Raw genomic sequence first — 72,089 nt, 5'->3', positions numbered from 1 at the left:
AAACTTTAATGAATGTATATATAATAAATTAAATTTGATTAATTTTTGGGAAATTAAAAGTAAAAAAGTAAATTCTTACCCAAAGTTTAAAAATATGTTTTTTATTGTGCAGTAATAATTATTGTTGTTAATATGTTATGTATATAATTTATCTAAAATAATTTAATTTTATTTTCATACAATGCATAGCTATAATAATTTTAAACATAAAATGTTTTAAATATATTTCAATTACATTAAAGACATACTATTTACTGAAAATATTTTCTACTTTATAATATATCTAAATATCTTAAAAATATTTTAAATAATTTAATAACATTTAACAATATTTCCTATTGTGTTTTATGTTAAGTTCCGACCTCTATTAATTTCTATGCTAGGGTGTTCCACTACCATGGGTTGGCAATGGTGTGCTAGACACACTGCTGTTTTTTGTAATAACTTGCACTTGTAAGCTTTGCTCCGTCACCTTTTTCAGGGGGTGAGGACATGTAAGTTACATTTGCTGAGTCGCATTACACTCAGATTTTGTGACTGGCCAAAAGTAATTGTGGAGCTCATTACCATGGCAGAGCGATCGCCACCGCCGGCCCGGCGGTAGCGATCGTTCTGTCATCGTCATGAGATTTACCCCCTGCCACAATATGATGGCGGTGGGTATCGCGGTGGATATAAAGTCTGTCCGCTGCTTTTCCGCCGGTGGCAATTGCACATGTAAATTTACTCACCAGTGTAAGTTACCTTTGTGCAAAGTCATTCAAGTATCTACCTTAATGAAGGATGTGCAGATAAACATACAAGAAAAATTATGGAATGAAACGAAAAAGCTAGAGGATGTCCATTTCAGCAATAAGAATTGAATAGTTTCTAAAGCTATACAGAAAAAGAGCATTGACTTCTAGTCCCTCCTGATCCCCATCCATACTTCCTTGCCCCAATCCTCAGGCCATCTTAATCATTTTACACTCATTAATTAAAAATGAATGTAAAAGCAGACAAGACTGCACACATATGGAATTTTTTTCAAAAAGGCTTGAGTTCATATAAGGTGCCAAATATTTAGATGTTGATTCATTCAAAACATTTTATAAACCCATGTGCAAACGTGCCTATGCATTACTGATATTTATATATTTTTCCCTATTCGTAAAGTCTCATAAGAAGACCAAAGAACTGCATTCCCTGCACATTTCCACATGTAAATTGCTATCCCTTAACTCAAGTGTTCAAATTGGCATCCGAGTGGAAAATTCACAGGTGTTGGGTTAGGGATAAGGTCCAATTGCACATTGCACACTTGTATTGTGTTGTTTATTGGACTCTAACCGCTTAACTGCTGCAGGAATTCCGCAGCGGTGCTGCGGTTTTAATGAGTGGGCGGGGCTGTGTCGGCCAACGGACGTGCACTGCACTACAGAGGTAGTGCTCGTGACGGCCGTTGGCCGATGGGAGCACTTAAGGGGATAATCTGTTCAAATCCCACTTTGATGACTAAAGGAATCGCTGACATCTATTGTTCTGCCTTTACATACTTCCAGCCCCATCAGTTGAAGAACTCCATTAGATTTACCTTGTACAACCAACCGGTTGTGAAACACTGATACCTTAGGGTGGAGAATATTCCGCTCTTGATTCTTATCCACATTTAGCATTTTCCTATATGAGTAATTTCCTTTATTACTTAACTCCAGTATTAAGTCTGTCATCCTTCAACACTAGTAAAATGAGCATCTTCCCTCTTCCATTAGTGTTCTATTAGTTTATTACTCAATTGTCCTGTGATAGTGCGCTGCTTCCCCTCCCTCACTTTGCCAGGGGCATGTTGGGATCGAAATTCGATAATATGCATCATTGGCTTAATATATTCAATATAACCTCGTAATTAAATAATCATGTAGTTAGAATTTACTATGGTCACCTATTGACCAACGATTCACTTTTGATTCGTTTACTCCTATTGGTATAACCAGAACCATTTTGTTTCGTTTCCCTATGTACAACGCTGTTTCTCAGATATCACGTGACTATGCGCCCTGCTCAAAACCACGTCAACAGCTAAACTGCCTTCGATAGATGTTAACTGGTAGCTCAAGGAAACTCAAGGTCACACCTGCCCTTCTTGTGGGATGCGCACATTCTAGCAGAGCCCGTTCCTGTACTCCCCGGGCTCCAGATAGACAGGGAGGCACCTTACTGACCTACCCCCGGAATAGCTTAGGCCTAGGCTACAAGCAATTAATTGTGCCTTATATGGGTATTCCTCTTGGCTTACTGACAAGTTGTATCTTTCCTTGTAGGGTGTCATCTTGAACACATGAAACGTATATATGCTTTGTATTTTGAACATGTAATCAGTCTCCTCTGCGCACCTCCGAGGGTCGTGTAGACTGAGGCTCCCCTGTCAGGGCTTGTATTTTGAAGAATAAACGATTGAACCTTCTCCATTGCCGACTGAATTATTGTAACGACTATTGGTATTTGGGCTATTGGTAAGTATAGCCCGCTAGAATTAATTTTTAATCCTTCAGTTGGCGACTCCGCCGGGACTCCGTGATAGGGTCGTCCCCTCCTGTAAACAGGGATAGCGGGACAAGGAGGAGTTCTGGCCGACGGGGTGGACAGAAAGAGGATCCTGATTTGAGACACCCGTTTGTGGTATGAAAACAAGCCGTTCCACTCGTGAGCCCAGTATCCCTCACAGCTACTGAAGACCCTACGCCGGAGTCCTACGGGCTTAACCCGAGAGAAGAACAGACTGTGCCTGTCTTTGTAGGTGTCGGCAGTGGAGAACTCGCAATCGACTTGAGTGCACCAGGTGAGTGATATTTGTGATTGAATTGGACAAGGATCGCTCAAAGGGAGTGTTTCCACTTTTGAATAACAGTTAACTGTTTTTGTTGGAAGGTGGCCGGAGAAGCCGGACCGCGAGGGAATCTGGGGATCTACCGTTGCGGCGAAGGGGCTGCACGGGTAGAGACCCCACGGGCTTGTTTGGTGAATAATTGAGACTACATCTGATGCCCTAGCAGAGTACGGTGTTGCTCGCTCGGCCGAATTCTCTCTGGGAAAGCCCTGGGAGCAACTGCGTAAGCTAGGGTTCTGGAGCTACGCGCCCAGATGCCCGGCCCAACCAGAACAGGACCATGGGATGGCCCGTGAGAGAGTTTGTGGTTCGCCTATCAGATGTTCTCAGAACAGTCTAACGACTGTTCCCTTTTGGTGAGATTTTGTTGGTCTGGAATTCTGTTGAATCGATTCCCCGAACAGGAGTCGACGGGCTCTGTTCGTATTTAAAGACGTCATTTGCATTGAACAGGCTTTGAGAAGTATTTGCCTTGCACTGTTTTACAGCACTTTATATTGTGATGATTGAATGAAGAATGTATGAGTGGCCAGTGAGAAGGGACGCGTCCAAATGGGTATGTGTTTTGTGATTTTGTATAGACAGAACGAGTAAAAGAAGCATAATGTCTTGTTTTAGTAAAATATGTTTCGGGTGCTGCTGTCGGCGAGGTACACGGCTGGAAGAAAGACAGCCGGCCCCTCCCGAGGGCAGTCCCAGTTATGATATGCATGTTAAACATGGTCTACAACCGATTTTGTTCAACACCCTTTGGAACAAGTATACAAAGGATAATGCGAGTTTGCAATGGCCTCTTACGGGGTCTTTTGATGAGCAAAAGATTAATTACATACAGAATAAATTATTTATGAAGAAGAGCCGTCAGTCCATGTTTGATTCCTTGAACTTATGGTTGAAGGAGGCAAAGAGACGACGGATTAGTGAAGAGAAGTTGGTGAAACTGAAAAGTGGACAGACGATTACTCAGAAGGCAGTAGCATACGATAAGGGAAAGGTGGAAGAGAATATTAAAAGAATGGATAGACAGTTTCGATTAGAAACAAACAAAAGCTACGTGGCTAGACCAGAGACAGGAGATGAATTAGAGGAATTACTGGAAGCCCGACCACCTCCCCCTTATGCTCCACAAGGCTTATATCCAGCCATGCCTGTGGTACGAGCCGACCAGACGAGAGCTGTCCCAGCCACCAAACCTCAGATAGGGGTGGTCGCCACGGCCCCCGCAGGCAGTTCGGGACATGATGCTCAATTTTCCCCTCCTTCTCTTCGACTAACTACCTCACCCCTAATATCCCTTCGGCCGGACGCGGCTGTCCCTTCTCCCTTGCACCCTGTGTTTCTCTCCCCTCCGACTCAGACAACATTAGACCTCCGGAATACAATTAGTCCGGGTGCCACGCCCAAACGACCGTTGTCTGACTTGAGCTTTCACTCGGTCGTTGTTGGGACAGGAGGAGAGGTGAGCTATTATAATTCAGGCATCCCAATGGATACGGAATCCTATTTATACTTTGGAAGATATTTTGAGTACTATGAAGGATTTTGAACCCGTTGCACAACAGCTGGCTTTAGAAGGCATGGCAATTCGATTGATTTCCCTATGGGAACAACATTTTGAGGAAGGACTTCCGCCTCAAATATTGCGTGATATAAGGGATTATGCTCATAAATTCCATCTCGAAATTAAGGAAGTCTATCATAATGTGACTACGCTTTTGAATTATCGGGACCGGATGCACTGAAAGAGCGCTGAATGGGGAGCTCAGCACTCCATGAGAGAGGTGCATCCTCTCTTTTTCCCGGAAGTACCCGAGATAAAAGACAATGGGGCTAATATCACTAGAGCACGTGTGGACGCTCGGCTTCAGGAACAATGGGTTTACACCCCTTGGAAACGAAGCGAGGTCCTTACGCTAAAAGCCCAGCTCCCTGACCCTCGTAAAAATCCTACAGCCTATTACAAAGAATTGGCCGAAGCCGCCAATTCTGCCATCATGACTAGCTGATATCGAGCTATTTTTTGGTCTCCTGATTCCGGTGGATATCTGGAGACAGATACATGATACAGACCATCTTCCCAAATTAGGAGGAACGTGGGATCAATTAAAGAATTGGGATAAGGAACGGAAACCCGGTCAAAAACCCAGGGCCGAAATATTAGCAGTACCGGATAAAATTATCACGTGCATGAAGACTCTTCTCCCTCCTAGGAAAGTAGATTGGGATAAATTGACTGCATGTAAACAGAAAAATGTTTGAAAGTGTGTCCCATTTCTTTACTCGGTTTGAGAAAGTTTTCATAGATTTCAGTGGACAGGACATCTCAACAGAAGGGGGTATTCGATTATTTGTAAACAGATTTGTCACAAATTTACTCCCGGAAGTTATGGCCCGTCTTCAGTCAGCTGAAAGTACATGGACTACAGCTGCGCCCTCCGTTATCCTTAGCATGGCTCAATATTACGGACATCGTGAAAATGAGAGTAAGGAAAAATCTGAGAAAAAGACTAAAGACTTAAAAACGAGAGTGCTCCTACAGCAAGTCAGTAGAGGGCAAAATTCAGGACGAGGAATGCGAGGCTCATTTCAAAGAGGCCAGATGGCAGGAAGAGGTAGAGGAGGCCCTCCGAATAATGGGATAAACCAATGTTCCTATTGAAAGGAGGAAGGACATTGGAGGGTGGATTGCCCTCTGTTGCAAGGAAGGAATGGACCTAGTAGAGGACGAGGAAGGGGTCGAGGGAACATAGATCGAAATAGTATGAGGAGAGAGGAGTCACAGCATGAGGGTTCTCGTAAGAATCATTTTGATGACCCTCAGAATAGGCAATACTACAATGAGACTTATCAGGATGACAGGTATGGTGAACGAGATTATGCATGAGACAGCCATGGACAGAGCAGGGGCCATATTACAGTACCAGTTGACCAAGAGGGACCTTATGTAAAAGGAGAACTGTTGGGTACACCGGGAACGTTTTTAGTGGATACTGGGGCGATGAGTAGTTCAGTCGCCCATACACTGGTCCCAGGGGCAGCTCTGTCTGGCCAAAATAGTGTATCAGTAGGATTCTCTGGAATACCGGTGGTGAGCCCCGTTTCAAAACCTCTGCCTTTTACGATAGGTCCCATCTCCATGCATACACTCTTTCTTCTGACTTCTAATTGTGGTGAAAACCTCTTAGGGTTGGATAGATTGAAAAGATTACATGCGCGTATTTACTGTTCCCCTGACGGTGTTTTTCTAACAATGCAGAAACCACCTGTGGAAATGACCCAATACTTCGCTAAGAATGAGACTTTGCCTCCTGAATTCTCTACCATGCCTCAGACATTATGGGCAACAGGGGACACTGATGTTGGTCTGTTAAAAATAGCCCCTGTGTCAATAACAGTGAAACCGAATGCACAGATGCCCCGCATTCCCCAGTATAAGATTTCACCAGAAGGTGAACAAGCTTTGCTGCATATCCTTCGTGACCTCGTTGACAAGGGAGTAGTAGAAGAAACAGCTGCTAACGTTTGCAATAGTCCCATTTTGCCGATTCTGAAGAAAACACCAATTGATGGTGCCCCAGATTATAAATCCGCATATCATTTTGTAATTGACCTTCGAGCGGTCAATAAAATAGTGGTCCCTCAATACCCAGTGGTAACCAGATATTACAGCAATTCTTACAATGATTCCCCCTACTGCACGATATTTTCCTGTAAAAGATTTAAAGAATGCTTTCTTTAGCATCCCAATTCATCCTGATAGCAGACATATCTTCGGATTCTCATTAGGAGGCCGAAGCTTTAGATTTACGCGTGCACCCCAAGGCTATACAGAAAGTCCCAGCATATATAGCCAGGCTTTGAAAGCAGTACTAGATGAATTAATTTTGCCTGCAGGTAATGCGATCATCCAATATGTGGATGACATTTTCGTGGCTTCCGATATAGAGGAAGGCTGTAAGGAAGCGACTGTGAAATTATTACAACATTTGGCTGATAACGGAAATAAAGTCTCCCTCTCCAAATTTCAATATTGTCGACAGGAAGTGACCTACCTTGGTCACTTACTTTCGAAAGCGGGGAGACGACTAACACCAGAATGAATATCTGCAATTACTAACATGTCTGTACCTTGTACTCAACGTGATGTCCACGCTTTTCTTGGCATAACCTCTTACTGTCGCCAATGGATTCCTAACTATTCACTCCTCTCTAAACCCTTGTTGTATTTGAATACCAAAGATGTGCATGAACCCCTACCCTGGACTGATGAATGTCAAGAAGCCTTTGACTCTTTAAAATCTGCTTTGTGTTCCGCACCTGTCTTGGGTACCCCGGATTACCGGAAGCCTTTTTCACTCTATGTGCACGAGGTGGACGGTTGTTCTCTTTCAGTATTAACTCAGGATTTTGGCGGAAAACAGAGACCCTGTGCTTTTTTTTCATCAGTACTAGACATGGTCGCTCAAGCCCTTCCAAGATGTCTGAGGGCCACTGCGGCGGTAGCGGTGGCCATCCGGCAATCAGAAGGTATAGTTTTGAATACAGATCTCACAGTCATGGTACCGCATGCTGTGGATATTCTGTTAAATCGAACTAAAACCCAACACCTCACGAGTGCTCGTTTAACAGGATATGAACTGACATTGTTTGCACCCCACATTACAATTAAAAGATGTGCTACATTGAATCCAGCAACATTGTTGCCTCTCCCTTCCTATGATAAAAAGAACAATATCCATGATTGTATATTTAAAACTGAAAAAGAAACAATAGGGCGTGTAGATCTTACTGATATCCCTTTATCAGAACCCCAAGGAGAGTTGTATGTTGATGGTTCATGTTTTAAATTACCATATGGTACTGCAACAGCTGCGTATGCCATTACGACCCTGAAAACAGTGGTAGAAACCGCTAGGATTTCACATCACTCAGCCCAGGCAGCTGAACTAATAGCTTTGTTACGAGCATGTGAAATCTGTAAAGGCCTGAGAGTAAATATTTATACAGACAGCCAGTACGCCTTTGGCGTTGCCATAGTTTTGGGAGGCTGTGGAGGGAAAGGGGTTTCTTTACCACGCATGGACAGAAAATTCAACATGGTCCTTTAATTGACCGATTGTTATTTGCCCTGACATTACCAGATAAAGTTGCCATCATCAAATGTAGTGCTCACAAGAAAATCATTGATTCCACGGGAAAGGGAAATGCTTATGCTGATTTAGTAGCAAAGGAAACAGCACAAACTAAGATGACTCCCATGTTTCCTAGTGCTTCAGCCAGGTGGGTGGCGGAAACGTCTGTGTTCGACAATACCATTGACAGTGTAAAAGAATTGCAGAAAGAAGCTACTATAGATGAAGCAAAAAGGTGGGAACAGGAAGTGGGACAGTTAGACAAGAATGAATGTTGGATAGATCGAACTGAGAAGCAGCGATGGTTACTTCCTAACACATTGGTATATGCTGTAGTGACCATGGCCCATGGCCCAGCAAATATAGGAGCAAAGGGTATCTGTACAGTATTAGACCCAGTCTGGAATAACCCAAATATTCCCAAAACTGCAGTACATGTAGTTAAGTATTGTCCTGTGTGTTTGCGTTATAACTCAGGGGGTAGAGAATCTGTTTTGAGTGGAAATTTTGCACCACCAGCTTTGCCATCTGAAGTTATACAAATAGATTATATACAAATGGAAAGAGTGAACAACTTGAAATATGTCCTAGTGGTGGTTTGCGCCTTCAGTAAATGGGTTGAAGCCTACCCCACCAAGGAAGCCACTGCGGTTGCAACTGCCAAGGCCCTAGTGAACGAATATTTCCCACGTTATTGCATGCCCAGAATTATCTGGTCTGATAACGGGACGCACCTCAACTCCCTACTAGTTCAGAGTGTTTGTGATGGTTTACAAATTAGACAGAAATTTCATGCAGCTAGGCACCCCCAGTCAGCTGGTCTAGTTGAAAAATATAACGGTATATTAAAACTAAAGAAGGGCAAGATTTGTGCCAGTACTGGATTAAAATGGCCCGATGCCCTCCCTGTAGCATTATTATCACTAAGAACAACACCACACACAAGAACGGGGTTATCGCCATATGAGGTAATTTTTGGCCGTACTGCAAATGTATGGGGAGTCCCTAGGCCCAGGTCTTTTAGAGATATAGATTATCCTTTGATGACAGACTACCTGTATGCCTTAACTAAAGATCTGCGCTCTATTCATCAACAGGTATCCGAGACATTGCGGCCGCTGCCAGAGGGTCCAGGACATCGATTGGAACCAGGACAGTGGGTTCTGGTGAAGAACTATCAACGGAAATCGAGTTTGGAACCGAAGTGGTCCGAACCCTACCAGATCATACTAGCCACCAGGTCGGCCGTGAAGGTGCATGGGCGCAAGCACTGGATTCATGCGTCCCATCTGAAGCGCCTCCTGCTCCCTTTGCCCTTTGATTTGCAACACCGCGAAGGAATTCCAAGCCAAGAAGGAGAGCAGCTTCAGAGCTTTGTACCTTTTTCAGAAGCCCGAGAAGAGGGTCAGACAAGTGAAGCGGTGCCCTCAGTTGACAGGGCAGCAGCTCAATCAGCGGAGACCAGTGTTTCTGGTGCATTACAAGGCTCGAATGCATCTGATGCCCATTCAAACGAGTTATTTTCTGATCAAGAGCGACCTGGTCGCTGTAATTACGACCTGCGGCCCCGAAAACAGCGCGGTACCCTAGATTCTCATGGTAGGAGTTAGGGAAAGACTTGAGCTGAGAAACATCGGATAGATACTGGGGTACTGAGCGAGACACTGGACTGAACCCGTTGAGAGCTTGGAACATTGTGCTTAGTAGCTCTGTTCAGAAAGAAAGACTGAATTAAGGGCCGGGGTTGTTCTGCAAAACAACGGAAGTTGTTGCCATCTTTTCCATTGGATAAAGGATAAGGGTCTGCCTGTGAGGCTCTAAAACGGACACAGGTAAGAAGATCCCCTCTGGTGGCGTGCGTGCTTTGTGGATACAAAGATAGTTTTCTGGACTTATAGAGAGCATGTTTCCTTTTGCTCGATTTGCAATGGAGGATGAAAGGCCACTTGCCCCTCAGTGATATGTGGATAATATGCATTTGTTTTCCGGATGGTCCGCCAGAGTGAAGGTGGCATTCATTGCTTTTATTGTTATCATTACAGTGATTATGATGTGTGTATTTGCATATTTAGAGTTTCAGCATCCTGTACAGAAGCTGTTAGGGACTACTGTTGCCCCGGAAGAGCATATCTTTTATTCTTTACCCCCTCATAAGGCAAGACATAGAGAAACGTATATGAAAAATGCTTTCATTGAAATGTTGCATCAGACTCACAGCACCACGAACAAAACAAATTGTTGGGTATGTGGGTTACTTCCCTCAGTCATGCATCAGCATGAATTATTCATTTCCTTGCCAATGTCTTACTTAGCTAGCTGTGAAGCCTGGTTCCAATTATTATCTTTGATGTATTCACATTATGTAGCCGAACCAAAAATTTATAGTGAGAAGGATTATGAGGCCATTTTGAAGTACATAGAACAACATCAAGGATTTGACGCAGAAGGAAATGGTGGAGAGGGCTCTTTAGATCCCAACGCTTGCATGAATGTATATACAGAATACAAGAATATTACGTGGTTAATGGAAGAAATTTAGGACTTTGAACTTTTTAATGACACTATGTATTTCCAGCATTTTAAAGAACGAAATGTTACGAATGTCAAAGCATTGCCGATTCCCATTATCAATACTACCTCTCCCTTCTGCATACAGGGACGAGGTCATGTTAAGGTAGGGAAAAGCAGATGTAATTATACCTACACTCTGCAGGTATATAGTACCCCACCTATGATTACTCCACCAGATGTATATTTCGTCTGTGGTGAGAATGCATACACGTGGCTCCCACGGGGATGGGCAGGGAGTTGCTATCTCTTATTCCTCTATCCTCCTGTGTACATTGCTCCACCTGATTATCACCGAACCCATCAGTTGGTTCAGAAAGAGGTAGTGGTTAGCCGAAATATTAGGAGCTTTGACACCGACAGTACTGCTCAGACAGACACTTCCTTGCAGCAGTTCGAGGATTTTGCCAAAGGTCTCACCCCTTTTTGGGGACCTATATTCAATAGCCGCAGTATACGACGCTTGTCCCGAATAGTTGAGAACGTGGTCCAGACCACCCCTGGGATCTTAACTAACATTACCGTGGAACTTCAGGCGATGAGGCTTGTTTCGCTTCAGAACCGGATGGTTCTTGACGTCAGCCTCGCAGATAGGGGCGGAGCTTGTCGCATGATCGGCAGCTCTTGCTGTGTGTTTATTCCTGATTCAGCCCCTACCATTCACCTCGCTATACAGAAACTGCATCGACTAGCCAGCGAAGCACATGTAGATAACGGCACTTGGTCCCTTAGCGGTTGGTTTTGGGGTCTTGTAGCTACTTGGGGTTGGAAGATATTTTTGGTACTTGCTGGAGCTTTTGGAATCATATTTACATGTTGCACGTGTCTCCAGTGTGGTCCGGCCTGCTGCTCATTCTGTGCAGCAAGGATAACATCTGCTTTGCAATTTTCTCGTCAAGCACAGGCCGAAAAGCAGATGATCCAGAAGGAGGTGTCAGACCTCATGCAGATCGATGAGGGAGTCTTTGTAGAGTGAATGTAGTTATATTGGCTATAGTAGGACGTCTGTTGGGATTGAAATTCGATAATATGCATCATTGGCCTAATATATTCAATATAACCTCGTAATTAAATAATCATATAGTTAGAATTTACTATGGTCACCTATTGACCAACGATTCACTTTTGATTCGTTTACTCCTATTGGTATAACCAGAACCATTTTGTTTCGTTTCCCTATGTACAACGCTGTTTCTCAGATATCACGTGACTATGCGCCCTGCTCGAAACCACGTCAGCAGCTAAACTGCCTTCGATAGATGTTAACAGGTAGCTCAAGGAAACTCAAGGTCACACCTGCCCTTCTTGTGGGATGCGCACATTCTAGCAGAGCCCGTTCCTGTACTCCCCGGGCTCCAGATAGACAGGGAGGCACCTTACTGACCTACCCGCAGAATAGCTTAGGCCTAGGCTACAAGCAATCAATTGTGCCTTATATGGGTTACTGACAAGTTGTATCTTTCCTTGTAGGGTGTCATCTTGAACACATGAAACTTATATATGCTTTGTATTTTGAACATGTAATCAGTCTCCTCTGCGCACCTCCGAGGGTCGTGTAGACTGAGGCTCCCCTGTCAGGGCTTGTATTTTGAAGAATAAACGATTGAACCTTCTCCATTGCCGACTGAATTATTGTAACGACTATTGGTATTTGGGCTATTGGTAAGTATAGCCCGCTAGAATTAATTTTGAATCCTTCAGGCATAACAATAGCCCCCGCAGCCCTCGTTGTACAGGGGGGCCTAGAGCTCCAGTGGGCCCCCTCTGGCACTTTGCACGGGCAGGGGCTGAGAGCGCCTGACTGGGTCCGAAGTGTGTGGGACCCCCTCTATATACTTAGGGCCCGATTACAATGCAGTTCGGAAATCAGTCTGACCAGTCGGTTTGGGAATGGTTTCCCACTGACTCGGATCGGGAGAGTCTGACTGACCGATTACGATGCATCCGGACGCTTCCAGATACAATTCGGTTGGACTCCCATTAACTTCAATGGAAGCCTATGTTCCGTCTGAATGCAATGGCTCCCATTGAAGAAAGGGGAGGGTGGAAAAAAATGAGCACCCTGTGGCGGGCACCCCATGGGGCCTGCCACACTGGGTATGGCTGGTAGGGGGTGAACCCATGTATACCCCCCCCAGGCCCGATTGGGAAGGCTCTGGATCCAAAGTCTGATTCGGATTGCTGATTCGAGTCAGACGGCATGATTCGGAAAGGCTGTCCAAATCCAGCATAGTAATCGGCTGTTCGGAAACACGGTTCATAGAGACGTACGAGTCTGCTCCAAACGGCTCTGTCATTCCAAATGCCATCAAGTTTGGATTAGGTAGGTCGGAAACCTTTCCGATTTGGTCAGAAAGACACGTTTCTGATCTGATTAGGTTGGAGCAAATGCCATTAGGAGGCCTTCTAAACCGCATCGTAATCGGCCCCTTAGCAGGGGGCCCCTCTGAAGGTTCGGTATGCCGGTTCACTTCATCTCCTTTTTTGAGTGTTTTCCTTTCTGCCGTCCTTGGCCTGTCTCTTCCATGCTCACTCTACACCATCACTCATCATCCCAAACCTCATTTTACTACGTATCTTTCAGGAGAGTGGTATGAGAAGAGCGCAGGTTACCCATAGGGAAAAGATTTTCCCTGTGGAAAAAGTTACATGTGCTACTGCACATGGTACACATTGTTTTCATATGATGAATACATCAACTGGTGGAAATTATGAATCTTTTAATAGAATGTACTGGAGTATTGCACAAAATGTGTACCATTGGTAAATTTTCTGAAATATTGCTTTAGTATTTTGTAAATCCATAAATAGTTTGAAATCTGCCGTGAATCTAGGAGTAACCGTACCATACAGGAGGATATTCTGATTTTTAACTTGCTCGTGGTGAATTGGAACCATTTTTTTGTTTGTTTTTAAATAATTTTTATTGGAATTAAAAAGAGAGTACCAAGATTAGAAGCAGGAACCATTTTTAATAGGACCTGGCCAAGCAGAGGTAGCACCAAAAACATAAACTCGTCATTATTTGATTTACTTGCAATTTACAAATGACAGTATTTATTTTGAACGGGGGGCAGCTCTTAATATGATTTTGCTAACAACTGTAGGGGCATACTATCAAGAATGGCGTTAAAAATTATAGCCGGTTTAGCGGCAGAAAAGGCGGCGATAATGGGCTTGATAATATGCTCTTGAGAATTCCAATAGAAGTCCATGTTCTGGTGTGAACGTGGGCTTCTATTACAATTCTCAAGAGCATATTATCAAGCCCATAATAGCCGCTTTAGCAGCAGTTTTCTGACGCTAAACCGGCGATAATTTTAACACCGTTCTTGATAATATGCCCCGTAATCTCGTAATTCCACGGTACTGACAGCCAATGAAAATGACTGAACATTAATAAAAAAAATGTGTCTATCAATAAGTCTCCCGAGAACACACATCGAGTGGATGACTAGGCCAGTGTATCTATCAATCACAAGAAACCTATTTAAAAGTGTCCACCTCTTCCTGGCATTCCTGTTGTTCAATGGCTGTGAGCGTTGTCAGTGATGTTATTAATAGAGCACGCGTTCTGCTGTTTATAGTGGTGTGTGTATCATAATTCTCACTAATGAAGTACTCGAAGCAGGAAATACATTTCTTTTCCAATAGTCTGATAAATTGTTAGGGACTATGCAATCTCAAGCCGGGAGAAATGGTATTTTAATGAAACCCTGTGCGATGGATCTCTGCATAATTTAGGCTTAAGGATGATGCGTGAAGCTTTGTGCAAGATAGGTTCCAAACGTAAAAAAAAAATATTTATTTGGGAGGTTTGAAAACAATGTCCATAAAAAGGATAAATGCGTTAGAATCTAATGAACTTCGATGCCACGGTGAAGAAACTCTATTTGTGTGCAAGGTAATGGTGAGAGATTTTGATCCTGTTACATCCAGTATCACAAAAATGCCAAGACGCAAATACAAAGGAGAGATCCCAAAAATGTTGTTTATATGGTAGCATATATTTTAACATTATCGGTTTGTAATTAACAGTGACAGCTTTCAGGAAAATTCTCACCTTTCTGTGACCATGAATCTCCTTTACAAAGCATTTTATTTTATGTGTTGAACTTACACATACAAGTGCCTTTTTTACTAGTGTAAACCCAAAAAAGTGTGTTTTTACACTCTATAAAAAGATTTACTCTCACAAATAGATATCTATTCGCCAAAATTCCAGGGGTAGCGGAGGCGACACTACATGCTATTTGACAGCAGTGAAATCACAGGAGGTGATGTCACGTGACCTGTGACCCTCGAATCATCCTAAAAAGGGGTATTGTAACCTTTTGTTTGAAAAACATCACATGCCTTGGCATCATTGGATTTAAGAACCACACAATATGAACAACATGTATTTTTAAAAAAAGAGACAGAAGTATAAAAGCAGCTAAGGGCCAGATGTACAACCCTTTTTTGCGGCCGCAAACTGGAGAACCTTCCGTTTGCAGCCACAAAAAAGGGTAATAGCATTTGCGACTCTCGCTATTAGGAAGGGGCGTCCCTTCCCAATAGCGAGTCAGCACGCTATGTACTAGTGTTTTGCGCCTGCATTTGCGGCCGCAAAACACTCGCAGTTTACCACCTACTTCAAGTAGGTGGTAAACCACTCGCAAAGGGGAAGAAGTCCCCAAAGGACCCATTCCCCTTTGTGAGTACGTTGGAAAATATTAAGTGGTCCCAGAGACCAATACCTGCCCTTAAAAAACATGAAACAGAAAAGTTTTCTTTTTCTTTTTTAAATGTATCCTGTTTTCCTTTAAGGGAAATGAGCTGCCTTTAAAAAAAAAAAACAGTTAAAAAAAAATGCAGTCCCAGACATGGTGGTCTGCTGAGCCCAGCAGGCCACCATCCCTGGGAGAGCCTGTCATTCCCAATGGGCTGGCAAATTGCAAGAGGCTCATTAATATTCATGAGCCTCGCAATTTGCGACCCCATTGGGAATCGCAAACAATGTTAAGCACACTGCTGTACATTCAAAATAGTGCCTCGCAAATTGCGAGTCGCAAACGATGTTATGTAGTTTGGATCCCACAAGAAAATAAATTATATTAGAACATTGGATTTTTGGGAGCTCTATTGAAGACAATGAAGTGGCTCAGGGCTAATAACATCCATTAGAAGCCCGAAGCTTCAACATTCCAATGTATTGCTGTGAACGTAGGCACCACATACCTGAGGGGATTTTAATCCCCTTGGGCTCCATTAAGCCTTTGTTTTATTAGTTAGAATATTCTGCCCCCTAGTGGTGGAATATTCTAATAGCCTCTTAGTCCTCCCTAGTTGGGCTTTACCGGCATTGAACTCCTGGTCCCTTGTTAAAGGCCCTCACCTTAGGCTCGGGTCTTTAACGCTGGAATGGGCATTTAAAGGCTGATATAGCTCGCTACGCCAGGCTATAAGGCTATATGAGAACACTGGGCCCGATTCACAGAATGAACTTAAGACTAAATTCTAAACTTACTACTATTTGGTATTCACAGAATGCACTTACTACTATTTGGTATTGACAGAATGCATTTACTACTTTCGGGATTCACAGAATGAACTTACTACTTTCGGGATTCACAGAATGAACTTACTACTTTCGGGATTCACAGAATAGACTTACGACTACTAACTTTACGTCCGCCGCTGGGCCGTAATTTCGCCACCGGGCCGGATTTAACGGCACTTTGGCAGAAATGACGGCACATCATCGCAAAATCCGATTACGGGCCGTAATTTACTATTACTGGCCGCAAGTTACGATTACGGGCCGCATTTTACGATTGCGGGCCGTAATTTACGATTTCTGGCCGTTGGTCATGTTAGCCAAGGTTAAACACCTGGCCAAGGTCCACCCATCCCCCAACATGGATCAGGTGACACACAGCAGCCAATCCCAGCCCTGCAGCATGTATGAATGCAGAGCAGACACAAACAATCCCTTTTCAGGATGTCACTGAACGTGTTTGTAGCACTACCCCTTGCCATGCGGCAAAACTACTTGAGGAGGAGGAGGAGAGCAGAGAGGATCTTCAGGCAGAGGATCAACCTATTTGGAATGTCCAGCCAGGATGTAAGGGCCAGGTACCGTTTCCCTCCTGAAGTCATCTTGGATATGGTATGTGAGTGGGAGCAGGAACTTGACTCTGTGACCTGCTGCTCACATGCAATACCAGCATACCTCAAGATCCTTTCTGCCCTCCACTTCTTTGCTACTGGGTCCTTCCAAAGGGTCACCAGTGACCATGTGGGCATTTCCCAGGCGAGCCAGTCGCGGTGCCTGCATCAGGTACTGAGATGCATCACTGATAGAGCCCCCAACTACATCCAAATGCCACATACACTGGCCATGAGACAAAGGGCAGCAAGAGATTTTTATCTGCTTGCACAAATCCCACGTGTGCTGGGTGCAATTGATTGCACCCATGTGGCCCTTCAGCCACCCCGCCACATTGCACACATCTTCTGCAACAGACACAGATGGTATTCCATCAATGTTCAAGCAGTCTGTGATGCCAGTGGAAGGTTCATCAATGTGCATGCAGTGTTCCCAGGCAGTACACATGACAGCTTCATATTCCGCATGTCACCTCTTGCCCGGCGAATGGCTGCTGGAGAATTTGGTAACATGTGGCTACTGGGTAAGTACCAAGCACTGAAAATGAGTGATATGCGTCATTGAAATGTCTGAATGCCCCCCAATAGTAAAGATTGTACAATAAGAAACATGGCCCAACAGACACTGCATGTACAAACGTATAGATCATGTTCTGTGAAAGTCAAAGAGTGAAATGTTAACAACTGCCCTTTCTTCCCTCTTCAGGCGACGCTGGGTATGCACTCTCTCCACATCTCCTCACCCCTTACAGGCATGCTAACACTGTACCTCAGCGTAGGTACAATAGGGCACACATACGTACTCGAGCCATCATCGAGCGCACTTTTGGTCTGTTGAAGTCGCAATTCAGATGTCTCGACCGTACAGGGGGTGTGCTTCTGTACTCCCCAGTAGTCGTGTGCAAGATCATACTAGCCTGTTGTGTATTGCACAACATTGCTCTAATGCATGGCTTACACATGCCTCTCGAACCTCGACTAGCTCTGAATGTGGGAGACCGGGCTATTGCACATGACCGACGTCAGGGCATGCAAGTCCGTGATCAGCTCGTTGCCACGTATTTCGCATGAGCAACCAGTAGAGTCACGGACAACATGTGGTTTGCTGTCTGTTGTCAATGATGAAATGTGGACAGACACAACAGTGTCCATAAATCCCACCCTGAGACGACTTTGCAAACCACACTAACTGCATGCAAATCACAGCTGCTGACTGAAGTCAAAAGGTGGATTGTGCCTCAGGTCATGTGCCCATGTCAGCGAGCAGCGTAGTGGACATCCCTTAAACAAACTATTCACGCTGATGACAAACAATACATGTCCTGAGAGACATACCTGGACCTCATAAGGATGGGTCTCCAAATCACAAAAGGTTGCATACTCAGGCCTATGACCACAACAGAATTGACTCCCCCACAAATGATGGGCCCAGAATGTGAGTGATGATGTCATGGGAGAATCATGCACCATGGGTCAGATTTACAATAAGAGTTACATCTCTGCACATCAGCAGGGATGCTCCAGTAATTGTGCCTCACAGCAGACATCCCTTGCGCCATCATGGATGTGCCACATTTACAAAGCTGTGCGCTGTGGGCCAAGTATAGACAGAAGCGCGAAGCATATGCTGTCATAAAGGTGAAGCACCACTGGAGTTGGGTCGCAAGCGCAACACAGCTCCAGCAAGGCAAGCGGCGAGCCGATGCCTTACATGCTGCATCAATCCTTAGGCCACCTACAAGCAGGCACAGGGTTGTGACGCAGCATGGCCATGAAAATGACTGAGTGAAATCTTGTACATTTCACGCTGCCACTGCTCGGAGGTGTTTGTGTGCTGGAACGCCCCCCCCCCCTGTGCAGGAACGCACAACTGCGATGCAGGGCCTTACAATATGATACATTTCACAGATGAGTCACGTTGAAGATACCCCACAGCATGGAGGTGGCGTAGCGCTGCTGCGCCACAAAAGTGACGCTACTGTGGCGCAATTGGGGCACACAGGGCTCGTATAGCTGCCCCCATATGTATCTGACATATCCACACTTCTCCACACCAATGTTACATAACACTTCATTCAACTCTGATACTGAGTACTCAATATGAACTACATGTCCCATAATGCAAAGGATGAGAATAGGAAAGTGGGATGGATGTTGTGTCAGCCCCCTACCCGCTGTCAGTGCAGAAATGACATGAAATGATCTGTTCCCCCTTTTGATACATATTCATGAATCACACCTGCATTGTCATTTCACTTTCCCCTACATCAGAATAACAGGATGGCAGTGGATTTGTTTACTGAATGTGTATGGCCCAGGATGAATACAAAATGGCTGCAAAATACTTCCTGTGATGTATTTCCTGTCTCCCACTACCTGTATAACATTTCCTGTATGATATAATGTGTTCCGGGTCATTTTCAGAAGTTACGGCGCAAAATCGTAATTTCCGGTGTCGCATTGTAATGCGCGTGTGCGTAAACGACGCCCCGGAACAGGAAACTACGATTTTGGGCCGTAAATTACGAAAATAAACTAGAACACATCATTTAATACAGGCAAGGTAATACATGAAGTGGGAGACAGGAAATACATTACAGGAAGTAGTTGGCAGCCATTTTGTGGTCATTCTGAGTCATCCTCTATCACTGATCAGATCCTCAGCCATCCTGCTGCTCTCATCTGACCTATTTCCCCATAATGGCTGAGGACTATGAGGAGAGAGCCCCCCGTTTCTCAGACAGGGAATTGGACATCTTGGTGGAGGGGGTGCTGGAGAAATTCCCTCAGCTATATGGGGACCCTGAGCACCAGCTGAGCACTGCAGCCCGGGGCAGGCTATGGGCCAACATCGCCGAGCGCTGCAGTGCAGTGGGAGTGTCCACCAGGAGGGGTAGGGCGTGCCGCAAGCGCTGGGAGGACCTGAAGCGGTGGGCCCGTCACAAGGCTACGGAGCTGGATGGCCTGTCCTCCCAGCACCATGTACATCGTCCTCGCCTCTCACCACTGTACAGGAGGGTCCTGCGAGCAGCTTGGCCGACCCTCCATGCTCAGCTGGAGGAGCACGAGCAGCATGGACCTAGTAAGTGCATCATATGCAATATGAGTCTGGAAGTATGATGTGAGTGAAACAGTGCTGTACCATTGCGTGTCCCATGCCTCCATTAGCCAATTCCATGTCCAAGCAGCAGTCACCAAGTTTCAAGAGGCACACTGTGGCATATGGAATATACAGGCCAGAGTGCATTTTGGGAGTTGTAGTTTTCTCATGACAACTGGGTAAATGAGCCACACTCATGCATTCATATTGAATTCTGCTCTGCCAGCACCACTACAATTGAACCAAGTCAATCATAACGGATGTGTGCATTGGATGAGCGATGGTACAGAGACTGTCCAGTCTGCACATGGCAGGCCACCCTTCTAAGTCAAGTAAGCCACTATGTGGCACTGGATTGTCCGAAGATGTGTGGGGACATCAAAAGGCTAGACACACAATGTAGCTAGAGGAGTACTCCAGACCCCACGTGGATGTGTGACCCACATTTGTCTTGTCCCATACAATGCTACAAAGCAGATGACACTTGTCCAGACGTTAAATAGCTGCAAATCCATATCAATTACCAATATCTATTATATCTGGACTCTTCATATTCTCCTCTGGTGGACTTGTAGTTGAACTGGCACATGCAGCAGTGACACGATACACAGATCACAACAATGCCAAGGTTGAGGTTTGGATAATGCAGTTGCGCAAGCCACAATAATACACATGAGATGTCCATGTCAAACTCAAATCAGTATATGACAGTGTGCATACATGTAATGTAAGTGCATGGACAGAATGGGGGTTGGGAGCACACTGACTCACAGTCCCAGCATGGTTTGTCCCTTTGCATCCTGGTAAATGCAGTACACAGTTCAAACTTACTTTGGAATAATCAGGTGTCATACACCAAATTTGCTGCTGACTTTGCTGTATATCTCTAGACACGTGTTCCTGGAATGAGCGCTTCATCAGTAGAGAGCAGCAGTTTCAGAGAGCAAAGTAAATCATCTGGGTTTGCTGTGTGCCTGTGAGTGTTACTGTAACCTGAGAGGAACTTGGCAGCATTCCCAGCAAACCCAGATGATTCAGGAGTTAGTTAGTACTGTAAACAGCATTTACCCGGATGCAAAGGGGCAAACTGTGCTGGGACTGTGAGGCAGTGTGCTCCCAACCACCATTAAGTCCATAAGGATTGATGGGCAGGTCAACAAGGCACTTGCGCCTCTTTGCACCGCCATTGGGTCACTTTAGTGACGCAGCGGCGAGCACACAAAGCGCCATGCTGCTGGATTATTACAACGTGACGCATACGGTGCAAGATCACATCCTAAAAGTGGCTGAGTGAAACTACAAGATTTCACTCAGTCACTATTAGGGCCAAGCGGAGTCAAATCTATGCACCTGCTTGAAGCAGGTGTAAGGATTGCCGCAGCATGTTAGCGATCGTTCACCCCCGAGCCTTGCTGGAGGCGGGTTTGCACTTGCCATGCTACTCCAGCAAAGCCCGGCTATTCCACCGGGGATGCATCACACATCTGCCCACCCAAGTACCACGTTGTGCCGCTTTGTACATGCGGTCCATCAGGGGTGATGCACGGGTGGGCTGATGCATTGCAACTCATCAACTCACCTCTGCTGATTAGCGGAGATGTGCCAGAAGTTGTAAATCGGCCCTGATAACTGTACAGTGTGATCAGAGGCAAACAAAATTGGACCTAGGCTATTCTATGTATGTGTAGCGTCATGCATGGAACAACCACCACATCAGGATTTTGCTTACACTTCTGCAGGCATGGTTGGTGAGACAGGAGATCCGCAGGAACAAGTCCGGAGAAGGAGACCATCAGTTCGGCGGCAGCTAAACCCTCTTTCCACCAGCGATGAAGGAGTGGAGGAGGAGGAGGAGGAGGGGCCCTCAACATATGCAGGCCAGAGGGTTTCACCCACCCGGGATGAAGATGAACACGACACTGGTACTATGTCCCGGGTGGAGGCTGTGGTCATTGAAAGGGGGGTGAAGGACCGGACACCTCGGACCATGATGTGGGGGATAGCCACTCACCCACACATACATCACCAGTGGGTCACGAAGAGGTGTCCCCGGGGCAGGCCAATGTTCAATCTAGGCCTGCCATCTGCCCCTCCCTACCTCTAGAGTCCCCCATGCCATCGGGGGCTCCAGCTCCATCCCCTGATACCTGTCCCCCTCCTCGTAGCCGCCAAGCCAAACCCGTCCGCTCCGGACCTGAGGCACCACATCCCTTCTGTTCCCCCCCCCTACCAGTGCCGGTGCTGTTCCTCCTGTGGCTGTGCCAGGGGACTTGAGTTGGATGTTCGAGGGTCAACCTGACATGTCCGCTCGCATCTTGCTACAGGTGTGTCTGGAGATACGCTCGATGCGAGCGGACCTAGTCCGTTCTATGGACAACCTTGTGACCCAAGTCCAGTCCCTGAACACGGACCTAGTCCGATCTATGGACATCCTCGGCACCCAAGTCCAGTCCCTTAAAGCGGACCTAGTCCATTCTATGGACAACCTCGGCACCCAAGTCCAGTCCCTGAACACAGCCATTACGTCTTTCATCTCCCAAGTGCCTTCCCATACCAGCGTCAATGTGTTCCCCTGTCCATTGCCCCACAGTGTTTAGATATTCATTGTCAAAATACCCCTAAGGAGCCCAAAACAAATTGGCCATGTCAATGGCGATCTTGTTTGCGTTTCCGCAATAGTGGGGTGGAGGAACGCGGTGAGGGGTGAGGTTGAGGTTGTTGCCTTCGTGTCTGAGGGTGTTGTCCAGGCTGATCAAGAGGTGCAGGTGCCGATAGTGTCTGCACATTAGGTGTCTGTGGCTGGACAAGGGCTGGTTGTTCAGGTGGTTGAAGTGACTGTGCAGAGGTTGGTGGTGTTTGGGCAGGTAGTGGGGGTGGTGGAAGTGACAGTCCAGTGGTTGGTAGTGTTTGGGCAGGTAGTGGGGGTGGTGGGAGTGACTGTCCAGTGGTTGGTAGTGTTTGGGCAGGTAGTGGGGGTGGTGGGAGTGACAGTCCAGAGGTTGGTGGTGTTTGGGAAGGTAGTGGGGGTGGTGGGAGTGACAGTCCAGTGGTTGGTAGTGTTTGGGTAGGTAGTGGGGGTGGTGGGAGTGACAATCCAGAGGTTTGTGGTGTTTGGTTAGGTAGTGGGGGTGGTGGGCGTGCCTGTTCAGGGTGCGGGTGTGTTTGGGTACCTTGGCTGTGGTGCTGTGCAGTTGGTTTTACAGGTGTGGGGATGTGCTGTCCTACAGGCCGACATGATTGTTTCCCTCCCTGCGTTGGCCGTGAAGGTAGACTTTGGATCACTCTCACCATGCCCTCCATCATCTTCATGGCCAAGGCATGGCGTCTTGCACTCTCTTCCCTTTGGATGGATATCAGGTCTGTCATATTTCTAGACATTCCCTGCCAAGTGCTATCCATCCTATCCAAAGCTTGGCCCACCCTGTCCACCACCTGAGGGAATTGGACCATGTCCTGCAGGGACCCAGAAATGTCTGACAGGGTAGCCCCTATGGCCCGAATGTCCTGCCTCACATCTACCTGCTGTCGGAAGAAGTCCTGCTCCCACTGGCCACCATCGTCACGTGCAGGCCCCCTCTGCTGGTGTCTTCCAGGGATGAGATGAGCAGGTCCAACAACAGGGGGGGTGGCAGGTAGAAGTGTGTGGGCAGGAGAAGGGTGCCCAGGGAATACCTGGTCCACAACAGGGCTGGTACTTCCCACAGATGGTGGAGAGAATGGCAGGGATACACTGCGTAGGGAAGAGTGGGTAGGGGAACCACAATGTCGGTCCCGGACGTGAGGGCTGTGAGTGAGTGATGTCTGTGAGTGGATGTGTGGGAGCCGTGGCTGGTTTGATTTATGCCGTGGTATTGATGGTTTGAGAGAAGGCAGACGGGCGTTGCTTGTCAGAGGATGTGAGGCTGTGACGTCAGTATCATCATCCCGGGAGTACATTGATATGTACTCATCATCCTCCTCAAAGCCAACTTCCTCTTGACCTTGATCCTCCTCCTCTTGGGCATGAGTTGTTGCCGAAATTGCTGCCTGAGGATCAGGGGATTCTCCCCTCGGATTGCCCGTCGGCCACCACTGGTTGTCGGTCTGTCTGCCTCTCCCTCAGCATCATCTGAAACACAGAGGTTGCAACTGTATTGGTGATTGACCAGGTATTACATGTGCAGCAACACCAGGGTTGTATTTACTGCACTTTGTATCAGCAGATGAGGATCATGTGATCAGGTTAGGGTACCACCACAAATGGGCGCTCACACCATAGCACTGAGGTGTTACACGGAGATCTACATGATACTAGCAAACTCACCAGCTCCAGCCACAACTCTCTGTCCCTTTGCGTTCCCTCCTGGGGTATCCTGCTGCACCTGTCTCATCATAGTTGTTGTAGACATAGCTGTAGAGGGTAGAAACAACATTCTCAATGATATGCATCACCAAATGACAGACATGCATATGTGTCACTCTGTGGGGTCGATTCCGATCTGGTAAAAAGCGCTCCGAATTGCCGTTCGTAGTGTTTTTCCCATATGAATCGTACCCTGCACCGTCCCCCGTACGACCAACGAAGTACGATTCGTACCAGGAGCTGTACTCCGTACGAATCGTACAGGGACCGTACGAATGAAATCCCCGTACGACTCTCCCTCGGAACCCGCTGTACGCGACATCTGTACGGTTCGCGGGCGATTTTTCCGAACCGCCAAGTACGATTCGTGTTGGGTACGCACCGTACGACCCTTTTCCTACGGGAGCTGAAAACTGCCGTAAAAGCAGAGTTTGCCCCGAAACAGGTACGGAACGGCCCCCCCGGGTACGGCGCGTACACCCCATGATCGCAGGGGTACACGCCGTACCCCTGCGATCATGGGGGGTACGTGCCATACACCCAGCGTACATGGGGTACGCACCATACCCCATGTGCGCTGGGTGTACGGTGCATACCCCATGTACGCTGGGTGTACGGCACATACCCTCCATGATCGCAGGGGTATGGCGCGTACGTGGACTGTACGACTCGCATCCTGGTACCCCGGTCGGGATCGTACTCGTCGGGTCGTACGCCGTCTGTACGAGTCGTACGGAAACGGCTCTGGATGCGAGTCGTACGGACGGTGATTTTACCGGATCGGAATCGGCCCCCTGGTCTGTATTTCACTTTGTAATCAAATCAAATCAAATCAAAATATCTTTATTTCAATTGTTGGAAGCAATCATAAAAAGTACAGAATAAAAAACATTATTTACAATATTAACAACAGACAATTACAGTACAAAGATTCATCAATTTCAAGGAGTACATCAATTTCGAGGGATTCAAGATCCAGTAATGGAATTTAAGTATAAAGTGCATTTTAAATGTCCATGCTTTTTGTAATGCACAGCACATTTTTTAAATACAGAGTTGTTGCTGCTATACCTTAATGGTTATCAAGGCATTGAATGTTAAGGATTGCCACTCGGCACTGACGATATCCTAATTCTCTTAAAAATGCCAATAAAACATTTTTCCTCATTGTTCCATAAAATTTACAGAATAGGAAAATATGGATAGTACTCTGAGGTGAAACATTATCGCAGGGACAGAGAGGTAGATCATGCATCCAATTGTTAGTCGTAGGAAAACTAACCAGTCTGTGGAAAATACCAAATCTAAAACGTGAGAGTAAAAAACGCTTATATTTATTAGACACATGTATTAGATAGGGCTGAATTTTAAAAGTCGTTAAAACCATTTGATGCTGTAGGACAGAAGGTTTTAGGATCTCCGTGGCAATTCTATGAGAATCCAAGAGAGATAGGCCCTCGCTTTTCAACTCTTTTTGCGAGATAGCTGAAATATTGGTGGGGTTCAAGAAGTAATCTTCTCTCCCCATGTCCTTTAAAAAATTACGAACGTAATTTACCCAAGGTATCTTTATGGATCCCTCTAATTTTAAAATGTCAGTCAGAACATCTCTATTTAAATGAGTTGCTTCCTGTGTCCAGAGTCTGTGCCATAATAGCACAGGCTCTAGTTTAATTAGGTCAGTAATATAAGGAAGACCCAGTTCTGCATGGCAATTATAATTAGATGAGCTTTTGGGAAGTGCCAACATATATTTTAAAAATGAATTTTCAGCCATCTGGATGGGTGCAGGATTTGCAAAACCCCAAACCCCACTACCATAAGTAGCGCCAGCCACACACTTAGCTTTGTAGATTTTAAATAATTCTACAGGTGGTCTGGTCCCTAGTTTATTTGAAAAGATTTTAAGAGCAGCAGTCGATCGTAGCAGCTCAAGTTTTTTCATAGACACAGCTTGGGTACACGTCTCATCTTGGGCAAAAAGTATCCCAAGATAAGAAAAGTGCTTAGCAAATTCAAGCTTCTGTCCTTCAATAAAAATGGGCCTCTTAGGTTTGCTATATCTGCCACAATACATAGTGAAAGTCTTTGATGTGTTGACTTTCAGGCCCCGCTCCTTCATAAAGCGGGAAAAACTGTCAACCACTCGCTGTAGGCCCACTTGAGTACGTGACATAAGTATAGCATCGTCAGCGTACAAAAGTGCTGGTATTGGGCGGCCACCTACGTATGGGGGGTCCAAACTATCTTTGCACAGAACTTCTTCCAATCCATTTATGTACAGATTAAAAAGGAAAGGGGCCAGGACACAGCCCTGCCTCACCCCACTCCTGATTGGAATTTTATCAGTGCGTTCTCCCTTTAGGCCAAAGTGAACGCGGGCTGAAGCATTGCTATAAAAACGTTTAAGATAATAAATAATGTTAAGTTCAACCCCAAGTTGTTCCAGTATTAACCACAGCTTAGAATGGATCACACAAACGAAAGCGGCCGAGAGATCAACGAAGGCCAAAAACAGGTTACCCTGTTTTGTCCTCGTGTATTTCCCAACCAACATTAGGAGATTCAATCCCTGTTCTACTGTCCCCAGGCCGGAACGAAAGCCATACTGAAAATCAGACAAGTCAGAGTTTTCCTCTGCCCAATCCAACAGCCGGTCCAAAATTATTCTACCAGCTATTTTTGTAAAGGAGTCGAGAAGGGAAATAGGCCTGTAACAAGCAGGGTCATGCCTGTTCCCCTTCTTGTAGATCGGCACTATTACAGACTCCACCCAGGTGGGCAGGAAATCAGTGACACAGCTGGCATTAAGCACCTGGACCAGGAGGGGCGCCCAAAGAGGAGAAGTCATCTTAAATATATCTATGGGAACCCCGTCTGGGCCAGGTGCCTTGCCGCTCTTACTTTTACCCAAGGCTCTTTCTACTTCCTCGAGAGTAAAATACAAATTTCTATTAGGGGGGTGTTCAAGAGCAGGAATCGTGCACACCGGTTGTTCCTCACCCCCATAGACTCTCGTGAAGTGTCTGACCCAGTCCAAGTCGGGGATTGCTCTTTCTATTGTTGGTACGATTTCTTCCGTAAGAAAAGGAGTTCTCACCAATTTCCAAAAACTCGTGCTATCATTCCTTATAGAGGCAGAATGAAGAGCCTCCCAAGCTTCGGCCCTCATGAATTTTTTCCTATCTTTAATTGCCATTTTATATTCTTTCCTACATCCACTGACTCCCTCAGTGGATCTAGGTTTTTTATGCAGCACCTTCTTTAGGAGCGCATAGGCCCTAGTGCACCTAGAGTCAAACCACCCTCCTTTTTTTTGAGTCTTAAATTGCCTCGTAAGGGAGTATTTAATCTTATTCGATATAACAAGAAAAGATGCAAGGCAAATTTCAGGTGGTGATTCTGTCCCTAAGCACATCATTATATCTAAGAAACATTTATCAACCACGTTGTTAGTTATCTCTTCCTCATTTACCATTGACCATTTCAAAGCATATCCATTAACACTACCAATTGCTAAATTCATGTCCAGGCTGTCACTTTCTTTCTTATTAATCAGCGTGGATGCAGTGGGTAGTAGGACGTTCACACAAAGCGGAAAGTGGTCGCTCAATGCTATATCCTAAACAATAAAAGAGTGAATTCTGTTCCCACATTTGTTAGATACAATAACGTAGTCTATAATTGTAGAGCAGCCCCTACCATTAAAAGTTGGAGCTAGTGCAGTAGGTGAGGTACACATTTCATTTACAAACCCTAGGTCAAAGTCAGCTAACAAACTGTTAAACTGTTCCCCCAAGCCAGTGTGTTTGAAATGTAAAAGACCCTCACCATCATTCTGTGCTAGGCCACACCTATTATCCTTTGCTAATTCGCACAAATTACAATTAAAATCCCCTAGCATGATTATCATCAGTTTGTGCTTAAAGATATTTCCCTATGTAGACAGTGTTTTACTCAATTTCCTTAGAACAGCCATTACATCACCTGCGGGGATATTGTTATATAAATTAACAATGGCAATTGGAGTATCATAGACCGGGACAAGTACCAAGGTTTGAAAGTAAATGTCTTTAACAGGTTCAATAATTTTTGCAAATTCTAATTTGTTCGACATGTATATACTCAGACCAGTAAACAGTCAAAATATCGACTACAAAATATCGAATGGACATAATATCGAGTTTAAAATATAGAATGGACAAAATATCGAATGGACAGAATATAGACATCAAAAATATCGCTTTTAAGGTAAGTAATGTAATATCGAATGTTAAAAATATAGAAAGTTAAAATATCGAAGTATATAATATAGGTTATTAAAATGATCAAATTTTTAATAATATCGGATTTTTATAGTGTTTTTTATGTTGTTATATGTGTGAAAAGTGTGTATTTATCTTATAATTTATTTTAATGAATTGTGTTTTTTTAATTTTTGCGTAAATTAATTCTGTAGCGGGTTGTGGGTTTATAGGGGAATAGGGTGGGAAGTAATTTAATTATAATTAATTAAATATGTAAATGTATTTATTGGTATTCATTTTTAATTAATTGTTAATTAATTTATATTTGGTAATTAATTAAATATTAATTGGCAATTAATTTTAATTAATTGATTAATTGCTAATTATGTTAATTTTACTAATTTATTTTCTGTAGCGTGTTGTGGGTGTATAGGGGAATAGGGTGGGAAGTAATTTAATTATAATTAATTAAATAGGTAAATTTATTTATTGGTATTCATTTTTAATTAATTGTTAATTAATTTATATTCGGTCATTAATTAAATTTTAATAGGCAATTTATTTCAATTAATTGATTAATTGCTAATTATGTTAATTTTACTAATTTATTTTCTGTAGCGGGTTGTGGGTTTATAGGGGAATTGGGTGGGAAGTAATTTATTTATAATTAATTAAATATGTAAAATTCTTTATTGGTATTTATTTAGAATTAATTGTTAATCAATTTTTTATGGGTACTTAATGAAATTTGAATTGCCAATTAATTTTATTTAATTGATGAATTGCTAATTATGTTAATTTTACTAATTTATTTTCTGTAGCGGGTTGTGGGTTTATAGGGGAATAGGCTGGGAAGTAATTTATTTATAATTAATTAAATAAATCACTTTATTTAATTGTATTTAATTTGAATTTAATATTGATTAATTTTTAAATGTTAAATTATTAATTGTTAATTTGTAAATAATTTGTATTAATAGGTAATTAATTGTAATAATAAATTTTAATTTGTAATTTTTATTGATTAATTATTATATTATATTAAATTGGTAATTACTTTTAATTCATTTTTTATAGATATTAATTTATATTTTTTTTAAATAATATATGAAGTATTTACTTTCCCTACTGTTGCACTCTCTGGAGTGGGAATAGTAATTTTTACCTCTACGCTATCCAACGCTTTCCCTACTGTTGCACTCACTGGAGTGGGAATAGTAATTTTTACCCCTACTCTATCCAACGCTTTTCTCACTGTTGCACCCACTGGAGTGGGAATAGTAATTTTTACCCCTACGCTATCCAACACTTTCCCTACTGTTGCACCCACTGGAGTGGGAATAGTAATTTTAACCCCTACGCTATCCAACGCTTTCCCTACTGTTGCACTATTTGGAGTGGGAATAGTAATTTTTACCCCTACGCTATCCAGCGCTTTCCCTACTGTTGCACTCTTTGGAGTTGGAATAGTAATTTTTACTTCTACGCTATCCAACGCTTCCCCTACAGTTGCACTCACTGGAGTGAGAATAGTAATTTCTACCCCTACGCTATCCAACGCTTTCCCCACTGTTGCACCCACTGGAGTGGTATTAGTAATTTTTACCTCTACGCTATCCAACGCTTTCCCTACTGTTGCACTCACTGGGGTGGGAATAGTAATTTTTACCCCTACGTTATCCAACGCTTTCCCTACTGTTGCACCCACTGGAGTGGGAATAGTAATTTTTACCCCTATGCTTTCCAACGCTTTCTCTACTGTTGCACTATTTGGAGTGGGAATAGTAATTTTTACCCCTACGCTATCCAACGCTTTCCCTACTGTTGCACTCTTTGGAGTTGGAATAGTAATTTTTACCCCTACGCTATCCAACGCTTTCCCTACTGTTGCACCCACTGGAGTGGGAATAGTAATTTTTACCCCTACGCTATCCAACGCTTTCCCTACTTTTGTAGTCACTGAGTGGGAATAGTAATTTTGATCCCTATGCTATCCAACGCTTTCCCTACTGTTGCACTTTCTGGAGTGAGAATAGTAATTTTTACACTTCCGCTATTGTTCGGTAATATTATTGGATATTATTTAATTATATTATGTTACTATATATATATATGTTTTAACAAATATGATTGTAAAACATTTTTTTTATAACTTTCATTCATTATTTAATTATTATAAGTTAATTTAAGTATTTTAAAGTATATTTTAGTAATTAATTTTTAATATTAATTTAATTTAACACTGTTTTTAATAAAGTCGATATTTTTATAAACTATATTTTTGTAAACGATATTTTGTACTCGATATTTTTGTACTTACCTGTTTGTAGATTCAAACTCGATATTCTGTCTGTCGATATTTTGTCAACGATATTTTTGCTACTCGATATTATGTCCCTCGATCTTATGTCAGTGATCCACGCAGACCACCCTTTGGTCTTCCATGGAGAGTAGCAAACAGCCGATGTGTGGAAAGTCCTATAGCCATTCAGGTGTACTGGTTCAAGACTCCACGTTTCCTGGAAACAGAGCAAGTCCTGCACTTGAATAAAGTCCCACCAAATTGGATTTTCTATTTTTGATCTGATTCCAGCTATGTTCCATGATGAGATTTTGAACACCAGTGGATCTATCATAGGGGCAGGCAACACAGCAGAAGTCATAATGGTGGTGCCGTGTTCTACAACTGTTGATTCCATGTAGAAGGGGATCTCGATCTCTGTCATGGCTTTGTAATCTAAGCTGTTGACACTCCTCATGCCCGATTTACCTGAGGGACAGGTGCGCGACGGTTTCACAGCTGCAGCCAGGATGTCATGCATCCCCCGGGATGGTGTCCGCTGCAGTGGTCTCATCCTGTCAGCACCTGTGATGAGAAATACATGTCCATATTTTTGTACTACAGATTGTAGCTATGAGATCAAATTACATTCTCATTAGCCATTTGTGGATAATCAAGGACGATGTGCAGCATGTGTAGCTCATTCCCTTAACATGTGGGCACCTGCTCACAAGCAGCATTTGCAAGCTTACAGCCATGCAGCACTGACATCAATAAGATGACACATCAACTGACGAACTTGTATGAGAAGGTTACTGATTTCACCTTTACCATTGTGACTGACTTTTTTCATGGGTGTAATGTTGTCTGTTGACAAGCCAAAAAGGAGTTCATGTGTGAGATGTGCAGTTGTCAGGGGCCTGATGTTGCCCATTTGTACTTCCCTACCCATGAGGTCACACAGCTCATTTTTGAATGAGAGAATACAGATTACTAATGTCCATCCTTTGAGTGTTCTCTGTTCCCATGCTCCATTTCCAACATCATGGTACTACTTACATGACAACAGATAGTGTCTTGTGCAGCAGACATCCAAACCTCATATTTCATACACTCACCTATACATGTGATTATGGTAGAAGGGAGGCAAGCAGAATACAACATTTGGTTTAGATCACACATTGCAGATGAGGTGAGAAGCTTTGAATCTTCCCACCTGCACTGGATTATCCTGTTGCTCTTCAGCCAAATCATTTTGCTGGTGTAACTGCATGAAGATTCACCTTAGCAGCCCCTACTCCCATCTCACAGGTACACAACTGGCACCAGTGTGTGCCTCAGCCATACCAATTTCATATTGATTTGACCATGTTAATTTTGCTAGGGATTTAGCATATCATTGAATTGCAAGCCTGTTGTGTTGTGGACGTTTCTTATGACACATTGTTCTATTGTATGTCCATTGTGCACACACTTGGCATACATTTTGTGTCAGCATCTCATTTGCCACCAGGGTCTGATCGGCCATGTGTTCAAATGCCCTATGTGAGCATATTGTGATGCAGGATAACAGTGTTGTACAACACATACGGTGGAGGTGAAAGACACAATTAATAAGCATTCAGCAAGCTTGACTTACCGTGGCCCAGCACCGGAGTAGTATGTGGTCCCTGGACAGATGTCAAGTCCAACCTAGTAGCAGAAGTCAGTGGGCGTCTTGGGTTCTGGGAGTACCACATTGTACCTACAATGATAAGTTTGTTTCGCAACTTTACATTCCTGCTGCCACATGTGATGCATTCAATTTCTGGCACAGGACGGGCACAAGCAGTCATGGTCACCACAGTTGCAGAAGTGTGTCATACATTATGTAATGAGTGATCCCACATATAACTTAGATTGGGCCCACTACCTTGATGCTGCCTATATCACAATGACATGCCTACGAATCCAGAGGTAAAGTCCACTATCGTGTTTTGTTGATGTCCGGAAATTATCCATCCAATGTACGTAGTACATGATCAGCTGTGTGGACTGTGCTGAATAAAGTATGTATGAAAGATTAGAAGTTGGACAGTGTATGCATTGTCAATACTACAGAGACTGGTATCTCACTGTTTGGTCTTCATTTCCGTATCGGTGCAAATGCTATTTCTTGATTAGGTCTACAAACACTATTACAATATGGTGTGTACACCCTTTTGACTTGTTGTGGCCCTCGATTACAGGATTGCTTTCCCCGTTCTGGGTCTGTTGGTGTAATACATGTTGTGTACCACATTTACAAAGGTATGATGAGCCAAGACATTTGTCTTTCACTGTTCACAAATGTCGTATGATAAAGGTGAATGTCCATTGACAACTCCAATTGTAATGCAGCAAATGTAGCATAAATGGTTGACTTACATAGCTGGGCACTATTTGTCCCTCTGTCGTCTTCTGACGATGTATGCACTAAAATCCTTGAAAAAGGACCAGGCTTTGTGCCTACTCCAATCCCGGACAACTTCACCGAAACTTGTGAAGTTAAGCAACTCTTTAGAAAGGTGCGTCTTCGTTCCTTTTTTGCGGATAAACCAGAACAGGACAAAACAGACACTGGTTTACGCAAGCCATCAACTTTCACACCATCAGATTCAATGGTTCCCCCAGAAATCCTTGCTTTTGAGAAAGCAGTGTTGAGGAGTCTCGACAACAGACCTAATAATTCCTCTTACATGAATTTGTCCAAGTCCAAAAAACAGGCTATGGTGGAACTTGGGAATGATACCAGCATAGTGATCAAACAGGCAGACAAGGGTGGGGCCACTGTGATCCAGAATCATGTGGATTACGATACAGAATGCAGACGCCAACTCGCTAACATCTCCCACTATAGACCACTCAATATTGACCCTACCAAACGACTCATGACCACGATTACCAGCCTTATACTTGAGGGCGAAACAAACGAGTGGATCTCCAAAAATGAGGCAGCATTCCTAGTCACTACGGACCCGGTAATCCCTTATTTTTACACCCTCCCCAAAATTCACAAGGGTGTCACTCCAGTACCAGGGAGACCTATAGTCTCCGGCATAGGCTCCCTACTCGAGCCCTTGTCGAAATTTTGCGACTACTTCTTGCAACCAGTGGTGAGGAAAATCCCATCTTTCTTACAAGATACTCGGGATGTCCTTCGACTCATCGAATCTCTAGAGGGGAGGGAAGGTGTGGACCTCCTCCTCACGATGGATGTTGAGGCGCTTTACACCAATATCCCTCAACAGGCCACTCTGGACGCAGTCGAGTCCACTCTACTGTTGGAGGACTGGTCTTCCCCAACACCGGTTTCATTTATCATGGCATGCGCATCCCTGGCCCTGACTGAAAACTTCTTCCAATATGGTTCCCAACTCTACCACCAAATCCAGGGGACCTCGATGGGTTCTACCTTCGCTCCTAGCCTGGCATGCATTTACATGGCTACCTTTGAGGAAAGAGTCATCCAATCTGCACAGAATCCTTATCGTGAAAATATCACTCTGTGGCGCAGATACATCGACGACATCCTGGTCTTCTGGAAGGGTGATCGCAGTACCTGTGAGGCATTCTGCAGCTGGATTAACCACCAGAATGCATACCTTAAGTTCACGGAAACAATATCAACCACCACCATCCCTTTCCTGGACCTATGCATTAACCTCAGCCCCACCGGCCTGAGCACGACTCTGTTCCGTAAAAGCACTGACAGAAACAGCCTCCTACTATTCCAGAGCCATCACCCACGGGCCCTGAGGGATAACCTACCCTTTGGCCAGTTCCTCCGCATTAGAAGGAACTGCTCGGACAAAGTAGATTTCCAAAGGGAGGCCACTCTGTTACAACACAAACTACAAGACAGGGGTTATCCCACCAGACTAATAAAACAGTCATGGAAAAGAGCCTTGAATAACCCCAGGTCAAGCCTACTGGAAGAACGCCCCAAAGTTCAAGACGAATTGATAACATGTGTGACCTCATTCACTCCCAACTCAACATTCCTCAAAAAAACTATAAACAAACATTGGTCAATTATCAACTCGGGGGGGTTAGAAATTCCCAAACCCAGATTCGCATTTAAGAGAACTGCTAATCTGAAAGATGCCTTAATACACACCCGCCCGAGACACAACAACAGTGATAACCAGAGGAGATTGTGGGACCTTCCCCCAGTTGTAGGCCACTTTCCCTGTGGAGGGTGTGCGGCATGCCCCCAGACTTCCCAATGCAAAGAAGTAAGATTGTCTGACACATTTCGGTGGCAACTACGTAAGCACACCAACTGTAACAGCACCAAATGTATCTATATGATCACTTGCCCTTGTGGCAAAAATTACATTGGCATGACCATGAGGAACATAAAAGTAAGGATTTTGGAGCACAAGAGCAACATCAGGTGCCACAAAACGCATACCAAGCTATACGAGCATTTTTCCCAGAATAACCACACGGCAGACAGTCTTACTTGGTTGGTGTTGGAAGCCCACCCAGCCATTTCCAGAAAGGCCTTATTCAGGATTGAACAAAGGTGGGTCCATCGTCTCCGATTGGACCTTGATGGGCTGAATGATTCCGTCCCATGGGTATCTCTAGGAATATGACCCTGCGACCCTACCTCATACAATGTCCACTACTAGTTACGATATTTTTACAACTGGTTCTTTGAAAGGTGGAGAACGGCTTACAACCCACCACCTGGACAGTTAGACACTTGCAGTCATCCGCTCTGCTGCCCAGCCTTCTAAATAGGGTAGCCATCACCCTACTTCCCTACCCACATCCATTCAAAATCGCCGCCACTTTAAGATGGCCGCCATAGCCACCAGACCTTCTCCTAGTAATTCGCGCTTTACATGCATGCGCAATGCTGAGTGGGGGAAGCGCCTGGTCCCATATTAAACAAGGTCCGATTGAGATCTCAATACCCTGCGGTGTGGACTCGCACATTTAGCTGTTTCGCTGCATAGTCCCTTGAGCGATACAGCCACTAGCCTGCTCTCCTCACAACCTGTCACCATTCCAATATGGCAGCCATAGCCAACAGCCCGACCCCTGGTTAAAATCTCTCTCCACACTGCGCATGCGCTGTCCGGGTGGGGCGGCCCCTCTATGGAGAATGACGCCGCTGCAAACAATCCCAGTGGCGCTTAAATAGCGTCCGCGCAGAGAAAGCATTACCAGCTGCTCTGCGCCATTACCTTGACGCTGTACGTGGGGTAGGTGACTCCGTTTGGACTGCTGACGCCGGAGGTGAGGTTTTCTTTAAGGTAGACGCCATGGTACCACTACGTCTGACCAGGTAAGCTCTTCCGCTACCCCCCTTGACATCCCGTGAGTAATTGACTCCCCGGGTGTTTGTCTCCCATTGCACCATGGTGCAGCACGCCTAACTAGTAAGGCGGGGCAGGCGTGGCTGCCTTGCCCGGCGGCTATGTCGGCTCACTTTGACTCTCTGAGGCTGAGTCCGGGGCTCGACACTGGGACGACTGGCGCTGGCCTGGAAGTCCGCCCTTTCCCCTCTGGTGGGTGTATCCCTGGCCGATTGTGGCGGTGGGAGACACACCGGAGGACTCGTTTGCTTTGGGCGAATAGGGAGGCTCTCTACCTTACCTCGGTTGACAGGCAATCTGGTTAGTCCATACCCTCCTGCCAGCAACTCTAAATATCTATGCTACGAGACCATACATCACTATTGTCTCCTGCAAAATAGGTACTACACCTCCCTAGCCAGTCCCACGGGAGCAGACTGAGGGGTCCACCAGGGATCCGGGTAAGGGTAAGTGTGCCCTGATCATATTCCTCAGACGATAGAGCACTTTACCATGTTGTTTCTTCATGCCTAATCTGACCGACACATATAATCGCTGGTACTAATCTATCACATCGATGGTGTGCCACTGATAGCAATTTTTATGTTCGGTCTTTTAAGTAGCACAGTTATTGTGGGTGTGTGTGTGCTCACTTTACTTACAGGGTGATAATTTGTATCAATGCAGCTGCTCTGTACTATGTCTGTTCTTATGAATATTATCTTATTTTCACAGGCTTTGCAAACTGCAGCAGGACTTACTAGCCTGCATCTTGGTATTTCTGACTATAATACGGTCATAGACATACCTGCAAGTTTCAACCCTTCACTTTTATGTATATATATTTGTCACTAGCATTTTCACAGTGTGGTACGATCATATTTAGGTCCTGAAGAATTGCCATTAGGCAAGAAACATGTCGACCAATAATTGAGGGTAGCAGTCCAATAGACCCTAATAGCACTGGGGTCATTGTTTCTCCCCTCCCACACCACTTTCATTTGTTTTTAACCAAGGGAGTCTACTACGAGAATAAATTCTTTATGTAGACTGACTCACCTTTTTTAACTTAACACTCACGTCACGACCACACTCCCCAGGCCCTCTCACACACATGCACCATATGGCGGGAACAAAAGATCTCCGATAAAGAGCCCCGGTTTCGGGAGCCCGTCAGACATTGCAGCGCCAGTCTGACGAGGAGCAGAGCCCATATGATGAAGCATGACACCTAGCTTGCTGGGTGTGTGAGGGTTCTAGTTCCAACTAGGGGATTCCCCCCTCTCACTAGCACACACACACCCCTCTATCACTCTTCCCGGGGAACTTTTGTACATCCCTCTGTTTCATTAGATGTATGCATTTTGACCATCTCCTGTCCACTTTGACTTACCAGTTAGTGTGGTTGACATGCCTTCCTCGGTACGTTGCCGATTCCTCCTATGCGATGCAGTGACCTCTGCTACTGCAGTTGTCTGTGCTCTGGCTGGATGTGTCAATGGGTGAGAAGAGAGAAAAGTAGACAAATGGGAAATGTGCTTGTGTAACGTTTCGGGGATTTGCCCATATCTATTGTGTGATAACAGTATTGCGCGGAACTGCCGCAGACGGGGCAGGTAGGAGCAGTGGTGTGTTGGGGATGTAATGGCATGGCAGAGTGGAAATTGGACAACAGGATATGTGTTGGACATATTTACATCAGAGGATACTCTCACCATCTGCTTTGTGATTTAGGCTGGCACAGGGTGATGTACTTTTTGGAGATGCTTGTTTCCGGTCCAGGGAAGACATGGCTTGGAAGTTCGAGCTGGACTGTTCCCATGAGGCACAGGGTCAGACTGATTTGCATATGGCCATGTCAGAACTGGGGTGGCGGAGTGAGCTAAAGAATGATGATGGATTAAACCATGATCAGTTGACTGGGGGTGAGTCCTTGCAATGTTCAACACTCCGTCCATCATCCCCTTTGGTTTTGCTTTGTTCGCCCTAAGTTGGCAGGGTATGCCCAGACGTGCGTCCCTTGCTCACTTTGCCACTGGATTCAATCTAGCCTGGCTTATGACGCCTGATTAGCCGTAAACTGGACCCTGGATGCTTGTTTCCGGTCCAGGGAAGACATGGCTCGGCAGTTCGGGCTGGACTGTTTCCATGAGGCACAGGGTCAGACTGATTTGCCTATGGCCATGTCTGAACTGGGGTGGCGGAGTGAGCTAAAGAATGATGATTGATTAAATTCAGATCAGTTGACTGGGGGTGAGTGCTTGCAATGTTCAACACTCTGTCCATCATCCCCTTTGGTTTTGCTTTGCTCACCCTAAGTTGGAAGGGTATGCCCAGACGTGGGTCCCTTGCTGACTTTGCCACTGGATTCAAGCTACCCTGGCTGATGACGACTGATTAGCCAGAAACTGGTCCTAGGATGCTTGTTTCCGGTCCAGGGAAGACATGGCTTGGCAGTTCGGGCTGGACTGTTCCCATGAGGCACAGGGTCAGACTGATTTGCATATGGCCATGTCTGAACCGGGGTGGCGAAGTGAGCTAAAGAATGATGATGGATTAAACCCAGATCAGTTGACCGAGATGAGTGCTTGCAATGTTCAACACTCTGTCCATCATCACCTTTGGTTTTGCTTTGTTCGCCCTAAGTTGGCAGGGTATGCCCAGACATTGGTCCCTTGGCATTTTGCACTGGATTCAAGCTAGCCTGGCTGATGACGGCTGATTCGCCAGAATCCGGTCCCAGGATGCTTGTTTCCGGTCCAGGAAAGACATGGCTTGGCAGTTCGGGCTGGACTGTTCCTATGAGGCCCAGAGTCAGACTGATTTGCATATGGCCATGTCTGAACTGGGGTTGCAGAGTGAGCTAAAGAATGATGATGGATTAAACCCAGACCAGTTGATTGGGGGTGAGTGATTGCAATGTTCATCACTCCGTCCATCATCCCCTTTGGTTTTGCTTTGTTCGCCCTAAATTAGCAGGGTATGCCCAGACGTGGGTCCCTTGCTCACTTTGCCACTGGATTCAAGCTAGCCTGGCTGATGACGGCTGATTAGCTAGAAACTGGTCCCAGGATGCTTTTTTCTGGTCCAGGAAAGCCATGACTTGGCAGTTCGGGCTGGGCTGTTCCCATGAGGCACAGGGTCAGACTGATTTGCATATGGCTATGTCTGAAGTGGGGTGGCGGAGTGAGCTAAAGAATGATGATGGATTAAACCCATATCAGTTGACTGGGGGTGAGTGCTTGCAATGTTCAACACTTCGTCCATCATCCCCTTTGGAATTGCTTTGTTCACCCTACGTTGGCAGAGTATGCCCAGATGTGGGTCCCTTGCTCACTTTGCCACTGGATTCAAGCTAGCCTGGCTGATGACGGCTCATTAGCCAGAAACCGGTCGCAGGATGCTTGTTTCCGGTCCAGGGAAGACATGGCTTGGCAGTTCGGGCTGGACTGTTTCGATAAGGCACAGGGTCAGACCGATTTGCCTATGGCCATTTCTGAACTGGGGTGGCGGAGTGAGCTAAAGAATGATGATGGATTAAACCCATATCAGTTGACTGGGGGTGAGTGCTTGCAATGTTCAACACTTCGTCCATCATCCCCTTTGGTATTGCTTTGTTCGCCCTACGTTGGCAGAGTATGCCCAGATGTGGGTCCCTTGCTCACTTTGCCACTGGATTCAAGCTAGCCTGGCTGATGACGGCTCATTAGCCAGAAACCGGTCGCAGGATGCTTGTTTCCGGTCCAGGGAAGACATGGCTTGGCAGTTCGGGCTGGACTGTTTCGATAAGGCACAGGGTCAGACCGATTTGCCTATGGCCATGTCTGAACTGGGGTGGCGGAGTGAGCTAAAGAATGATGATGGATTAAACCCAGATCAGTTGACTGGGGTGAGTGCTTGCAATGTTCAACACTCTATCCTTCACCCCATTTGGTTTTGCTTTGTTCGCCCTAAGTTGACAGGGTATGCCCAGACGTGGGTCCCTTGCTCACTTTGCCACTGGATTCAAGCTAGCCTGGCTGATGACGGCTGATTAGCCATAAACCTGTTGAGGATGCTTGTTTCCGGTCCAGGGAAGACATGGCTAGGCAGTTTGTGCTGGACTGTTCCCATGAGGCATAGCGTCAGATTGATTTGCATATGGCCATGTCAGAAGTGGGGTGGCGGAGTGACCTAAAGAATGATGATGGATTAAACCCAGATCAGTTGACTGGAGGTGAGTGCCTACAACAATGTGTCAACGCTCCGTCCATCATCCCCTTTTGTTTTGCTTTGTTTGCCCTAAGTTGGCAGGGCATGCCCAGACGTGGGTCCTTTCCTCACTTTGCCACTGGATTCAAGCTAGCCTGGCTGATGACGGCTGATTAGCCAGAAACCTGTCCCAGGATGCTTGTTTCCGGTCCAGGGAAGACATGGCTGGGCAGTCCGTCCTGGACTCTTCCCATGAGGCACAGGGTCACATTGATTTGCATATGGCCATGTCGGAACTGGGGTGGCGGTGTGAGCTAAAGAATGATGATGGATTAAACCCAGATCAGTTTACTGGGGTGAGTGCTTGCAATGTTTAACACTACGTCGATCCTCCCCTTTGGTTTTTCTTTGTTTGCCCTAAGTTGGCAGGGTATGCCCAGACGTGGGTCCCTTGCTCACTTTGCCACCGGATTCAAGCTTGCCTGCCTGATGACGGCTGATTAGCCTGAAACCTGTCTCAGGATGTTTGTTTCCGGTCCAGGGAAGACATGACTTGGCAGTTCAGGCTGGACTGTTCCCATGAGGCACAGGATCAGACTGATTTGCTTATGGCCATGTCTGAACTGGGGTGGCGGAGTGAGCTAAAGAATGATGATGAATTAAACCCAGATTAGTTTACTGGGGGTGAGTGCTTGCAATGTTTAACACTACGTTCATCATCCCCTTTGGTTTTTCTGTGCATCTTCATGGCCTCTCTCCCACCTGTCTCTCCCCATGTTTCACTCCCTTTCTCTCTGAATCTCCTATTTCTCACTTTTCTCTTACCTCCCTCATGTTTCTCCCCACTCTTTCTGAGCTGTCTCATTCTAACCTGTCTCCTACCTGACCACCTCTGAGCTGTAGCTTTCTAACCTGTCTCACCTCACACCTGCCACTCATCTGTCTCGCTCATCCAAATGTGTCTGTATCATCTTTATTGCACCTGTCAACTCTCTGTTTCGGTCTCTTCTAGTTGCCTCTTTCCCATCTGTCTCCATAGCATCTCTCATACTACTCTGCTTTCTCTGACTCTCTACTGTCTCATTCTCACCTGTATTTGTATCTCATCTTTCTCTTACCTGCCTCTCTTTTTTCACACTAGTCTATCTCTCTGTCATAGTTTGTTTCCCTCTCTCACTGTCTCTGTCCTACATATATCTTTGCCTGCCAATCCCACATCCACCACTCTGTAGTGTTGTAGCATTTACTGGGCCCATGTATAAAATTCTCACCTCTATATTTATTTCTTAAATCACTAACTATCTTATAGCTGCAGTTAGTCCTCCAATCGACCTTGTCCTGTGCTGAAAAGGGTTGGATATTTGGAGGATGGACAGATACCCAATGAGGACCAGGAATAGGATAACTGTAATTTTCAACTCATCTTCAACATAATTAAGTAAAGCTGTCCCAAATGACTATAAGTGACTCAAAATCTAATGAATTTCCCACAAGGAATGATGATACAGAATCACGACAATTAGATTTAGAATTTAAAGTTTAGTTATTCATTTATGGATAAACAACATTTGCATTCAAATAAGATAGCATTCAGCCCAAAGCATCAATTAGTCAATTATTTAATGTATGATAACAAGCCTCTGAGATTCAGGGTGGATAAACAGGGAAATCCTCATTAATTTGGACAAGTACAGCGTATGTGTCAGTAGGATTAGGAAGCCAGGTGCACGTTGTAGAGACTCTCAGGAAAGTTCAGCAATGTTCCAAGTAGCCAGTCTAATTCATCAGGACAGCAATCTGTTTCAGTCCATCGCTGAAATGAAAAGAGTCACAACAACTAGACAGGAACCCTTCAGCGGAAAGGTTCAATCTGTGTCAGGACTCCAGTCAGCAGCAACGTGACCTAGTCCCAGCAACAGAATTGGAAATCAGAAAGAGAACCGTTTGTCATAAAAGATAGTTGTCAAAATCAATTGCCATGTTGTTCTCCCAAAGTTTGACCAGCTATACTCAACAGGGTTTGGGGTAAAGCCTCCTGGCATCGCCCAATTGTCAGACCATTCAGTTCCATTGGTCAGTCCAAAGTGAGATGAGGGTGATGTAGCAGGAAAATAAGTTACGAATCAGAAAAATTAAGTAATTCGATTACACAGTTTCCTTAGGTCATATAAGCATATGCATAGGACACATTCAACAATAGGACATTTAAGATGATGACATGAGGATTAAAAAACATTTCATTCCATTCAGCTGTTCCAGAATATAACATTATTTGTTGCAACTATACTATTCAGGTCAGAGGATGTCAAAGAAAACAGTTATCATTTTAATACATTTCAGAATGTTTCCATACATTTCAGAATATTCCAGTCCAAGTCTTTACTGAAAACAGAAAGTAAAGAATGAGGCCTACATGAAATTTGGCTAATATGCGACAATGGCCATATCAAATTATGAACCGCACATGAATAGAAATAGTACCATATTAACTTCAAAATACATTAATAAACATTTCAATATGTTCATAATTATTGCATGTAAGCATAGGGTTCTTATAAAGTTTTTGTAAGTGTCAATGTTACACATATAAGAAAATGCATGTTAATCTTTGTCGTTTATGTGTTATTCAACTAATCCATATTTAAAACATAAGTTAAAGAAGTTTCACAAAGGCACATTTAAGTATATTCATGTAGCACCTTTTGTCATTTTCAGTGCACACATCATAACATGACCTGCTAATTTTGTGCTTTTCACATGAATATCAATCTACTTCACATTTTTTTCTTTTAGTCTTATTAATTCCATATTCATTACATGAAAATCAAATATATTGGTAATGCAATCGACAATGTGAAATTTTCTCCTACATGTTCTAACACATCCAAATGAATGATCTTTTAGCTCATCATAATGTCCACATTGTCTGTCGTCTAGTTCTATTTCTTACTTCTTTACTTTCACTTCCCTTGTTTCTTTCTTTGCTTTTATGCATTCATAATTTTTAATAAAAAAGGAATAGAATTAGCATGCAAATAATAATGGTTAGTATTGGTGTTACTATTTTTCCCACTAAGCTACCTCCAGGATTGGTGAACCATTTTCTCACAGACGTTAAACTCTTCCATATTGATTCTCAAGCACCATCAGCTTTAAGTTCACTTAAATCCTTTTCTAAGTGTGTGATGCTGGTAATATACTCCTAGCAAATCTTTACTTTTGTCAGGGATATACATGCAACACTGTTAAACTTTCAGCATCCAGCAGACCCTGCCTTCTTTTGCAAGAAAGACGTCTAATGTAAGTCTATTGTGTGACACCATAGATCTGATAACAGCCATTTCAATATCTATGGCAAAAAATCATCTAGCTGTATCAGTTGATAATCTATCAGCCACATTGAAAAGTTTTCTAATTTTGTGAGAATTTAGAATTGCACCACATATGTCCCCTATCACACCATAGTAGTATTGGCACCGCCTCTTAAGCGTGTGTGTTTAAATTAATTGGTTTCAACTGATTGCGCCACATGATAAATGTTTGGATATACTATTCCCATATAGCAGCATACATACCAGTGTTTTGGTAACCTATAATAGGCATTTTTCCCAAATATATAGTATATTCCAGGAAATACAGGATACAATCCTTCCAGATAAAAACTACATACTCCCACAATTTGGAAAGTGTGGTCACATTCACTAGAACCAACACATTTGTTATTAAATTCAGTTTTGCACATCAGTATAAAAAGCTTTCCTTTATTTTGCCAATCTAGAGCCATTGCAGCTTGTGCGTCACCCCTTTTAAGTTCATTTCCCCTGTGTGCCCAAGGTGGGATTTTTGAATTACCTTCAGCCTTTTGCTTTATGTCTCCTTGTCTATTTATTTTATTTATTTATTTGAAAGGTTTTATATAGCGCTGGCTAGACCCGGGGGTATCAGAGCGCTTTACATGAGTATCAGACTATAGTTGAAGGTTACATCGTTACAAAGTTTACACAGTTTTATAGCATAGTTACATAGTTACACATTGGGTTGAGACAAACAATAAGGACATATATGTAAGCAAAAAGCAGGCAAGAGGAGAGATTCAGGGGAGAGGGGGTAGGAGCAGGTGAAGTAGACAGAGAACAAAGGAGGGAAAGAGGAGGGGGAGGGTGAGAGACATAGCATGAAAGAGGAGGGGGAGGGTGACGGGGCACAAACCGGTAGATGAGTAATAGCTGCGTCCAAAGTCCAGTAAGCTGTGATCCCAGGGGAAGTGCTATAATTCCCCAACTCCATTGCGAGAGGCTCCCTTTATGCAGTGGACTCTCTCAGAGGGGTCGCTGAGATTCCAAGGCCTATCTACTGGATCCTTCCCCAAAAAGGGGAGAGGGAGTGCTTTGGCAAGGGGCGCCATACCATACCTCAACTGTGAGTGGCTCCCTTGGCGCTGTGTACTCTCTCAGAGGGATCACTGAGACTCCAGAGTATACATTTTGGATCTTTCCCCAACAAGGGGAGAAGGAGTGCTTAGTCAAAGGGCACAAGGGACAGGGGGCTAGGCGGTGTAGCAGGCAAGGGGAGAGAATCAGGGGAGAGGGGATAGGAGCAGAGGAAGTAGACAAAGAAAGAGGGAAAGCAGTGTGGGAGGGTGAGAGACAGAGCATGAAGGAGGAGGGGGAGGGTGAATGGGGCACAAACCAGTAGATGAGTAAAAGCTGCGTCCAAGGTCCGGTAAGCTGTGATCCCGGGGGAAGTGGTATCATTCCCACATCTCTGCTGCGTGAGGCTCCCTTTACGCAGTTGACTCTCTCAGAGGGGTCTCTGAGACTCCAAGGCCTACCTACTGGATCCTTCCCCAACAAGTTGAAAGGGAGTGCTTTGGCAAGGGGCGCCATACGATAACCTCAACTGTGATTGGCTCCCTTGGTGCTGTGGACTCTCTCAGAGGGATCACTGAGACTCCAGAGTATAAATATTGGATCTTTCCCCAACAAGGGAAGAAGGAGTGCTTAGTCAAAGGGCAACAAGGGACAGGGCTAGGAGGCGGGTCAGGGCTGGCAGGTCAACAGAGGGGAAACAAATGGCAAAAAAAAAAAATCACATTAATTACAGAAAGAAAACACATTCAAACCAGGGTAAATTAGTGATCCAGAAAAAGACAGGATCCACTAAAGGCAGAGGTTAGGGAGAACAAAGGGAGAGAGTCAGCGAGTTGAAGAGTCCCACAAGGAAGAGATACAGATAGCAGAAAGGAAATGTATACGTTGTAGAGTCACTCAGGGGAGAGATGCAAACGGGATAGCAAAATAGTAATATTAAGTACAAAGAACTACTACATATGCTAGTGGTTGGAGTTGTAACTATGCAAATAGTAAATTCACTCAGGATTCCATTTACACAACGGTTAGGCTACAAACAATTGTATATTATTTATCTACAGAGTATACAGAGATATAAGACATCCAAGGGGGTAGAGAGAGGGAGGGGGGAGATAAGATAGGTGATAGGAGAGACGGGGGCCTGGGGGGGAGAAAGGCAGTCCAGCCGAGGAACAATGTCTGAAGGTCGGCAGGATGAAGTCCAACGGACAGAGGAAGAGGACAAGAAACAGCAAAATGGTGGCTCCCGGTATCGTTGCTTGCCTTGCTTCAACAGAATTAATAAAACCCTTTTCTACATTATGCAAGAGCCAGGTTAAATTATGTTGATGTGCATAAGCAGAGTCTATACTCTGTGTGGGCTGGAAAAATTCACCCATTATTTCAGCAGTTTGTGTGCAAGGCACAATATTCATATTTTTGTTAATAGCCACTTTAGAAAAAACGAAATCATTGTTAGAATAATAATATTGAAATTGTACTCTGCAATAAAATTAACTAGTTATTTAAATACAAGACATTCCATAGGTAACAGGCATGTGATGGTACGTCACCCCTTCTGAGACAGAGGTGGGTAACTGCTGACATACTTTGCAATTTTGAGCATCCATTGTGTCATCATACTCATAGAGCAGTTTAATAAAGACATTTAGGAATACTCACTAATAGATTGATCTATATGTAGAGTTTTGTCCGCTAGCATGTATGATTCAACCTCCATGTTTCTTCATTCCTACCTCTTAGAACCAGATGTAGGTTTAGAACTTTCTACATAAACATCATGAGGGAAATTTAAGATAATGAGGAACACAACAATGACAATAAAATATGTGGCAATAAACATGCATATGTGTTTGCACTTTACCAATACCAGGTTTGACTTGACTTCTCCAGAACTTGACTTCATGACTCTTGTTAACATTTTTATATATGATGGTAATATAGTGTTTTGCAGCAATGATACAAATATAGACTCTTAAGTGGTTTCTTCGTTTCTCTCTTCGTCACAGTTCACAGGTTTCACAGTTTCAGACTTAGTTCATTGTTGGCATAGATTAGTGTAATTCCACATCGTCAGATTTTTTGTAGACATTTCTTATTTTATTTACTTTTATGTATTTAGTTTGTTATATTAACTCCTCTGGGTGGTTTATGTGAGCTTGTGTCTTTGAAGCAAAATGTGTGACATGCTTTCTCCCAGTCATTGATTGCTCCCAAATATGTCCCTTCAGGTATAGGGTATTATCGATTTGATACCTTGCCTCTCTTTGACCTTCCTACTGATGATCCATCATCATCAGTATCGCTTTGTTCAGATTGTCTAGGGACTTTAATAACACATGGGTGTACTATACCTTCTTTCAGAATCTGCGTCAATCTGTATGTTCTTTGGGCAAACTGTCTCCATTTATCACTCACATTTCAGCTGCACTGTTCACATTGACTGGGTCAGTAACACGCGTAGTCAGCCTTCCCTTCTGTGACGCTCTATGCCTACAAGAGCTGACTCTCTCAGACCCTTGCTAGAACCAGTGCTTGGAGACCCAGTAGCTGGAGCCCTCTCTACTGTTTGACTGTCCTGAGTTGTGTGTCTCACTGTGACCACCTGTACATCCGCTACAGCTTCTGCATATTCAAGGGGACAGGGGACTCTGCAAGTGTGGGCAGCATGTACCCAATTAGGGAGACCACTACATTTAACATCAGTTGTGGTTACTAGTATCACTTGGAATGGCCCACGCCATCGAGGTTCCAGACACGACAAGTGTACGTGTTTCTTCACTAGGATCTGGTAACCGGGATTGAGGTCATGGCACTGCTCCTGTTGAGGCGAAGTTGCTGCTTCATCAACCCGCTGAGAGACAGAAAGTACCACAACAGCCAATCCTTTACAGAAATTGAGTACCAAATCATGAGTAATGTTTACCAACTGATTAGCAGGAACTGCAGGCTGTCTCATAGCCCTCCCCATAATAATCTCATCTAGGGACAGTCCAGTTCTTTTGTCTGGGGTACTTCTCAAACTCATCAACACCAGAGGTGAAGCATCAGCCCATTTTAGAGATGTTGAAGCACACACTTTTGCCAATCTGGACTTTTTTGTTCAATTAACCTATTCATCAACTCCAGATGGTTCTGGCCGATAAGCACAGTGTCGCTTTTGCTCAATTTGTAATGCTGCACATAACATTTTCAAAACTTCACTATTAAAGTGAGTGGTCAGTGATCTGTATCTTCAGGGTTGGGGTGATGCTAGTATGGGTCAATAGCTCAAAGTCTGAAAGCTATACTAGCACAGACGATTGAAGTGATTAAACAGGGTAAGGAAAGGTAGGGTCAGCCGGGAGGTAGGTCCTCTAAAAGAAAGAACACAATTAATGACCAGCCTATCTTGCCTCTCTCTTTCTCTTCTCCTTAATCACCCTCCGTATTAATATTGCAATACCTGTAAAAGAAAAAGACAGGCACGTCCTGTATTTAATAAGCCAGATGGTCAGACAGTCTTGCCACAATATCATGTTGGTATGCACAGCTATAAAGGGGAGAAATACCAATAGTTACAGAACTTATTACCTCCTGAGGCACTATTTGGTTAGTTCGAAATGTCCTACCTACCCCTTTATCTGGGCTGCCATGAATCACAGGGGAGGTGAGAAATGTCCTTCCAGGGTTCTGACATAATCCCTTGTTAAGTGCACACACAAAATCGACAAGGCAAACAATAAATATGCTATTCCAACCATAGTATCTCAATTGTGTAGAAAATACTTTCACTCCAATTACTCAGGATTGAGAGGAAGTTTCAACACTCCCAGGACCCTAATCCAGCTGGATGAAAGCTGGTCTTTACTCTTTGAACCCTTAGTCCGTAATTCCTCTAAGACCCAAGGAGCGTCCCCCCCCCATACGAGCTTCAGACGTGGTATCTCCACAACAGGGAATATGTAATAAATCTCAGCAGGAATTAGACTGCACTCGATAGACACCTTCGCATGACTTTCGGAAGGAAACTTGCTGATGGAGAAATACGAGTGTCTCAGTACAGTTCATATGTCAACCGATACCACGCGGTTTACCTCATGGCAATACGAGCCACTGGCTCAAAAGAAAACAACTTGCTGCAAAGCACAGTTCAAATGTAAACCGCTACTGCGTGGATTACCTCACAGCAATATGAGATGCTGGCAAGAAAGAAAACAGCTTGGTGCAATGTGCACCCTTACCGGACAGTTTTCATCCAAGTATATCCGTCTTTATCCGAAGAATAATCTGCCGCATTTGATGACCCAGATCCTATTTATCCGCACGGCTGGGATCATATGTAGTCATATGTGCGCGCTACTTCCTGCTCACGCAGCATGATGAGCAGGAGTTGTGGTTCAGGCTCTTCCGATTGTCAATGTTCACGCAGGGATACAGGTTATTCCCTGGTGAGACCTGACAGTGAGTCCCTCTATCCAATTCCAAGGAAGTCGGAAACCCAAAACGTGATATGTGTTCTTAAAGGAGAATTTTGTCACCGTTAAATTGTCATTTCCCCTAGATATGCTTCCACCCAACAAGAAAATAGACACACAACTACAAGAACATATTACAGTCCATTTGAAGGCAGCATCTCAATAAAATTGAGTTGCATCTGGTTAAGTGATCCTCCAGATCTTCCTACATGGCTCATGTTAACCATTGTTTTCTTTCCCACATTTTGTTGCTGACCCACCAAGCATATTTGAAACACAACACTTCTGCAATTGCTCTAAATCAGGGGTTAAGCCATGTTTGACGAAAGATTAAAGAATCATTGGTGTTTGCCCAAGTAATCCTCCACTACCTGGGCTAAGAAATATCACACTATACACAATAATGATGTGAGGGAATAGATACTTTCATAGTAACTAAAGGATACATCGAATTATCCTATTCAATGGTGCGTCGTCCCATCTCAATTAATTATATACATCAAAAACCACATACCAATATTTATTCCTGATCGGAACAATTATTATCTTTGTTTAAATTGTTCTCAAATTCATGTAAAATGTAAAGCTAAACATAAAACAAAAAACATTTTACACAAACACATACATATCTTCAAATAGTCAAATATTTACATATCTTCAATTAGTCATATATTGTTTCTTACCCCTCAATTTTCAGTTTCAGTGTTTGCACTCTCACTACCAGCAATCCACTGCGAGGTAATCCTATATACACATGAGGTTACAAACTACACCTCCAAAAACATTTTACATTGTGTTTATCCAATTAAATACAATTCTTTCTTTATTTAATGGATTACTCCAAGCACCAACTGTCGACGCGTTTCAGCACCTATTCCTTCCGGGCCTCATCAGGATAAGGGTAAAAGTAACAACCTAAAGATAAATAATCCAAATAGAAATTAAAAACAGTTGCCTATGTGTGTGCTGATCACCCAGGCATGCATAAGGGCCCGTGAGTTCAGATATGTGCCACAAAAATCTACCAACAATAAGTGTGACCCCCTATTGTTCTATGCAGTGTGTCCCAACATAAATAAAAGGTACTGAAATGATCACCTATATTTCATGTTAATCAGATATACAACCTACATCAACCACAACCTTCAATGATTCAAAGAACTAAGCTAAGCTGGACACAAAGCACTGGCTTCCGAAGCCGATCTGTGAAGCCTATTTGTGCAGCTAAAAGTTTTTTATGTAAAGTCAAACCTTAAGTAGTCCTCAAGAATTGTATTTAATTGGATATTCACAATGTAAAATGTTTTTGGAGGTGTAGTTTGTAACCTCATGTGTATATAGGATTACCTCGCAGTGGATTGCTGGTAGTGAGAGTGCAACCCTGTAACTGAAAATTGGGGGGTACGAAACAATATGTAACTAATTGAAAATATTTAAATATTTGATGTTCGATTTATTTCTTCCATTCTCGATTTCCTCAAAACAGTATCTGTTCCTCCCATCTCAGTAGAGATGGTCAATGAATGTAGCTGTTGCCCTCCATAACTCGATTGATAGAGTGGAACTACAGCTCCTATGGCTACAGGAACTGAAAGAGCATCAGGAGCATTTAATGTCATGGGATAATTAGGTTTTATTCCTCTAGGTGTCTCTACTCCAGTTAAGAAGGGGTTATGAAAACTTGAGTTGGTGGGCATCGAAGGTGCATCTGGTAAAATTCTAATAAAAGGATTTGGCCTGACTTGAGGTTGATCCTCATTATATGGTGGGGAACGATTTAACAAGAACTCATTTTAAAATTCCTTGTCTATCTCAGTCTCACTCACTTCAGTCAATGCCAATGTCTGAGAGTCCTCTAGATGTTTCTTCTCCACCTTACATTTTTTTCCTTCACCTTTCTCTGCAACTAATACAGGATACATTTATGTTCCCTCTGCAATGTCTGTTCTCCATGCTTTCTGTTGGGCATCCCATCTGGCTTCAACATACCAATTTAAAGTGCTTTTTCCCCTTGCCTGATATTTATGTTTTTCTTTGTGATGCACAACATGTTCCCATTCTACAAAAGGTTCAAACTGCATAGGTCTTGGAGGTGGCTTAATATTATTTAACTGTCGCCTCAAATTTCTTGGAAATCTTATGTTAAAATATCCATATTGTGGGAAAGCTAAAAAAACCACCTTTCTCTGTATACATCCAATTCTCTAACTATGTGCATGTGTGATAACCTCTCTCTTGGGTCACATACAAGGCAGGTGTAGCTCAGGGGGTATTGGTACCCCTTCCCTAGTGTCTTAAACAGTTTATTTGTTCCCGATTAATATTTAAATTGTGTTTTACAAATACTTTTCTCAGCAATTCTAGGAAAATACTTCCTTGTGTTCGTTCAAACAAACAATACCAGCACAGCTCTCTATGATGTTTTAAACCTATCCCAGCCCGGCTTCACACTAACCAACCGATCACAGTGTGACACTCTACGATGTCATTTAACTCCTTTGGGCAGCTACCCCTCCTTTACAATTCAGCTTGCATTTCTGAGAGGAACCCTTCAGCTGAAAGGTTCAATCTGTGTCAGGACTTTGGTCAGCAGCAACAAGTCCTAGGGCCAACAGCAGAATTGGAATCAGAAACGGAAGCCCCTGTCATCAAATTTTTGACCAGTTATACTCTACAGGTTTCCGGGGTTACACCCCCGGCACCAAATTTGTCAGACCATTCAGTTCCATTGGTCAGCTGAGGCGGCTCCTCTGCTAAGGTGGAGGGCGTCGTCCCACTGCTTTTAAGCAGTTTAAATAAAGGAAATATAAGATGATAATAACTCAATGTTATTATAATTTTATTTTTTCCTGCTGCAACAGTGCGGCAGCTTGATGGGGCGTGGCATGGCTGCGCTGCTCTCCGAGCAGGGAAGGAGTAGTGGGGACTCTGTAAAGTGCGCATGAATGTTTGGCCAGCCGCCTCGGTCCATCCAAACATTCACACGCACTTTGCATGTTCTCCACCCAGTCTACATTACAGCCTGGGTAGAGAACATGCCCAGGCCCCCAGTCTCCGTCTGAGCGACAACATTTGGCAAAATAATGGCAAGATTTAGAGCCCTGTGTACAACAGAGCTTTATAAACCACGAGCACTGGTCTTGACTGCTCAGCTTTAAGAAAGAAATAGTGCTCACAAGCTATGAGAAACAACACATATAACAGGGGCAGTACTTGAAAAGGGGCGGAGCTTTTAAAGCCCATATCTTGAATACAGCATGTCTCGTAGAGACCGTGCAAGAGATGCCTATACAAGACCTAAAAATGTCCCTGGCACAACAGTGAAACCCAGAATGTGGGCACATTCTATCGGAAAGGAAACTCACTAGCTGGTTGAAGTATTATATTTACAACACAGTGATGTAGAGTGTTATGATTCAGTGGGAGGCAACGAGAGAGCCGCTGAAGATGTGGAAAGTCGTTGTGTCCACGGGTGGCTGAAGCTTTACAATGGAATAGACCAATGTGCCTCAATTGTCTCTGAAGTGCCGTTATTGCACTGGCGACCTTCGATGCAAAGAAGCATCCATGCTGGTTAGAAAAACTCAAAACCGAGTATTTAAAGTATAGGGACTTCCCTTCCTCAAAACATCATCACAACAACGACCAAGAAAAGCTGGAGATTTAACAAAGGGGAGTTCTTTAACTACATCAAAGGACTGTACGGTCTTCTCCACCCAAAACAAAGGAGAAATAGTAAAAAGAGTAAAGATCATGAACGAATTTGAAAAGGACAATATCAGAGCACTTCTCATCAGGGCACAAGTCGAAGGTTTACCCGGTTCAGACAGCATCCACCCTCTAGCTTCACAGGGTCGATGCCGTCTTTCCTGCCAAGAAGTTGGGCCCTAGTAAATTATACGGAACTTACCCTGGTGTAGTTTTCCTGCACTGAGATGCATTCAACTGCACCTGCACATTGTCTGCTTTCCGTTCCGAGTAGCAACGTGCAGCATGCTTTGCAGTTTAGATTCTAGGTGGGAAGCTGGCTGGGCTCAAAAAAAGGCCAACGTTAAATGGCAATCAGGCCTCCTTTTGTTCCAATTTGATTATGACTGGCAGCTATTTGGAGCCTCTCCTCTAAGTGTCAGTGCAATGAAGGGGAAGCAAAGGTTCACAGCTTCTTATTATTTCACCATGTAAGTACTTAAAAGAAACTAGGATTTGGGGGCAAGCTTTTCATTTTGTTCAAATCCTCCACATAAGAGATCTGCATGCACTGCAAGAATGTCTGTGTTTGTAAAAATATTTTCGCAAATAACAATTTAAATACCACTTTTTTGTATTTCCTTTATGGCGCTACTCATCCCATTGTAGAGTGTTAGATCGATTTACATCGTACACAGACATTATACATAGGGCCCCTAGAATAATAAGGCAGGGGAGGGCCAATTTATTCAGCAAGGGTGAGTAAATTATGCTGTAAGAATAGGCAACAAAAAGGAGCTCTCGAAGCAACAACGTCAAGGATGCCCACCACTCAATACCTAACCCATTGTCAAATATTGTTGTTTACAATGTCCTCATGTTAGAAATGATCTTTAATAAGCTATCACACAGTAAAATGGATTTAATAAGTAATTTTTCCGTGTTGGGATGGGGCTAAGAGAATTATTAACTAAGATCGCTCACAGACTAGGCACCACTGCAAGATGGTGCTGGTTTTTCCACGCAGTTTGCAACTTCCTGGAAGGCTAGTCACATCCAGCAGCTAGCCGAAGACACTTTAAAATGGAGTGGCCATGTAACATGTAGTGAGGATCATTTGTGCATATAGACATCGGTGTTCAGTGAGACAAACTTGTTTGTGCGTGGGGGTGTGGACAATGACTGACGTGGGCTAGCGCTTGTAGCAGCTACAATGTAAATTAAGTAAAGGTAAACACCTGGTCCGTAATGGTGGGATTACCGGCAATGAGGGGTGGCAGGAGCCGTACATTTCTTGTTTTAAATCAGGTAACCGTAATTTTGCTCCGTTTATCTCAGTACTGCGACTTGGACCCAGACAAACATGACAGGGACTGCTCTAGGCTCATGGCGGCCCTGGGCAGGGAGTGTAGGTAGGGGGCCCCAGAAGAGGGGGTCCAGGCGGGGCGGAGCGCCGAGGCCATTGAAGGGGGGTGGTCAGGGTGTTTGGAAGTGGAACAGAGCTGGAGGCCACCAAATCTCTGCCAGGGGCCGCCACGCAAATATGTATCCATCCTCAAAGGGTTCATATATTAAGGATATACATTGGCGTGGTGGCCCCTGGGGTTTGGTGGCCCTGTGCAGGTGCACAGCTTGCACATGCCTAAGGCCACCCCTGAACATGGGCAAGTGTCACCTACATGAAAGAGCTAAAAAGTCAAAACTGTGACTAGACAAAACACAGATCTCTCCAAGAATTGTATTAACCACAACAGTTATCTTAACATTATTATTAATTCCTGAGATTTATTAGTCACTGTTAGAGACCTGGCATTTTAGCAGATTTTCCCCAGAATTTTCGCTTTTTTACCTCCTATTTTTCTTCGGTTTTAGGACTCTGGGCAGTTTACCACTGCTATTCAGTGCTAAAGTGCATATGCTCTCCATGTAAATTGTGTTACTGATTGGCATATCTATGATTAGCCAATTTGATTTAGTAATAAGTCCCTAGTAGTGTGAACAGATGTGCCCAGGGCCTGCAATTCAGATGCCACTAGAGGGCTTGCGGCACTGGTTGTGCCTCCCACACAAGTACCCTCTCAAAGATGTCTCAGACCTGCCACTGCAGCGTCTCTGCGCAGGTTTAACTGCAGTTTGGTTTTGGAGTGACAGGAGCTGGGAATGTGCATTCACACTAGACAGTCAGAAGGGGGGTGTGAGGTGTGTCCTGCCTTTCCTGGGTGACTCATAGCTAGGCTAAATACACCTTTCCTGCATTTAGAGTGGTGGGAGGAGTTTTCAGTAGCACCTAAATAGGCTGTGTCTGCTCTGCACAATGCTGTCTCTACATCCTGTGGGAAAGCTGGACCATGGAGGACAGAACTCATTTTCACTGAACTTAAGACTTTCTGCTGCCTAAAACTTATAAGGACAAGGTAGTATATATATTGGGACCCTGACCCCAGAACTTTAGAACATGTCTAGACTAAGGAACATGCTAAGAAGAAGAGCTGGAGAAGCTGTGAGGAGGAAGTACCACTTTGCTGTGTTGGCCTCCAGTGGCTGCTTCTGTCTTTCGGTAGTAAAAGAATTGGACTGGACTTTCTGTAGCTTATTTTCCTGAGTTTTCCTAGAGCTTGAGGTAGAGCTTTCCCCCTGTTCAAGAAGTCTCAGAAACAGCAAAGTCTTCAAGTTTATCTGCTACCAGCACTGGGAAATGTGTGTTTGGTGCTGCAACAGAAAAAAAGCAACCCGACGCAGTCAACGTTGCCTCTGCTGGCTCCATGACTTGTTGGCACCGCAGAGAGCACTGCCCCTCTTTGCCCCGCAACGCTGGCCTCTCTACCGCCACCACTGAGCCACTGCTTGCACGGTGACTGAAAGGGACCGCACTTCACACTGCCTCGCTTCACATTTCTACCTTGGTATCCCCAATGACGATGTTCCATACCGACATCGACAATGCATTCTACACTGTGGCCTGGAGGCACTGATCGTAAGTTACTAAATGAACTGTCCAGTCCCACACCGCAGCCACGGCAACCTGGCACCGGCACCATCGACTCCAGATTATCTACCAATGAAAGAGCTTCAACAAAAATGACGCAGCTGCTTGCATCGAGCACCGGCCTACTTTGCACTGCAGCCCTGGTCTCACTGATGTCCCTGGATGCTGTCACTGAGCCACTGCCAGCACTGAGACCTGAGGGCACAGCATGCTGCAGCACGTCGTACTGAATCCTCGACACCTGCTGACACCAGCACTCCTGACTTCAACCTCACTGAGTTTGATCTGCAACATGTGTGACTTCAAGGGCCCGAGGACTCCAGCACAGTTCTCCGAAGCCGACCCCTGCTGATGCCACATCTTCAGATCTCATCGCAAGGTCCACGACGCCCTGCATTTTCAAGGCACCATAGCTGGGCCACGATACAGGGGTCAGCCTGAACTACTGGATTTGTTTGCTCACGATGCCGTGATAGCCCCGGACGGAATTATCGTCTTCAAGGAACTCTATTTTAAGTTTATTTTAGCACTATATGTAGTTTGAGTACAGTATGTTGGACTTGTATTGTTTTGGTCTGGTTTTACACAAATAAATATTGGCTAAAACTGGTGTGGTGTACTTTTGTAGAGTTTTCACTGTACTACTGTGTGTTATGTGCAAATACTTTACATGTTGCCTCTGAGATAAGCCTGACTGCTTGTGTCAAGCTACCAAGGGGGGAGCAGGGGTTATCTTAGATGTGTAATTCTCTTACCCTGACAAGAAGGAAGGGTCCAAACTAAAGATCGCCATTTCTAACAGTCTCACAAATATCTCTGCAGCAGTCGCCTTAACAAAATAAGATATTTTAAAATGCAGCATTTGCAACCAATTATGCCAAAACAAAATTACTGTCACCTTTCTCCCAGTTTACCAGTTTCTTTATGGTAGAGATTTAAAAAGAACTGTAGAAATTGAGGCCCAGATGTACTAGATCTTGCGGTAAAAATAGACAATGCAAGGCAGCACATAGTGCTGATTTGCGTTACCTTGTGACAAGTAAGCATTACATGGGTGGTGCATGTAGGTTCTCATGCACCCACCCATGTATTTTGATGCAACCCTATAGTTACAAGGACTTGTAAACATGGGTTTGCACCAAAATGGTGCTCCTACCTGATAATGGTGTAACAAGGAGAAATATATTTTTCCTTGTTATTTCCTCTTTGAATGTGTGCTGCATTGTGCAGCATACATGCAAAGGGGAAGTAGTCTCAAATCATACTTTTTGTAGAAAAAGGTATGCCTTCCTGCACTAAAACTATCCTGACCACAATGCAGGCACCCTTGCACCGTAACACAAAGATGCCTGTGTTGGCCCTAGTGCCCATGTGTCTAGCACTTGCTGCAAACTGAACTGTACCAGATCTTTGAACATAAGGTGATGCTCTTCTGTCTTCCATAGTGTGCCTGGTGGAGTGGGCTGGTGGGAAAGTTAGTTTGTTCAAGCCTGAGGTAAAGGAAATTTTACACTTACAAAATCATGAAAGTTTGTGGTTGCATGGCTAGGTTTCAATATAATGTGCGTGCCACACATAGGTCTCTACCGTAGCAAATTTTTAACTTAACCAGCTAAAGTTTCACTTCACCACCCAGTTCAATATTTTACCTTATAGATTTAAGCCTTTTAGGGATTTAAAAATCCCCCCAATGTTTTTAACCTTTTCTTTATCCATGTCGACCACTTGATTCTTGGTTGCAGAAATGTTCTTCCTAGCAAGTGCTGGATGTCCATGTACTTAAGGACTCTGGGTACACTAATGGCTACAGAAACATCCCCTAGCAAACCCTCAAACAAATGCACAACAGAGTAATTTTGAGTATGTGTAGTGTTTGTTAGTGAATAGACCTGTGAATGAGATTCTCACTTATAATCTTATATCAGAAGGTTTCAAGGAACATATTGGCAATGGAGGGAATGAGGTTCCACATCATCATCAACCTGTTATGAGGGAAATAAACACACAACCGGCATATGGTTACGAAAGAGGTTTCAGCACTGTGAACTTGATAATGTCAACCATAAAACACCCTCTTTTTATTGCATGTCTTTCTTCACTATTGTGCATAGATCCCATGGGCCCTTCTGTGCCTCTTTGGAAACCATTGTCACTTGTTAACAGATGACTGACTGCTTTTCGCCATGTGGATGATACTAAGTATAGGAAGTTAGGATTTTACTACCCATAAAATCAAAGGATACCTGATGCATTGTATGCTTTTTCACTGATTTTGTTAACCACGTGTTAGGGATTCAGTAATGTAAAAGGTCTCTCTAATTACTCATTTGTTATTGTTAAACACCCTGTGGCAATATATGCATGGTCCATAATATCTGAATGAACATATGTGCAGAATATCCAGTTATAATTCCATCTTTAATAGGGAACATAATTTGCCATGCTAAGAATACCAAACACAGTGTGCAAAATTTGTTGTGATAATGGTCAAAGTCTTCTAAAATTGTCAGTGTATTGAATGGTGGTTTTCAAGTTGGGTAATAAATTTGATAGTTTCGATTTTCTCAATTTCAATCACTAGCATATTTAATGCAATGCATGAACTATGCTTTGTTCTTGGTGCTAAGTTTAGTATGCCCAGCTTGTGGCACTTAGTTGTTTGTGTACCTAAGTTACCCAGACACCAAACCTAGTCTACAGTTGGACTGGTAATTTCTTCAAACAAGATCAAGTCACAGTCTTAAGCACTGATCAACTTTCATTTGTTAAATCTTGTAATACTCTCAAAGGTACTCATGATAGACCAGCTAAGCATATGTGTAAGGTCTTAAGACCACATGTTACTGTTTGTGATGCCATTTCATGTCAGGTTATAGTTTGTGATGGCACTTCCTGTGATGCCACATGCAATGCCACATGCCGTGATGTCACTTGCTTACTGCTTAACTTAGTTAGTTCGCCCAATTCTTTTTTTAGGGCTTGTGCCTTGCTTTTCATTCTATGTAATGTTTGGTGAGCACATTTTATGTGATCTTTGTTCTGATATGGCAGAAGAACTTAGGCATTTAATGTTTTATAAAACTTTAATAAAGCTGTCTCCATCGTGCCATAGCATAATTTCTGGGGTTTACAATTGCTGGTCTGTTGAGGTCCTTGTTTGAAACCTTGTGTGAAGCCTCAGTTCAAATATCAGAAAGCTCATTTGGGTGACCACCATGCCCTGAATTACACAGAAACTTGAGTCCAGAATGCCCGCTGCACTCGTCTGATTTCAGAAGCCCCACTTCAGGACATATGCAATGTTACTGGTATCACCATGCATTTTGGTGGCCATTTTGGTTTGATGCCTGGATAAAGTTTGAATATGGCCAGAGAGAAGATGAGTAGCATGTCATGACAATAACAGTATCAAATGATAGCCAAAAAAATGGTATAAACGTGTTTGAATTGCAGATTACACTGAAAAGGCAGTAAATGACCCTATTTAAGCCATGTTAGGTATCCACCAAAAAAAACAGGCATGTGAAAAATGCTTTATTACTGCACAATTTTCCGTCACTACTGCATATTTTTACATAGTAGTACAACCCCACATACTGGATGGGGAGTGAGCAGATCATTGAGAGATTTGTCGTGTGAGTTTGTGAACACCCACAAACTGATGATTACATGGGCATTCACAAACTCTTACCTGACACTTTCTCGCCGTAAATAGAGATTTACTCGACCAAAGAGCTGGAGTAATTTATACTTAAGTCACAAGGGTATAGGGGTCAAGGTTACTCCACAGCAAAAGAAGATTTCTGTAGCACGGACCATGTCAGTCATAGAGGTCTTTACAACAAAGAAACTCAATGTACAACTAGTCATTATGGGTCACACTGGCATACCAGAGGGCACTGAACATTCCTCACTCTGACCCGTTGCAAACCACCTCAAATTCAAAAAAGACTATGTCACATTTGTCACTCTCTTTGATCCACTTTCTAACCTGGGGCACAGACTAGTCCTTATTCGTGATCTGCTTTCAAACAATCTTCTAACCTATATAATCGCCTAGTGCATTAAAGCACAGTTTTGAACTGAAATACTCAAGAAAGCTTGAGAGGTTTACAGCCCCCTGTAAACATTACCCATCAGGTATTTGCAATGTGTGCCATCTTGCTAGTCAAAATAAAGAAATCACCTTGCGAAATGGCAAAACTGGCAACTGCGCTGTTATACCAACTGCTACACACATTTTTTGATATATAGTTTGTATTGTGTATGCCACCAACCAGGGCTTTAAGTGGGCCTGGTCTCACCAGTGCTGAGCACCAGCAGTTTTTTAAAGGGGCCCCAAAACAGGTCTCTATCGGGCTCTGTTTTGTGCCCTGGCACAGGCTGTCTGTTTGTTTTCGGACAGCAGGCTCATCGTGTGTTCGTGCTCACACTGCTCACTTCTCACTAGTGGAGAAGTTATCGAATGACGTCATGCCAGGTGAGCATTGTAGGGGAAGGGAAATCCTTTAAAGGGAGTCATTTTCCCTCTGGATTTCCCTTCTATTTTTGAGACTCAGGAGCAGCAACATTTTCGTGGTGTCACCAGGGCTTTGAGTGGAAGCTTTTTCAATATTATATATGGGCCATAGTTGCTGCTTATTTATCTTATGCAACTAAAAGCCATTGACAAAGTCAAAAGTACTGACTTGTTGTAGGTATGATGACTACTTTTTGTATCATATACCTGGATGCAATGACAGAAACAGCAAAATACCAGTCGGGCGGCACACTATGCTAAGCACATATTTTTAGTTTACTTGTTTATAAGCCATGCTCTGAATTACATTGGCCACGCCCCTTTGAGAGACCCCCCAATTTTTCCATCCCACTTAAAGCCCTGCCACCAACCATGCATTTGAAGAACAACCTGGAAAATCAAACCACATATTCAAGAAGACATTGGCACAATTAAAAACAAACAAAAAAGCTCAGCAAAACTGGTAACCCATATCACTGAAAGTAACCACCATCCTACTAAATTCATGTGGTCGGTCCGAGAACAAGTACCTACCTGCAAAGCAGAATCAGAGAAAATTGCTTTCTAGAAAGAAGGTGAAATGGATTTGTTCCTAGGTGGCTACCCTATATAGACTTATTGAAATCTTAGAGCTGCACCAACTATCAGTCCTATAAAAGCCAAATGCAAATTCAATAAGTACATTAATACTCTGAATTACATTGGCCACGCCCCTTTGAGAGACCCCCCAATTTTTCCATCCCACTTAAAGCCCTGCCACCAACCATGCATGTGAAGAACAACCTGGAAAATCAAACCACATATTCAAGAAGACATTGGCACAATTAAAAACAAACAAAAAAGCTCAGCAAATCTGGTAACCCATATCACTGAAAGTAACCACCATCCTACTAAATTCATGTGGTTGGTCCGAGAACAAGTACCTACCTGCAAAGCAGAATCAGAGAAAATTGCTTTCTAGAAAGAAGGTGAAATGGATTTGTTCCTAGGCGACTACCCTATATAGACTTAATGAAATCTTAGAGCTGCACCAACTATCAGTCCTTTAAAAGCCAAATGCAAATTCAATAAGTACATTAATACAATACACAAAGTGAAATATCTCAGTTGGTTGAGACCTAACAGAATGAGATACAGAATTGTAACAGCCACATTTATACAATAACAAATAGAAGTGAACAGGTGCTCCATAAAGAAACTTCCCTTCTCTTCCCTAAACATGGGTCAAATATGGAATCATATATCAAGGGTCTATAATTTGTGAGCACAGAAGAAGAAGGTGTCTGCATGATGAGATTCCAGTAGAAGTCAGAAAGAAATGGAAGAATACGGCAGGCAGAGAGGTCTGTACCTCTCTAAATCCAAAAGAAATCTGACAAGAAGTACGCAGACACTTGTTGATTCAAGTGTTTACTGCCATCCACCTCCAGCCAGTACAGTTACAGCTTGCCAGTCCACTATCCTCCCTTCTACTGTCCTCAGGTGGAATCTTACGTAGAAACAAGATTGTGAGATAAGGTCCTCGATTTTTACATCATGCAGAGGCAGGAGAGCGACCACAATATCCTGAACTGTATTATAAAACCATGGGACTTTGGCATTTCCAATTCCCCTCCTAGCACCCCAAATGGGACAGGTCCACTAATCCTAACAAATAACATAAGAAAGGTTAGATGGGGCAATATACAACAGTCTCCCACTAAGCTCGCCAAAGTGTACCAGCTATCAATCCCAATGATGGCTAAGATGTGGGAATCAACGCAGGCGGATGGGCCCACCCGGATCTAGAAGTGGCAGGGAAAATACACACCGAGCTAACCACGAACGTAGCTGATGTGTTCTTTCCTTGTGTGCGCAGATGGGTAAACAAACTAAATAAATGTTCCTGGTTTAAAAATAATTGCCACAAAGCTAAGAAGGAGCTCCTGGATGCCGTGAAGGCGAAGGACAGGACACTAACCAAGCTTTCTAGGGTCATGTAAAAACGGATCACCTACCAGGAAAAAAAAAACTGGGAATTAGAGAGATGGGAATCCCTCAGGATCGTCCTTAATGATAAAAATCTGGAAACCTTCTGGGCCACAGTAAGCTCAGGTGACAGGGAAGGGAGATCGGCTATTGAGCCTAACAAAGCGCCTAAAGTTTGGGAAACCCACTTTGGGTCACTATATGCCACTGGGGATGGTGGCTTTGGCATTTCTACTCCCCCTATTATGATAGCGGAGGTCCACTTGGCGGGGTTTCTGGAGATCACCATGACCGAGGTGGAAAATGCCATTAAAAAGTTGCACCGCAACAAAGCGCCAGGTTTAGACAAACTACCGGGGGACCTCTTCCGGGAAGAACCAAAAATATGGGTACCTTATCTGTGTGCCCTTTTTAATGCTGCTCTGAAGGGTCTGGATCCCCCTGATACCTGGCGTGGGGCAGAGATAGTGCCCATCCCTTTGACCCTCCAACTACAGGACGATTAGTTTAATTGATATCACCCAAAAACTTCTCTGCTGGTTGCTTTTGGACCATCTCCAGGGCTGGATGGGGGAAGAACAAATCCTAAGTCCCTACCAGGCCAGCTTCAGATCAAACATGTAAACTGTAGACCAGATACTCAGATTACAACTACTTTTCTGGAAAACAGTGACTATAGAGGGTGGCAGCCTCTATCTTATATTTGTTGATATGAAGTCGGCCTTCGATCTGGTTTCTCGGGAGAAGATCTGGAAGGTGCTGAGTGAACTTGTGATTCCCCCCTATCTTCTCAAGGTCTTAGAGAGGCTCTACTTGGGAAACTTGGCGCAAGTACACTTTGGAAAATATGGGGAATTTACTTCTCGCTTCCCTGTCCAAAAGGGGGTCTGACAGGGATGAGTCCTGGCCCCTACCTTCTTTTATCTTTTCATTAATGGTCTGGTCGATATTCTCACATAAACAGCAAGGACAGCAATGCTCCTAAGCTAGCATCAGGGAGGGTGCCTGTGCTGATGTTTGCTGATGACACCCTGTTACTTTCAAAAACATTAATGGGCATCCAGCGCTCACTTGACGGCTTTGCTAAAAATTTTGTGAGCTGCGAGGGCTGGAGATCAACCTAACTAAAACCAAATATATGGTCTTCAACCCTCCTAGCATGACCGGGCCAAACCCTTCGCTAAATGGTACTGCTTTAGAAAGGGTAAAGATATTTGACTATCTGGGAGTTACCCTGTCAGAGCATTTTGAATGCGGGCCCCAGTTGGCCAAAGCAAGACTCCGGTTAAGCCAGACAGTGGGTGGTATAATGAAGATGTACAGAAGTTCAGTTTTTAAACCAGTAGTCACTGAGGTGGAGATTTACAAAGCTCAAGCAAGGAGCGCCACGTTATATGGGGTGGATCTGTGAGGGCATAGCTCCACCTCTAATTTAGCGAAGGTCAAGAATAACTTTGTGCGGCAGCTCGTGGGCCTACCCTGTAGTACTCCTCTCATTCCCCTCCGCATGGTCATGGGTATTAGGCCCCTTGAGCAAGAGATTGCCCTGAGACCACTAACATTTTGGAGGAGGCTTTGGGTGACCCCAGAGTTGACCGTTTATAGGGCAGAGCTAAAGGAGCTCCTGACCTCAAGTACTATTAAAATGCTCCCTTGGCTCTGTCACAAAATGGACCTAGCTACCAAGCTAGGTAAACCGGGCTTCTGGAGAACTCCCGAAGCATCATGTGCCACAACATCGAGGCTTGAACTAGTCAAATGTTTCAGGCAAACCAATCTAATGTCCCTAGAAGAAAGTGCCTCATGTGGTCGCCTAACAGCGAAATGTTTGCTAATTTAAAATACATACAGCAAGGAACAGTTTCTGGACTTCCTTCAACCCCCACTGGCTAGGGAACTTTACATGCAATTGAGACTAGGGACCCTACCCTTACTAGCAATTACCAGCAAATGGGTCAAAGAACAAAAGGGTGATTGACCTGCATGTAATTATAAGGTGGAGTCCGAAATACACATTTTGTTCCTCTGCCCAGTCTATCGGTTACTGTGCAAGCCCTGGTTAATACAACTCTGCAAGAACCAGGTCTTTGTGCACTGCACAGAGGCCTACAGATTTGTATAGTATGACACTCAACCACCAATAGTCTTTGCTGTATCCCAATTTTTAAATAGCATGTGGCACATTCGACAAGCTATTCTAAAGCAGAATCATGAGGCTGTAGAAATCCACTGAATTTAGATAGGTTCATTAATCATATGCATGCTTTGGGTTTAGTGCTGTAGTCCCACATTTTTAGCTGTGTATTAATCCATGAGTGCTGCTTTACCCTAGTCGGTTGCTTTTATCTTTTATCCTTTTAATCGGCTGATGACTGTATCATGAGCTTTTTGTACTTTTTGTGAGATTTATAACTTGTGTATGTCCACCGGATGACTTGTTTAATATATGAATTTGAGAAATGTATAATTTTTTAACTACAAAATGTATTATACTTGTTTTACTGTGAACTGTTCTTTATTGGCCCTAGTGGACGAAATAAAGTCATTTGGATTGGACTGGATATATCAAGGATCTCTAATTTGTGAGCACAGAAGAAGAAGGTGTCAGCATGATGAGACTCCAGTAGAAGTCAGAAAGAAAAGGAAGAATAGGGTGGGCAGAGAGGTCTGTACATCTCTAAGTCCAAAAGGAAACTGATAAGAAGTACGCAGACACTTGTTGATTCAAGTGTTTACTGGTATCCACCTCCAGCCAGTACAGTTACAGCTTGCCAGTCCAGTATCCTCCCTTCTACTGTCCTCGGGAGGAATCTCAAGCACCCCAGATTCCACCTGATGATACCAATATATTTAAGGGATACTAGCCTCGCACAATACAGGCCACAATACATGTTACCCCTAAACATAACAAAATATAACTCAATATAAATATGAGCAATAACAAAAGGAACAACTAAGTTGTTGGGATAAGCGGAAAACAAAAGATGGGGTACAAAGAACTAAAGATGAATCAATAACATCACAACAATATTAACAATAAAAAAGAAAGAGACAATGGAATCAATTAAAACACCAGTGACCCATAACCAACATTTGGAAAAGTCATCATTGTAGGGATTGTAACATATCTAAAGGTACAATGTAAGACTAATCCGTTACATCATCCTTGAACTGCTAAGGATGTCTCGGGTCCCACACACTCCGCCTGAAACCTTAATTTCTCCCACATAACTTCTCAGGCACCCTTCATGGAACAGGCTTCTCCTTCAAACATCTAGCTAACTGTGACATGCTCCAGACATTTCCACTCTCCTAAACTACAACATTTTTCTTTGCTTCTATAATATTTCTGGGTTCTGTAAAATTAGACTCCCCTATGGGGTTCTACATGGTTTTTTTGATACAGATCACATCCCCAACTTTCCAATCTCCCTGGCGAACACAATGTTTGACAGTAGTAAAGTAGGATCTGCTTTCATCGTTGCCCCCCTTTTTGCTGGTGTCAGTATGATTTTTTGACTAGTCTGCTTGGGATCCTGCTAATCAGGCCCCCAGTCACTATGCTTCCTCTCTAAATTGAATATGGTAATTACTTCTGTACCTCCATAATTGGTTACTGGTATACCCTTGTAAGTCTCTAGTAGATGATACTAAAGTACCGAGGGCATAGATACACCAGTGGTCTCCCATGGGCTAAATCATGTATTGTGTCACCAATGAGAGACCACTCAAACTGTGACTACAGGCCTGCCATTGAAGCCTGTGTAAGTTGGTGCTAGCACCACTTACACAAGATATACGTTTTCTTATAACTGAAGTTCACTAAACTTTAAACCTATAAGTCACCCCTAGGGAAGGCCTTTCAGTCCTGAAGGCAGGGTGGTGGGTTATAAGTATGAGGGTATACCTGCATGAGCAGGACACCCCTACAAACCCCAGAGTCAATTATCCAGGCTTTGTAAGTGTGGCCAGCCATTTTAATACATATAGTGGCCATCCGTCATTACGCAATGGCTAACTATGTAGTGGCTGGGCATGTTTTGTATCAAACATGTTGGAATCGTACCCCTTCTCCATCAACTACTTGTGAAAGAATAGCTCCACACCCCTCATACTAGTATCCGTAATGAACAAAGTCTTTCGTTGTTTATCAAAATGTTCCAAAGTAGGCATGCTTCCAATCTCACTCTTTGCTACCTTGAAAGCTTCTTCACATTTCAGAGACTGTTCAAAATTCGAACTCTTCTTTAATAGCAATGTGCCACACTAGCAAAATTGGAAATAAGCTTTGAGTAATACTCTGCAAGACCAAGGAACGATCTTACTTGGTCTTTACCACTAGGTGTAGGTACAGATGTGATGGATTCTGCCAATTCCAACTTCAGTCTAATACCATCCTCTCAAATGGTGTGGCCCACATAGGAAACCATGCCCACGCTAAAACTGTATTTTTCTCTCTTTAAAGTGAGACCACTGTCCCTTAACCTCGTGAGCACTTCTCTTAGAACAGCATTATGTTTACCATTGTCCTCGCCTGGTCTTCTTGGAAAAATAACACAGATTTGTCACCCTTAAGGACCTTCTTCATCACCCTCTGAAAAAGCGCAACAGCAGAAGCCAAACCATGAATCTGAAAGCACCCAAAGGGGTGACAAAGGAGGTAAAGGGTTTTGAATCCTCATGGAGCAAAACCTGATGTTATGCTGCAGAGAGATCTATTATGCTAAAAACTTTAGCTCATGCCAACATAGCTAAGGTTTCACTGATGTTCGGTAGAGGTTGGCGTTCAGTCCAAATATATTGGTTGAGCCCCCTCAAGACCACACACATTCTATTTTTTGACCTACTCTCCTTGGGAGCAAGGACTATTGGTGCCAACCATTCAGAGGCTTCTATTTCCTCAGGTGCTCAGTGCTACCTAATCGCACTCATCAGGCGCTCTCTTTTTCTGGTTATTTAAAAAGCCATTGGAGATTGTTTTCCTGTCTCTATAATGAATCATTGAATAGCGCATTTTCTCGGTGACTTTGTTTATGTAGTTCGTACAGTTCTAGGTTATTTAAAAAAATTCACAGTGATGTGAATTATGCATCTATACATTGCCAAAAAGGTAGACTGAGTTTGTCCTTCAAGGGTGTTGAGAAATGGGAATAGAAGCAAAGATAATTCACTGCAATACATTAGTTCCCAATGTAGTTTTTGTTAATGAAATTTGGGATGTGGATTTAATGACACTCGATAGTTTCAAGTCAAAACTATTAGTATTATAGGTGATCTGTTTGAGCAAAGTATGTGACTGCATTTGCTTTTCATAAAACATTTTGTGGAGATTATTAACTGAATCACTAATCTATTTTATATATCTTCTTAATTTCTTTCATCAGCCCCCAAGGGCAAGAAGAGGTACGTTGCTGAGGGTCCGGGAGAAGCTGGTCAGTTGGCGCCGACCACCAGTGCCACTTCAGAGAGCTCAGCTCACCCCAGTAAGTCCTTTTATGATTGTGTGGACTTCTTAGGGTAGAATCTTGAACATTTGAATATTGGTGCTGTGTATCGTGAAGACTCAGATAGCAGGCCCAAGTATGCTAATATTTTAAATAAAAATCAACATGTATGTTTGTTGAGAAGGCTTTCCTTTTCCTGCTTATGCCTAGCTCTATCACAGTTCACTTCACAAGAGAGTGGCCATGGTCATCATGGACCACCTCAAACTATAGATATAGCCTGCACTCCTACGTGTTCTGTGTAATGAAAATAATCTATGATTCAACAATGTTAGTCTATTTGTGCTACATTGGAACCGGACCCGCTCCCGTCAAAAAAGTTTCCAAAAATAGATGTGTACAGACTCTGTCGCATGCGTCAAAGTACACTACTCATGCCCATGTGGTGCGATGATTAAATCAAACAATTCTTAATGATTTTTCATACCGTTTGTTCAGTTTATTTCATTGCCCAACGAATAAAAAAAAATATTCACAGTAATAACAACAACAGAAAAAGGTTCATATTGACACATTTCTCATGTCTTATGTAATGTACATATTATAATTTACTCATAACAGTATGCTTTTCACGAATTCAACATGAAGTTTCCAATGCTGTGTTCCCAATGCATTTCGGGAATCCCTTCCTCAGGGGAACTCTACAAATAACAAATAATACATGTATTTAACAATACTATAATGACAGAAAGTACAAGTACTTCCCAAGCTATTCCATCACGGCCAGGTTGGTTCTATTAGTTCATGCTGTTGCTCAGGAGCATGTGTTTACGCAATAAAAATGTATAATGTGTGCGTTTAATGATTCCGATATAGACGTGTACCCAAAGAGCACACCATGCTTTCCATAAAGCATAAAGAATCTTAAAAGACATGCAACATTGTTCAAAGCACCACCATTTCCTGACTAAAAACCTGTGTGCCATTTTAAGCAGAACATCTTGAATCAATTGGCACCTACCCGATTATCACATGACCCAAATATCAATATTGTGAGTTTCTCTGCAAAGTAAAAAAGGTAACCATCAGTACAGACCCTCAAACAAATTAGCTTTCCTCACCCGAAACACTGAGGAACACTTAATCCAACAGCAGCCAGCAAAACCACGTTGCTGATCAATCAAAGATGCTGCTTGCCTCTGTGTTCTAACCAAAGCGACACATTTCCCGAGTTAATGACAACATAACTCTATTTCTATCCTGTTGCTGATGCTCAAACTTACGTTCACAATGACCTGCTGCGTTGTACCATGCTTTCGTCTCCTTATAGTTCAAAAGATTTCTGCCCCAGCGATCTTATTTGAATGAAACATACATGCGCGTCAGAACGGCATGACGTGGTACTCTATAGACATGAAAAACAGACTCTATGCTATTCGAAAAACTGCCAATATCTACCTACTGTGATATATCAATAAAAAAGAAAATTAAATATAAAATGTGCCACATATGATGGTGCAATATGTCTTAATTGTGATATATGAAAAGAAACCTCAGTGGGTCAAATACTTTGACGATGTCGCTTCTAACGATATGTAAGTGAACCTAATACCAGTTGCTTCCACACCGAAAAATGGACAATATCATCTCCCTATTTCAGGTGGTGCTCCAAATGGGAATCATGTGTTATGGGTAGCAGCTATGTGTATACAAAAGACTATGTTTGGAGATGATTGTGAGTGCCATAGCATAATAAATTGCTTTCATTCAAAAGCATGAGTCCGATAGGACCACTTGACCCCAAATTATGGAAACAGTACCCTAAATCAAAACATGATTGAAACAATATAGTGTGTCTACAATGTAATCTTGAAATAGTCAAACATACTAATACACAACAGTCGAACTTGCTATATACATCAATTCGGGTTATAGGAAGCAAACCATCTCAATTTTATCATTAAGACCAAATAATATCACAGTGTTCAAATGTTTTATCCAAGATGTTTCCCTTTGCGCTAACTGTTGATTTGTATCTCTATGTGGCATTGCTACTATTTTATCCAAAATAGTAAACCTCAATTGTGGTATGGTGTGTTTTTTTACCCAATGTGCAGCTAAGCATGAGTTTTTGTTTGTACTTCTGATCATGCTTTTGTGTTCTGTGATGCATGTTCATCATGGACCACCCCATCCCCCAATGTAGTGTGCTGCAGACTCGTTCATTTATAGTTATAGTATACCAGCAGTTCCCCATGACAGTACAGCATGTTTGGAAAAAAGTTGGAAAAAAGTATGAGGTTCCACTCCCTTTACATTTGCCAACCAACGCCATATGTCTTTCTTTGACCATTATTCCACGCCTGGCTTGTCTACCTTCATGAACCAACCAATCAAATGTCCACAGTGATATTTAGAAGATATTGATGTGCTAGTGCTTACTGAGCTGTAGTGTTGCATTGCAGTTGTATTTGGGGTTACGTATCTGGGATCTAAATTATGTGTATTGTTTTATTCTAGTCACACAGACCATTGGTGATGCCTGCTTTAGTGCTGCTGCAGGAGGAGATGGGCCAGTTGTAGTGGGAAAAGCAGCAGCAGGGACGGGCACTGGTAAGTCACATAATTGTTTGCAATTACTATGATCACTAGCTATTGCCATGGCCTCGCTTGTTGTCATAAAAAATGACCGTGAAGGGAACCCCCTCCCAGATTTACCAGCCACAGAGGTGGTTGAGCATTATGGCCTCTTTTATCTGGAGAAGCGGCGGCAGGGACGGGCAGAGGTAAGCTATTACCAGAGCGTTATCAACAAGTGACTGTGAACTCCCAAGCTTTTCCAGCTGCAACGGTGGTTGAGTTATTATGGCCTCCTCAATCTACAACTCAGCAAAATCTGATTGATGACTTGAGGGAGACATGAAAGAACGGAAGGTAACTTAAAATAAAGGAAATGGTATATGAGTGAACAGGTGGGTGAATGAAATGGTGCGCAGGTGGATTAAAGGATGGATGGGCGAAAGGATGGTTTGAAGAAAGGGTTGCTATTGAATGGGTGGATAATGTATTGGACATTTTGGTGAAAGACTGGATTGGAGAAAATAAAACTTAATCATGGTGGCTATGGGTGAATTAGAATGAAAGGATGAATTAATATTTGGATTTTTTGGATGAATAAGCAAGGCCGCACTTCTTCTCATAAGGAGCATGCTGCTCACCTGCTTTGCTTACTTGATCTATGTGGGGTTATCCATATCATTCAAATCTATGGTTCTTTTTATTTATTTTTATTTTTTTATTTATAGTTTTCACAGCAGCAAGAATACATAAATCAATATATAGTATACAGTACATACCAGTACATACAAAGGAAAAACAAGAGTAGAAAGCATAAGCCAATAATTACAAAAATACAATTCAATTGATAATTGGTTCAGCCCTCATAATATTCACGAAAAACGCCCCAAATATTTATACCCATCTGACGTTTCTTGGGCCCTTTAACAGAAAATAAACCCTATTCCAACTTGTCTAAATTATACATTTTTGCTCGCCAGAGTTCAAATAATGGGGGATCTTTCTGCAGCCATTCACCAGCAATACAGAGGCGAGCGACAGTCATAGCATAAAAGACCAGATATCGATGTTGATATAAAACATTCAGAGGACTGCTTCCCTAGTACCATCATAGCGGGAGTAATAATCAAAGGGTGATTTATAACCAAAGACAAAAACTTTTCTATATCTGTAATAAATCTATACAATTTATCACAACTGTAGAAAATATGTACGCTATCCGCATTGTCATCCCCACAACGGAAACATTTCCCATCATGTCCATTCCCCCATTTAGCCATCCGTGCTGGTGTGTAGTATAGATCAAATAAGGTCTTAAAAAATTGAACTTTCAAATTTGCTGTCATTAATGACTCCCTGAACATTACAATAAGTTCCTTAACCGCAATATCTCGTTCTCCCAACTCTCTAGACCATTTACTATTGTATTTGTCCAAATCATCTGGTCTATCAGATTGCAATAACTGGTATAAAAGCTATGGTTCTTAGTGGGAGTTGTTTATTTTGATAATTTGTTCTAATCCTTTGACTCGTGGTATACGTTAAGTGAGCCAGATCTATCATACCTATCATTCACCATTCCCCTCCCTGCCTAAGGCATTTCTGCCAACTATGACCAAAGTGCAGTATGGGTCAATCAATTCATGACTGTTGTGTTGGCTGTGTAATCTGCTTTAGTTAATGTGGCATTTACAATGTTTTCAATTCATTACAAACCAAACACAAGAGGTGTGTTGTCCCTTCGCCCACTCAGTCACCTCTTAGTACTTCACTTCTTTACTTTTTTCCCTAAGTTCTTCCGTCCAAATATAGCATTTTACATTGCATGCTATTACATCACGTTCCTTTGCAATGCAGTCGTTGCAACGACCGCG

The sequence above is a fragment of the Lissotriton helveticus genome, chromosome 4_1 (assembly GCF_964261635.1).
Source record: "Lissotriton helveticus chromosome 4_1, aLisHel1.1, whole genome shotgun sequence".
Classification (NCBI taxonomy): domain Eukaryota; kingdom Metazoa; phylum Chordata; class Amphibia; order Caudata; family Salamandridae; genus Lissotriton; species Lissotriton helveticus.
This window is presented reverse-complemented; position numbering follows the sequence as displayed.